The sequence below is a fragment of the Ursus americanus genome, chromosome 32 (assembly GCF_024610735.1).
Source record: "Ursus americanus isolate L20-20 chromosome 32, mUrsAme1.1.p, whole genome shotgun sequence".
Classification (NCBI taxonomy): Eukaryota; Metazoa; Chordata; class Mammalia; order Carnivora; family Ursidae; genus Ursus; species Ursus americanus.
In genome coordinates, this window is record NC_142158.1 from 32533294 (window position 1) to 32604855 (window position 71562).

The window sequence follows — 71562 nt, forward strand, 5'->3', positions numbered from 1 at the left end:
GGAGAGAAAGTGGAGTGCAAAGAAGGGAGGAAGTCTTTTTGAATTTGGAACTGTGTGCATATAAAAGCTATTGATAAGTATTAAAACCTGACTTAAAACATCAGGGACTGTAATGAGCCCAAGTGTGAAGTGCAGTCTTCTGCTGGGGGATGGCTGTGAAGCTCGGTTCCTCCCATTTCGGGCATACGGCCCATTGCTCTTGCCTCCAGCACACACTTCTGAGGCCACGAGGGAGGCTCAGCTGGGGGCCAGGAAACATGGCGCCTCCTCCCGGCAGGCAGCCGCTTGGTCCGTCCCCGGCACCCTGGGAGGCCACTTCCTTTCCCCTAAGGGTCTCCGCATGTTTGCGCTTAAACCGCGGCTGCCCTACCAAGCGCCTGATTGTTCTGCCCAGGACTGCGCCACCCACGGGCTCTGCGGGTGTCCCTGTGATTGGAAAAAGAGTCCTTGGGTGGCCCCTCCGTGGCTGCCGGGGAGGAAGTTTCACAGATGGCGCTGGCCCTGGGCCCCTTTTCCCTGCCGGGAGAAAGGAGCAGCCGCTGTTGCTCTGAAGGAATGAGGTGTCTGGCCCTGGAGCAGGATTCAGAGGGAGGCAGGTGAAAATGCAGAGGCGATGGAGTTAGACACACCTGGGTTCAGATCCCAGCTGGGCCACTTACTTATGTGATTTGGGGCAGGGCGTTTAACTTTCGTGGGCCTGGGTTCCCATATCTGTAACACACAGCGGTCACGCTCACTTCACAGAGTTGTTGCAGGTGTGAAGGTAATGGTGTGAAGTGCCTTAGCGCAGAGTAATAATGGCGGGAAGGATTTGTGCCCAAGGAGCTTATCTGGGGGTGATCTCGGGAAGCACGGGGAGGGAGGCAGAGGAAGGAGTAAAGCCAGGAAAGGGTGTGTGGGAAAGCAGTTCCCACCCTGGATCCTGGGTTCAGTCCTGCTGGGTCTCTGGGGAACCGTGTGGAACAAGCCTGAGAGTTGCCCCAGTGAGGGACAAGGCTGCTGGGCTATTTCTACGCTGGCTCCCCTACAGTCGGTGGGTGAGGGCTGCCCTGGGGCACTTAAACTCCTTGTATTTCCAGCCTGCCTGGAGCTCAGGGCAAGCAGTCTGGGGGTGGGTGGCAGGAATCAAAGAAAGCTGTCAGGCAGAGAAACACGGTCCTTGGAGCTGGAGCAAGTCCAAGGGCTTCGCATGGGACTAGTGAGTGCAGAGGGCATACGGTAGGGGCACTGATCTGCCACTTTTAGTATGTGGTTGGCACTGCCTTAAGGACTTTACAAATATTAACACACTTAACTCTTACTACAACGCAATGGAATAGATGAAGATACAGAGGCACAGAAAGGTTGGGTAACTTGCCCAAGTTCACCCACCCAGAAGGGGAAGCCAGGATTTAAGCAGAGGAAGTTTGGTTTATTAGGTCCATAGGGACTTTAGAGACCACCTAGGTCAACCCCTTTATTTTATGGATGAGGAAACCAAAGATCAGAGAGGGGAAGCAATTTGTCCAAAGTCACACAGCTTACTAGTGACAGAAGAAGCACTTGATCTCAGATCTCCCGTTTCTGCTCTGACACCCCTTGCTTAACCTTACTCTTTGCTCCTCTGGCTGGTCAGTCTCAAGTAAGGCCCAAGGCAGGTTCGGGGGGGGGGGGCGCCATGTGTGTGTGGAAGGTGGCGTTCAGCAGAACTCCGGGTGCTGCAACACAGAAGCCAGGGTGCCATTAATCGGCTGGGAAGGCAAGCATGGCAAAATCAGATTATGATCTTTAAGATTCGTGCCTGGAATCTGAAAATCAGCAAAGGAATCAGGACCCAGAGGAGCTGTGTGTTGCCTGTCCCTGCTTTTTAACCCCAGGCTGGCATCAGAAAGGAAAAGAAGAGCTGGGCTCACTAGGGTGTGAAATTTCCTTTTTGTCTCCTGAGGTGGGGAGGGAGAGATGAGAAATTGCAATGCACTCCGTGTGTAATTAAAGGCTCTGGAATTTCTTGAGGATTATGTTGCTCAGAGACACGGGGGGGGGGGGGGCTCTGGGTGGTATAGCTGGACCCTGGCTCACGTGCCTCCGGACAGACTATAGGAGGTAAGGAGAGGTTTTGCGTGCATGTGTGCGCACACGCATGTGTGCGTGAGCTTGAACGGAGGGGAGATCACAACTGACAAGACATACATTCACTCTTACAGCTTCATACTTCTCAGAAAAGCCAGATCAGGTGCTGGCTGTCCTTGACTGGAGATAACCTAGAATCTTCACCTTTGGATTGTCAAGGGGTGTCCTTCCAAACTCTCATGGACTGTTGCACCAGGTGTCCACGTCCCAGTTTGCCTAGGACGGGCTCAATTTTAGCACTGAAAGGCCTACATTCTGAGAACCCTCTCAGTTCTGGACAAGTCAAGATCGCTGGACACCTGAGGCATGACCCTTCAGTCCCCATCCTTGCTAAGGCTGGACCAAGAGAAGGCAGCTGGGTCAGAAGACTGGGTCTTTGGGGGCCGGATGAAAGCAAGGCCATGGGCAAGCATCCAAATCTGTCACTACCTGGCTAGATGTCCAAATTTGTCTCTAAATCTTGTCTTTGGTTCCCCCTGCCTGTATCTGGCTGCTCCCTCCCAGCAGGTCACACTCCTGTTGGAGGCCCTTCCTGCTCTGGGAAAGGAGTCCATGATTCCGTTGTGGGCCCACTGAGCCTGACTGATGGGGCCCTGTGCCTGGGAAGGAGCCTGGTGTGGGAACAGGATAGGAGAGGGACTGAGGCTGGGCTGTGAGCACAGGGCAACCTGGAATTGTCCCTTTCCCTCTGTGGGCCCAGTTTCAAATGAAGGGATTAGGATGGAAGATTTCTTTCTCTTTTTTCTTCTTCTTTTTTTTTTTTTTTTTTGAGAAAGATTTATGTTTAAATTATGAAAGCAATGCAATTGTTTGTTGAGAAAAAATTGAGCAGTACAAAAATGTAAAAGTAAGAGGTTAAAGTCCCTTTCTCCTCATCCCATGGGACAACCACTGTTAACAGTCTTTTTTATCTTCGCAGACATTTTCTATGCATATGCAAGCATGTGAGTATATATAGCCTTTATTTAAAATGTAACACAAATGAGATCGTTCTCTGCATGCTATTCTGCAACTTGCTTTTTCTGTTTAACAATATAGCCTGGACATCTTTTCACACATCACACACACACACACAGAGAAATCTCCTTCATTGTTTTTTTAAAAAAATATTTTAATTGAAGTATAATTAACATACCGTGTTAGATTAGTTTCAGGGGTACAATGTACTGATTCTTGCCGGCTGTAGAATGTTCTGCTGTAAGGGTACACCACGGCTTGTTTAACAAGAGCTGCTCATTTGTAAGGGCCCTACCAGCTCCCAAGCACACTGCCCAGGCAAAAGAGAGAAAAGGAGGGGGTGGAATGGAGGGGGGGACATCAGCACATTGTCAGCCAGGGAAAGCCTGGCGTATGTCACGTCTCTTCAGCCACAGATGAAAATGATTTGGAGAGGGGTGGGGAGGGAGGCGAGCTCCTGAGTCCAGACAATTAGGTGAGGGGTGGGGGGCTTTTGAAGAGACACGGGACAGCCCCTCTGGCACCTAAGCAGACAGGGCCACATACACAGGCTCTCTGCTGATGCAGTGTGACAGGGCTGCAAGGCCTGATAAGTTTTTCCGTTTCTTTGTCTTTCCTGAGAGAATCTCATGATTATCAGCTTCTAGGTCACCAGAAGCGGAGCGCAGAGGGGCAGCGCGGCTCGTGCGCTTCCAGCTGGCTCCCATCAAGAAGTTAGAAGGGAGCCTGCAAATACACTTCCTATTATCATCTTTCCACCCCACAAGGACTTTCCCTGGCGGGGCTGGGGGAGGGGAGGCGGGCAGCATACCCCTCCGGAGGACCTGGGCCGGAATATTAATGCCCAACGACTTCGTAGCTCAGGAAGGAGGAGCGGGCGAGGCCCAGTCGGGTCTAGGAGGGTCTGGAAGCCGGTTGCCGAGCCGCCCGTGGGAGGGACGGATCCGCCGGCTGGCTGCAGGGGCCGCCCGAGTCCTAATGAAAACATCTCCGGGTTCCTGGCAGGGTGCCCCGGACGCAGCGCCCCGGCCTCTCTCGGCCACCTGGGAGAGGATGAGCGCAGCGCGCGGGCTACCAACGTGTCTGGATGTGCGCGCACAGCGACAGCGCTTTCTTCCCGGCCCCGCACCCGTCTCGCTGGGTCTAGATAGACAATACCATCTCTCTGCCCACACCCCATTTGCTAGGAGACAGCCTGGGCTTCTGAATTTTTTATGGCCTCACTTAGCTTGGAGGAAATCCAGAGGTCAAAGCCGCTCCAGTCACCTTGCCCGTCCCGGCGCGCAGCCTTTCCGAAACGGGCTCACCCATGGGGCCCTAAATTACGGCGATTACACTGCAATTCGCGGCGCCGTATTGCTTTGATACACTACCTGCCGCAGCCGGGACCGGAGGCGTGCATTATTTACCGTGGAGGCTGCCCGCGTTGCGCACCAGAGCAGCCAGCGCTCCGCGGGGTCCCTCCTGCCCCTGCCGTCCCGCCCCGCCTGCAGGGCGTGGGGTCTCGGCGGGGAGGGGACAGGAGCAGCCACCCTCTGGAGGAGTGACCCTTTCCTGACTGCAGTATACGGACCGGGAGAGGAACGAGTGACAGGAGTGGCAGCTTGCGATGAGGTTGGGGTGGGTGGGGAGAGGTGTTGAGCCCCCCGGCTCCTCCCGCTCTTAAGGGCACGTCGGGTCCCCTTTAGCCAGCCTTTAGGAGCCTTTGTCGCTCGCGCCTTTGGAACCGCCGGAGGGCGCGCCCGGAGCGTACAGCTGGCTCCCGGACCCCGGCCAAGGTCTAGCAGCCCATTAACCCCTCGGCCAGGCTTGGCGGGTGGCAGAGATGGGGGGAGATCAGGCTACCCCCTTTCTCTAAGTCGGTGGAAGCTGAGTTGGCCACAGCGGAAGCCTGGTTCCGTCCGCGCTGCGGGCTGGGGACGGGAGTCGGGCCGCTGGCCTCTCTCCTGCTCCCCCATTATGACTTGGCATCAGCATCTAGATTGCAGGTTACTTCTGCTTTCATCCAAAGCGGTCCTTAAGGGAGATGGATTTCTGATTGAAATCCAGTCAATTGGCGCTGAGGCTCGAAGGGCACAGCGTGAGCACACTTCTGGGGAAATTGTCCTGGGTCTGAGAGGAGGGGTGGGGGAGGGATCAGGAGCTCCCGGCTCCGCTCCGCTCAGCCCTGCTCCGACGCTCTGAACCAGCTCCCTTTGGCCGGTATCCCTAGAAGTCCCCGACAGAGAATTTACTCCTTTCTTCCAGTGCCCCGGGATTGATGGAGCTAGAAGCCTCCAGCGGGGACCCCCCCCCCAGAGGTCACTGCATCCAGTCCCAGGCATGCAGATAGTGTGATTAATGAGCTCCAAGAGGGGGCCCAAGTCAGTGAGATGGGGGTGTCTGTTTTGGGCAGTGAAGGAGGATGGTCCACAGTTGGGTCATGGTGGTTGGTTGGTTCAGATGTGGGTTAGTGTTGGACATCCTAGTTCCTGATCTCCGGGATTTAGCAACAAACAGGGAGAGGTAATTGATCTCTGCAGGATACACCTGGCTGGGGACAGCCCTGCCCTTGGTGCGTGGTGGAGAGGGCTGCCCCCACCCCTCAGTGATGTGCCCAGGTCGTTGTTATTTGCTTCCCCTCCTGGGTAGTATCCCCACATCCATGTCAGCCTTCCCTCCCCATCAAGGAGTAACTGCGGAGCCCCGCGAAGGCATCTTTGACCCCCCATCTTTCCCTGTCATCCTGAAAGTCCTTGATGTCCAGGTTCTGGACCCTATATTAAGCCTTCCCCTCTAGCAGGGTCTGACTTAATATGTACATTCTCCTGGGAGGGGCAACCCTTTGAGTCTTCACTATCTTCTAGTGGAGGGGTTTATCGGCCCATCAGCAGCTTGGAGGAACTAGGTGCGGAGGGGCTCCTGGGAGGGAGTGAAAGGCACAGGGAATCCCCATGCTTCCCCATCACCATGGCTTGGGGAGGAAATAAGGAGACTGTAACACATTCCTTGGTATCCCAGAAATGTCAAGAGCTCCTTCTGTCTGCTCTTCCTGGGTCAGCAAAGAACATATATATCATCTCTCTGTCCACTTTGGGACTTGCCTGAGAGGAACATATTTTTCAAAAGGAATCCCAGCCGCTGCAGGAGCAGATGGCTCTGTGGGGGCAGCCAAGAGTGGGGGAAAGAGCACGGCTTGCAAGTAAGGAGCCCCAGGGCTGTGTCCCGCGATGCCCCTTGCGAGCCACTGGCCATGTGACTGTGGGCAAGTCACTCCCTGGCTCTGGCCCAGGTTCCCTTGCCCCGTGCTAGGCCTCGTTCCCCTGCGACAGTGGGGATAGAGCTCTACTGCGGTCAGCAAGGACGGTTTATCGTCCAGTGTGTTTGTCTGTTCGGCTGCAGATGGCGGGGCCGTCTTCCAGGCCTGCAGCAGCCACGGCTGTGTTCGCGCTTCTCTGCTGTGGCGGTTTGCCTAATTGATTTAGTGGCCTCCGTGGCTGGGGCTGGGTCCCCGTGTCCTCCCGCCCATTTGCCTCTGGCCCACCCCCGGGGTTATTGGGAGGAGCGGCCCTAGGTGTGGGGGTGGATGAGACTAGAACATCCACCATCACTGGCTGACCCTTGGGTTTGGAAAGGATCTTAAAGGCGCTCGGTCCAGCTGCTACCTGGTGCTTCAGATCCCTCCTCAGGAGCTCCGCCTTTCATAGCGGGAGGCTCGCTACCTCTTGCCCACCCACCCTCTGAGAAAGTTCATTCTTCTCTGCAACCAAAGCCCAGTCCCCTGTACCATCTCCCCTTAACTCTAGCCTTCCTCTTGGGGCAGCACTTAGCAGGATGCACAGGACAGCCCTTCCGGGGTGACAGGGCAGCCATCTTGTCCTACCCACCCTGTCTTCTCCAGGCTCAACCTGCCCAGCAGTGCCCCGCACACGGCTGCAGTCCTCACACCCCTTCTTCCAAGTCTCCTCATGATCTGAGCCCTGACAAGGGTTGATTGAGCTTCCAGTCTGATGGCAGAGCCCCTGGTCTTCAGGGAGCTCCCGGTCTGAGAGATAGTCTTCCTAGGACCAAAAAATGAATACGGAAATTACACAGGCATTTGGGACTGTTGAATTTCCAACTGGCGTGGCTGCTGGTCTGGAAACCTCCTCAGAGGTGAGTGGGTTTAGTTGTCTAACAGGGAGAGGAATTTTCCAGTTCTTTCTGAAAAAGCTGCCCTGCCCTTTTTCTGGGATCAGCAGGTGTTCTGAGGGGGGCTGGGGCTTGGTCCAGTGCCCGCACCCTCCACCAAGAGGGAGAAAGAGAGCCATGGGCATGCCATCCTGGGGTGGGGGGCGGGTAGGGGACCCCCTGGGTTTGGTACCACAAAGATCCGGGGTCCATGGCCATGTGACCTTGGGGAAGGAAGCCACCTGGGCATCTCAGACCCCAGAGCTTCCATTATTTCTCCCGACTCCTAGAAGATGTTCCCGGAGGGGCCGGTTTACGCTGGCAGGGAGTAGGTCTCCCACATCTACTCCCCTTCCACCCGCCCCCCGTTCTTAATTTATTATTAACTCTGGAACTGACTTTGAAATTATGGAAGACCATGTTGTTTCTTTCCTCAGCGTCTCTTATGGTCCCCTAGGGGAGGCGAGCTGAGAGTGCCAGATACACAAATATGCTGTGAAAACCCTGCGGATCTGTGGTTCTAGCAAGGGGAAGGAAATTAGCTGTAATAAGCCGCTGTCGCCTCACACGAAAAGCCTCCAACGCAGACCCGTGGAGGGGCTCCTGGCCCCCTTCCTTGGCCCTGCCTGCTTCCCAGCCACCTGGCTGGAGACCCCTGTCTTCATGTCCCCTGCAGACCAGTGGCTCCTCCCCACCTAGTCCGGTGACATCACTGATAGGGATTATCGATATCCCCCGGGGCCAGTGAGGAGGAGGAAAGGAGGAGACCAGGGCACACAGAGAACCGTCCCTGCCTCTCCCTGAGCGATTAGCTTGAATGGTGGTAGGAGAAGCAGGTGGGAGTCAATTTTCATTCTCCTAGAATTACTGGAAGGGAGAGGTTTATTTGGAAGTTTCTGGGAGGTGAGAGGGATTCACTGGCCCCCAAATAAAAGGCAGTAGGCGTCTGGCCTTTCGTTTTTCTTCTCCTGAGGAGAACCAAGGTCTAAAACCTTGAAGTGACTACCCCATAGTTGCCGCTGTGCACAAAGGCAGAAAATAGCCCCGGGCTATGGCTGGGGCAAGGGAAGGAGCTGTTCTGGCCCTTGGCTGGCTCGCAAGTTGGCCTACCATGATCTGGCCTCCCCCTTCCTCTTTGGCTTCTAGTTCAAAGAACATAATCACATAGCAGGTGTTCTATAAACGTTCATTGACTTGAGTAGGTTAGGTTCTCCAGTTCACTTGCTGTGTGACCTCCGGCAAATCACTTAACCTCTCTGGGCTTTGGGTTTCTTACCTGTAAAACAAGAATGGAGGTGAGATGAGTGTGCCATTCCTGGGATGCAGGAGTGGTAGTTAACAGTGTTTTGTAATTGTGACCCAAACTCACTTTCTGCCACGTCCACCAGCCAACGGGATATGTTATCTGCTGCAGCCTCACTCACTGAAAATGCTATTACAAGGGAAGTTTTACACCCCGTGTGATAATCAGGGTTTTTCACTACTAGCCATTATCTTTGTGATTTAAAACCTTGGCAATTAAATGATTTTTACCAATATTGCTGTATCCTTTTACTTCTTTAAAATTTACTAAGATTTTTTCCCCTTGGAGAGAGAGCAGGATTCAATGGTGAAGAGTGTGAGTTCAGGAGCCTATTTGGATATGAACCCTGGCTCTGTGACTTACCAGCTCTGTGACCTTGGGCATGTTCCTTAACATCTCTGTACCTCAGTTTTCTCATCTATAAAGTGGGGAGAATGATATGTCTTAAGGTTGTGACCTGAAGGGCTTAGGACAGTGCCTGGAGTATAGTAGGGGCATACTCAGGTATTTTTACTGTAATAAGAGAATGCCCTTAAGTGCTTCTCAGGAAACGTGGACTTTTTGTTTTTACCATACTGGGTCCTGAATCTTTGCTAGAGTGATCAATTAGGAGTATATAATTTCTGGGGCGCCTGGGTGGCTCAGTCTGTTAAGCAGACCTACCTTCAGCTCAGGTCATGATCTCGGGGTCCTGGGATCAAGACCCATGTTAGGCTCCCTGCTCAGTGAGGAGTCTGCTTCTCCCTCTCCCTCTGCCTCTCCCCCCTCCCCCCCATGCTCTCTCTCAAATAAATAAATAAAATCTTTTTTTAAAAAAAAGAAAAGAAAAATATAATTTCTGAAATCCTGAGAAGCACCCAACAGGATGATCTTTAAGGTATGTTTCCAGCTAGAATGTTGGGGGCTAGGGGCAGTGGGTATGTTCCTGGTTAATGGAATATTCTGGTTAACTGAGAGTAGCCCATTCCCTTCAGTTTCCTTTTCTTTGTAGTTGAAAGTTTATTTGAAATGCGCAAACTCCTTTAGGGGCTTTAGTCAGCAGGGTAATTAACATTACTCCCCAGGGAGGCCTCAGGGTATCATTGCTAGGAGCCCCCGCCAGGCCATCCTGCCTCCCCACCTGGCTTCTGCACCTATAAAATGGGGGTTGTGACCCCCAGAAGGAGCATAAGCTTTCCCTTCTCACAAGGAGATATCAGGTGGGATAGTGGCTCCAAGAGAACTTTCTAAACTGTAAAGCCCTGGGCACCCAAACAGGTGCACCCTCTTGCCCGGGGAGCCTCTGTGGGGACCCATTTCCAGGACAAGAAGTTACCTTCTCCCAGGCCGCTGGGAGTGGAGGCCCAGGTGATGGCGCAAGGCTGCTGCGTCTGGGACTTCTTCCCAAGGAATAGGGTGTGCTCTTGTGCGTTGTTTCCCGATCTTACTTTATCCTAAAAGCCAAAACACAAGTCCAGCTCATGGACAGTCCCAGGAACTGAGACTTCAGAGGCCGGCTGTGTGTGTAGAAAACACGCAGGCCACGGGAGTGCATCCAGGCGGGGCCAGATCTTGGACCAATGGTTTCCAGACCTCGTGCTCAGGTCCGGTGACCCCCTCAGGCTCGAGCAGGCACCGCACGTTCATTCCGGGACAAGAACTTGCGGAGAACCGGTCAGATGCCATTCTAGGCGCTGGGAAGACAGCCACGAAGAAGGCTGACAAGGTCCGTGTCCTCGTGCGGCCCATACCGAGGTGGAGAGAGACCGACATAACCAGAAAGCTGAATAAGAAGGGGGTTAAGTTGCGATGAGCATCTCGAGGAAAGCAAAGCCGTGGGGGCGAGGCCACTTCCTTGGGCATGGTCAGGACAGGGCAGGCTCTGCTGAATGGGCAACTTTATGGAGCCGGGATCGTCCTGCGTCCTTTCTCTTTAATACAAACACGACTAGCACGCATAAAATCATGACGGGAGTTAATAATGAGCCCTGCTCTGGGAAGGGCTTTACATGCGTGGCAAGAGTCAACGCATCTAACCCCCACAACGGCCCCATGAGAAGGATGTCATTATTACCCCCACTTCACGGAGGAGCAAACTGAGGCACAGAGAGGTTAAGTAACTGACCCGACATCACACAGCTACTAACGAGTGAAACTGGGATTGGAGGGTCCCTGTGGATTTACAAATATTTTTGCTTTTGGGGACTCCAGTGTAAGTATTTGTAACTGTTGCTTCAATAGTTATGCTCCATTAAGTATTCTTCATTCAATTTGACCCATTTTCAAAATGCATTTGGTAATTTGTAGTTTCATTTCATCTTCGTGAAGAGGGCTTCCCCTGGGAATCAGGAAGTGGGTGGTTCAGGGGGGTTTGTAGCTCCTAGGGTGGTAGCGAATTCACAGCGCCCTGGGATAGGAAAGCTGCCAAGGCCTTGGGGACCGTCCCGCCCAGGGCTGTCATTCGTGCAGATTGAGACGATGAGTCCGGAGAGGGGCACGAGTCACCCAAAGACACACACACACACACACACACACACACACACACACTTTGCGTCCCCCTCCCCGCAGCCTCCCGCCCATTTTGAGAGGCATGTCAGATTCTATCAAGAGTAACCAAGTGCAGGGCTCAAGCACAGTTTCAGCCTGTTTATCCAGGGACCCGCAGCTTCGGAGGCAGCAAACATGCCCATTTGTTACTATTTGCAAAGATGGTGTACACCAAACATGGGCTTTCTGTAAACAAATTAAAAAGTAATAAAGTGGCCCCATCTGCATACTAGAGCACCGTGCTTCCATTTTAATGAAGCTTGCTATTGCAAAGCCATTCTGATGGCTTGTCAAACGTGCGGAAGCCCATGGCTGAACACGGAAAGGTGCTGTCATTCCTTCCTGCGGTCCTTCCTCCCTCCAGTGTGTACGGGGCACCTGCCGCGTGCGGAGGGGGCAGCCGAGGAGCTGGGCCCGGCCCCGACCGTCTGTTATGCTAGGGAGACCTGACGTGTGCATATGATACCATTAAATGTGCAAGTCAGATGTCACAAAATGGTCCACGTGAGCCACCTGGACAGGAATAAGAGCAATGCTGTTTAATCAGTGTTTACCATATGGCAAGGTGCTGGGTATCTTCTGTCTGTTCCTCCGAACCCACTCTCTGCCCTCTTCCTCCCCGCACCGTGGCCCGGGGGGCTGCTCTCTGTGGATTGCTTCCCCTGGGCTCCAGGATCCCTGCTCCCCCGGTTGGTGTTGTCCAATAGGAGGCCGCAGTAGGAGATGGAGGAGGAAGGGGAGGGAGGTGGAGGCAGGTGTCTGGGGACTCGGTGGCTGCTTCCTCCAGGCCCCTCTTCCGCAGCAAAGCTTTGTCTCCAGCTCCCCATGATCCCTTTCTGCCCATCCTCCTCTAGGCCTCGGGCTGCTGGCAGCTCCCCAGTGGTGCCAGCCCTGGGGTTCTGTGGCCTCCCTTGCTGCTTTCCCCAACCCTGCCCACATTCTTTGCAGGCCACCCCTCTGACAGACTGTCCTCAGTGGTTTGAATGAACCATCCCTGGGCTCCCCCTGCCAAGGTTGAGCACCGGAGTCCAGGGCCACGCTTGAGCGTAGCAGGGGGTCGAAGAAGGTTGAGAGAATCCCCGCGCCTGGGCTGTTTGGAATGCGGGCTGGCCTGGGAAGAGTTGGAGAGGGGGAGGCTGGTAGAGGTGAACCAACTAGACTGGGGGAATAACTGGCCAGCATGTTTGCAATTATTCATTCAACAAACGCTAGAAGGGCAACCACTTAAGCTGCCTGTGTGGTTCATGTGTAGAGATGGACCTTCTGGCTCTCACAGCACAAGAGCTTCCCTCTGGGGTTCCAGGCAGGGCTGGGCCCTGGGGAGCTGTCCGCATTCCTCCCTGCCCCTGAAGCCAGACACAGGTCTGTGAAAGCTGCTGGCTGGGGCTGGGGCAGGGAAGGGGGGTGCGTCCTGGACACGACCTCCTTCAGCCCCCACCGCTGAAACATGGACTCTACCCCTTTCTGCCAGGACCTTTAATTCTCTACCTCACTGCCCACCTAACTAGGTAGGATGAGAGGATTTTTTTTTAAGACTTATTTATTTATTTGAGAGAGAGAGAGAGAGGTAGAGAGAGCAAGCACAAGCAGGGGAAGGGGCAGAGGGAGAGGGAGAATCTCAATCAGACTCGTCTCTGAGCGCGGAGCCTGTCGTGGGGCTTGATCCCATGACCCTGAGATCACGATCTGAGCCGAAACCAAGAATCAGATGCCCAACTGACAGAGCCCCCCAGGCTTCCCAGGATGAAAGGTATTTTGTAGTAAAGGGAACATCCATCATTCCTCCCTGGGGCATCCACGAGTCTTGTTCCAGGGGATAAATGAGGTGGTATCTATGAAGGAGACACAGCCCTGCCCTCAGGGAGCCCCAGTCTGAGGGGGGACAGAACCCTGCCCTCAGGGAGCCCCTAAACAAGGGGACAGGACAGTGGCTGTTTCTTCAGAGAGCTGAAGTGGGGGAGATAGCACACGTGAGGGAGCCTGTCCCCAGTGTACAGTTGGAACAAGCCGCCTTCTTGTCGGGGCCCTTGCTGGACTCCTGAGGACAGCAGAGCCTCCCAGCTCCTGGCCAACACTCTGCTTTCCCCTGTAGCGGGGACCGCGCTGCCCTGCTGGAGTCCTGGGCCAACCAGGGGGCAGAGATCCTAAAGGACTGCCTGGTGGTGCCTGAGGCCCGTCCGGTGATCGGAGGGTGACCAACAACGGATGTTCTCTCTGTTTCCCCCTCAGGACTGGCTCAGAAAGTGAAGAAAGTGAAGAATGAAGGAGGGAAAGGCATGAGCCAGGCGGGAGAGCTTCAACCCAGACTGCCAGTCCCTTCCCTAAAGACCCCCGGACTTCCGCCGCTGCTCCTCCTTGGGGACACCCTCCTCTTTCCCCCCTCCCCCCTCCACTGTGTGGCTCTTCTCCAATTACCTGACCCGGTACACATCAAATGCCCCACCCCCGCCGCCGGGGGGCGCTGTGGGGCACGCCTCCTCATTGTTCCCTCTAGGCCGCCAGGTCCCACGCTGTCGCCAGACCGACCAGCCCCTGATAATGGCAGCTGAGCGTTCACCACGTGCCTGGGATTGCTGGAAATCTTTATCTGTATTATTATTTAATCCTTACAACAGCGCTGGGAGGTGGCCTCTCGTGTGTCTCCAGCTTGGAGATGAGGACATGGAGGCCGGGAGAGCGGAAAGCCCGTGTCGAGCTTGCAGAGCTGCTCAGCCCTGGAGGCGGACGCAGGCGGTGAGGCCGCAGAGCCCCCGGTCCCGCGCGCCCGCCCGCCCTCCTGCCTCTCGGCGAAGTGTGCAGATGAACGCGGTGAGGATGCGAGACGGCGGCTCTGATAGATGGAGTTAAAGGAAGGAGGCCTCACCTCCGCGCCCCTTTGTCTACCCATCCCTGGGACGAAAGGAATCGAGGCTGAACTTCTTCCCGATTCTGCTCTCCTCTCCTCCTGCTGAGAGTCTGAGGGTTCGGGGCTTGCGGCCCTTTTGGCTCTGCATAGACGGGGAGCAGGGTGGGTTATAAATGAACCGGCCCCTGAGACTGGCAGGTCCATCCGTCCTGCACAGATGGCAGCCCCGGGCGCGGGCAGGAAACTCTGAGCAGCGCCGGCTGGGCTGCATCTGGAACCAGGGTGGGCCTCCTTTCCGCTCCCCTCCTGGAGAGGAAGGTGAGTCATGCTGGCCTCAAGGTGGCCCAGGGTGGGCCAGGAGGAGTGGCTTAGCCCTCAGGCAGCTTCTAGGTGGTGTGCCCAAGTCCTGCTTGGGGGCGGGGGGAGTGGGCGGTCACCCGGGCTGGGTCTGTAGGAGGCCAACCCCCACCCACCCAGGGACCTCTGGAGCTGGGATGTGTGCATGAGCTCACTTACTCCTGGAACAGCCCTGTGTGGTAGGGGTGACTGGTTTCCCAGTTCTTTTTATAGGTACACAGAGGCCAAATCCCTTGCCCAAGGTCACACGGTCCCTGCTAACTGCAGAGCCAGTGTCCTTGACCACTAGGCGCTTGTCCTGCTGCCTTGCTGAGCCGGTCCGCACAGCTGTGCCTGTGTGCCTGGGCCTCAGTTTCTTCTCTGAGCCTCCAGCCCCTAGTGGAAACAACCCTTCCTGGAAGGCCTGCCTCTGAGTATGGAGTCCTGACCCTTTTCGCCTAGCTCTGGCCCCTGCCTGTAGTCTTGCTTCCCCAAGAGGTAGGTTGTGGCTTCCTCAGATGCCTATACCCGGGCCTGAGACAGAGCCTGGCCTTGTGGTTCAGGGCTTGGGCCTTGGAGTTCCATTCCAACTCCTCTGTGCGGTCCCGAGCAAGTTACCTAGCCTCTCTGAGACTTGGTTTCCATACCTGCCATCTGGGATGATAATTGCTGTGGGGTGGCCCAGGGATCTGAATTTTTAAAGTAGCTTCCCAGGTGGATCCGTTGTCCACTAACATCTGAAGCCTCTTTGGGGGGAAAGGAAGGGTCAGGTCACAGACTTGTTTGGCTGAATGTCAGTCCCTCCCACCCCTCCACACAGAACTCCTGCTGAGGAAAACGCTAGGAAGTCCCCCTCCCCTCACTATATGCTGCCTCTGAGTTGTACCTTCCGCGTTCATCCAAATTCCTCTCATCTGACAGGGAGCCCCCAGGCATCCCCAGCACGACACGGAGCCTCCCAGCTGAGGAAGCAGGCACGGTGGTTCCCTCTGGCACGGCTTTGCGGGGATCTGTCTCCTGTCTGGTACCAGCTGTATGACTTTGGGGCAGGTGGCCGGTTAATCACTCTGAGTTTCAATGTCATTATATTTAAAATGGGGGCAACAGAAACTAGGTCATGAGGTTGTTGTGAGGACATGAGAAGTCCGGAGCCCACGGTCTAGTTGGAGAGACAGACTCATCATCAAATTATAATATAATATGGTAAGGGCACAACTGGTCTTAATAATAATTTAAAAATACATTTATTGAGTGCTTACACAGTGTCAGACTCTGGGCTAAGCACTTTACAAGCCTCATTTAATCACTACGCCGAACCCTGTTATTATGCCCATTTCACCAATGATGGCACTGAGGCCCAGAGAGGTGAAGTGACTTGCCCAAGGTCACACAGCCAGTAAATGGCAGAGCTGGGATCTGAACCCCAGCAGCCCTAGCACCAGGAGAGACTGAGGAAGGTGGGAATCGTTCTGCCTGGATGGGCAGGGATGGAGGACAGCAGAGGTCAGGAAGCCTATTCTGGCTTCTGCTGTTGGGGTAGAGTACGGACATGTCTGTAGAAAACCTGGGCTGGGAGCAGAGGCTCTGCTGAGTCTGATTCATCTCCCCACCTGCGAGCAGAGGTTGGTAGAGGGTCGCAGCCCCAGGGCCCGGTGAGGTGGGCTCTGTCTTCTGTCATCAGGATGGGAGTCCCAGCTCTGAGCAGCCGTCTGTGCTGAAGGTAATAAACCTGCCTCCTTACCCCCCTTGCTAGGAGGTCCTCCCGTCCGTCACTCCTCGGTTCTCCTATCACCATCGCGCCAATAAGCTGCGTCTTTATGACCAACAGCAGACGCATTGAGCGGATTAGGGATGCTCCCTCGCCTGGTGTTTGCCCAGCGTCTAAGAGGAGACCGGGGCCCCATTCCCACTCCTCTGTGGCAGAGCTGAGCGGCTTCTTTCTTTTTTAATAGTTCCACTCCAGGAGTCAAGTCCCCTAATCTCTTTTCCAATCTTTGGTTACAACACTTTATTAATTCTACAGCCATATGGTGTGTAATAGGTCCCTGGTTCCTGGGAGTCGTGGCTGTGATGACAGTTTCCTAGAAGGTATTGACTAGATTGGGCGTGGGGGTTGGGGGTGCTGATACTTACTGAGTGTTGCCGAGGGGTGCTTGCTGAGCTCACTGGCATACGCGGTGGACATTGAAGCTTTCCCAGTGATAAGGCCAAGAGAGGTGCATGACCTTGACCTCAGTTGTCTCATCTACAGATTGGGGATAATAATAGGCCTCACCTCCCAGCGTTGTTTTCAGGAACAATTGAGTGTGTCCAGGTAAAGACACTTAGAATAAACAAGGTCTCCACACAGCAAGCCTAGAGAGGACGGTGGTAGTAAGGATGGCGCCTGGGGGAGGCTCTGGACTGACACTTGCCCAGGTGACACAGCAAGGATTCCGATCCAGGCGTCCCCGGGTCCTAAACTCACACTCCTTTTCACTCTGTTCTGGCGTCAGTCCAAGCCCTCCCTCCCTTCCAGAGCGTGGAGGGTGAAGCAGCTTCCCCAAGAGCAGCCAGCCTGGAGGGGAGGGTGTGTGGGAACGTGCCCTGCATGGGTGACAGCCTGGCTCGGAGTCCCCCCCCCACCCACGTACAACTCACAGGGCACTTTCCCTCCCTGGGCCTCCATTTCCTCATCTGTAAAATGAATGAGGGAGTTGGGCTCCAAGGTACCTTCTAGTTCTATACCTGAGGGCCAGAGGTTGGATCAAATCATAGATTTTTAGTGCTGGAAGGGACCCTAAAGCTCAGCTAAGTTGTAACAGGTGGTCCCAGAGCTGCGGGCAGCCCACGGACCCATTTTGTTTGGCTCTTGGAGTATTTTTTCCATTTACGTTTGAACTTGATTACGTAGGCGCCCGGCCTGACTCCTCACACGCTTGGCTCCTTGGTCCCTGAGCTGGTCTAAACCCCTCCGGCACAGAAAATAATAATTGTTATTACGGCTAAATTAATGAGGTCAGGAAGTTCTAAGCCCACGTGTATGAACTCACAACGCCGTTGGACTATAGATGTCATTTTGAGCCCCATTTTCCAGATGAGGAATATGAAGGTCCCCCCCCCCCAAGACTGAGGCCTGGATGTGGAGCAGAATGGCCAAACAGAATTCTCCTGACTCATTCTTCTACGCTCTTGGCACAAAACTGCGCCTTAGCAGGGCAGAGGTGGTTTGGGGGGGCTCCCCCTGGCCCTGCCCTTTAAGAGGGTGGCAGAAGGAGGGAGAAGAAGGGGCGTGCCCGACCTCCACTCTCGCTTTCCACCAGACAAGCACCCCCCACCCCAGTCTCTCCGGGGGTCCTGCATTCTAGTGGCTGGAAAGGATCAAAACAGCAAGTTAAAAGCGAAAACCCACAGCATTTTCTTCACAATTCCCTCTGCTCCTGAGGAAGGAGGCACGCGTGTTCGCGGAGCTTTCACGTTGTCGGGAACAGAAACGGGACCCTTTCATGGCTCTTCCTGGGTGTTTGAGGCGCTTGGTGCAAAGTGCTATTATTAGCCTTGCCTTTGCTATCTGCCAAACAGGCTTCCCCTGGAAGAAGTAATTAAATGCGTTATTTGGTGTAAAATGAAAGCACATACCCACATTTGCAGCCTCAGACACCATCCCATATTCATTTTTGCAGTTTTTACAGTTAAGCCTCGTGGCTGCATCACATCTAAATAAAGCAATTAGCTCTGGGGGGGATGGGACGGAGGGCGGAGGGCAGGACCTGGCGAGGTTTTAGCAGTTAGGGGAGGGGGTTTGTTCATGGGTCTTAAGGCCGGAAATGGGGGTCCACTGGAGAGCAGGGAGGACCACGGTACCTGGGTTGGACCAGCCCCTGTGGCTAGCTGGAAAACAGGGATTAGAGGGTGTGGCCACTGGCCCCCAGGTGACCTAGAACCCCCAGGTGACTTGGCCTTGGCCTTGGGGGGATCGCCTCCTCTGAGCCGAGTGATCCCCGGCAAGAAGGCTTGTTTCTAAATCTTATCTGCTAGAGCCAGAAACTGTGCCTCTTTCAGCCTCCGTATAAAATCTGTCTCCTAGCCCTGCGGTTGGATTTACAAAATAGTCTCAAATCCATCTGCTTCTTTTGCCGGGCGCCAGGGCCTTAGCGCAGATCCCAGCGGAGCAGAGGCGAGCTGGGGTTTGAATCGGACTCCACCATTGCTTGCTGGGTGACCTTGGACTAGGGCTGGCAGATTGAGGAAATCAGAAATAGCAGGATGCCCATGTGAATTGGGTATGCAACATTTGGGATGTAGTTATACTTAAAAAAAGTCCTTGTTTATCTGAAATTCAAATTTAACTGCTCATTCTGTGTTTTATCTGGCAACTCTACTCTGGACAAGCTTCTTAACTTCTCAGCTCCCTCCTTATCAAGGGGGGATAATAATAGTACCTGCGGCAGGGGTGGTGCTCAGGGTTAAATGAGCTAAAAATGTAAAATGCTTGGAACAGGACGGTAGTCACCGTCCACACTCAGTGTGTTAGGAAGGGCTTCCTACATTACAAAGCAGCAGATGTGTTATTTTTGCTCTACCTCCCCTCTTCCCCATCTTCATCAGAGCGGGGGTGGGGGGGTTGGGGGGGGAAGGTGAGGGGTTGGAGGTTAGACTTAAGGGAACTTCCAGGCAGGAAGGGCTGGGGAGACCTGCCACAGGTGATCAGGAGCCGTCCCTCTGGTTCCTTCCTGGGCCCGGGAGCAGGCAGTTATTACATGTAGAGCAGTTAATCTCACCGAGAGGGAAGGCAGGAGGGAGGTTATGAGTCTGGGAGGATTCTACTGGCCCACAGAGTCTCAGAGAGAGACGCTAGTGCCAAGAGCTGGTGTGGTTGGCAGCTGGGAGGAAGGGCAGAAGGGCTGGCCACCTAGAAGCCTGATTTGAGGGATCCTGGGAGGGCGGTCATTCATTCACTCAGCAAACATCTGCCAAGCAACAATCAGGCACCAAATGCTATTTCAGGTTCTCTCTCCAGCTCCAGCCAATGCCTGGGACGCCACCTTTAGAACTTCTCTCCGTGGGTGCCAAAGTCTCCCTAGGCTCCCTGTTAGTACCCAGCACTCCCAGGAGGGTTGGAGAGCGTGGGTGCAGGGCCCAGAGGCTGGGGTTCACTTTGGCCCCAGCACTCCTCACTGTGCAGTCTGGACAAGCCCGCCTGCAGGGGCTGCAGAAGACTCTGGCTGGCGGCTGCGAGGATCAGCCCTGTCCCCAGCGTGCAGGTGGCCTGGAGATGGTGACACCAGGGCTGGGCAGTTGGGTGGTGGGGCTGGGACCTGGAGACAGCAACTGTTCTCTACGACAACGAGAACGAATGAACCGTGACGACACCAACCACGCGGCCGAGGCGCGCAAACAGCCCAGCTTGGTCGAATCAAGTCAGACACAAAAGAAGACATAGCACACAATTCTATTTATGTAAAGTTCGGAAATAGGCCAAACAACACTGGACGACTGAGGGAGCACACAAACTAGAAAGAGAAGCCGGAAGCGATTGCCTGGGACCATCCCCGGGAAGAGGGAGGTGGGCTGGGAAGGGGTCCATGGGGTTGCTAGAGCTCGCAATGTTCTGGTCCTTGGCTGGGGTGGGGTTACCCTGATGTTTGCTTTAAAATAATTTATTAAGTGGAACCTTCGTTTCGTGTCCTTTTCTGGATGTGAGATTATTTTGCAAAGAAAAAGAAAGGTTATGGGACAGAGAGGAGACGTGAAGGGTCACTGCTGGGAGGACCTGAGACTCGCGGTCTAACTTCTTCCAGAGAAGAGCCTCCAAGGAAAAGCTGGGAGCTGACCTCTCCTTGGCCCCAAAGTTAGAAAGGGAAGCTGGCGTGGCACCCCAAGCACGGCCCTCTGGCCTGGGTCAGACTCGTTAAGATTCCTCCCCAATTCTGTTGCTTAGAGTCCACCGAGGCAAAGAGAAACCCATGAACCATGCAGACCTCTGCAGGGGAGAGAGCTAGGAAAGAAGGGATAGGGGAGACGGAGGGACGGAGAAAGGGCGGGGGGAGAGAGGCAGAGGGAGAGGGAGAAAGAGACAGGGACCGAGAGAGGGGGAAGTGGGTGAACGTGGGGACCCCAGGTCCGCAATGCCTGGTTTCTATTCTTAGCCCATCCAGTCTAAGGACAGCTTTTCAAGCCTCCCCCTGCTCCCAAGCCCCCCTCCCACCCACCGCCTCCACCACAGAAGCAGGGCTAATTATTGGAGATAATGATCACCCAGGAGGACTGGGGGGGGCACGTCTCATTAACCCGAGACCTAGTGTCCTACTGCCCTTCGCGAGGAGGCTGACCCCCACCCCGTCAGCCCCCATGTCGGGCTGTGCCAATCCAGGTCCCTCTGTCCATCTCTACCTTAACTCCTGGGAAAGTGACGTTTAAGGGTGAGCTCTTCATTGGGCCATAACAGTTTACAAGCTGTGCAGTGGCAGGGTGCTCTGGGGCCTGGCGGGGGGTGGGGGGGAGCAGTGACCTGCAGCCTCCGTGAGGGTGAGGGGTCAAGTGACGCATGGCTCCTCACTGAAGGCCTCCCACGGACAGTGAGGGCGTGGCCAGGGAAGTAAAACATTTTAGCAACCCATTCACTTTTCATTTCCCAAGTCACCTTCCCTGCCAGGAAAGGCGCGCCTGACTTAGGGCAGCGGGGCCGCCAAATGCCTTATGTCCGTCCCCCCGCCATCCGGCACCAGCCAGGTAGGACGCCAGCAGCGCTTCGTGCTGCCCCAGTCCCCAGGCTGCTTCCCATCCTGCCTGGCTTGCAGGCACACACCCCTCCGAACAGCGCCCCCCCCCCCCACCGGTTCTTGGTGGCCTTTATAAAGACTTTTCATCCACTGCAGCCTCACAAAGCCCTCGACCCTTTAAGATGGGGGGGTGGGATTCGAATTCAGACCTGTGGGGGGCAGCTAAAGCCAGGTCCTTCCTCAAAGGGGTGAGGTCAGGCCGAGAAAGCTCACAGAGCTTGTCCTTTTCCTTTACTCCTTCTCACTGCCCCCACTGCTTCCCTCCTGTTTGTCTCCAGCTTTCAGGCTTTTCTAGAGAAACAGTTGGATGAGTTGGGAAACCCGAATGCCACAGGCCCTGATACCCCAGGGTTCAAATCCAGGCTCCCCCACCAAGGGCTAAGCCTCTTCACCTCTCTGAGCTTTGGTTTCTCCGTGTATAAAGGGATTAACAGTCTTCCGTTTTCAAGGCTTATTGTGAAGACAAGAATAAATCACAGTTTCTAAGAGGCCTGGCCCAGGATAAATGCCCAATAAACGCTAGGAACCAGGGCAGAGCTGGCCAGCAGTCCACCACAGTTTCAAGACCTCCTTTCCAGGGTGTGAAGTCTTCGGCTGAGAAGCAGCTGCCCAGCCAGGGACCCCATTCTTTCCATCCCTTTCCATTCAGGTGGGGCCATGTTCCTAGTTCCCACCAATGGAATATGGGCAAGGGGGTGCTGCCTGCCACTTCCAGACAGAAGGATCAAGAATTGGGGGCACCCTCCCGGGTGTCTGTCCCTCTCTGCTGGCTGAACAAGGAGGAATCAGAGATCTTTAGGAGGGGGCAGAGACACAAGAGAAAGGAGCCTGGGCCCTAACCAGCCACACGGCAGGCCACCCCAACACTTGCGTTGGGCTGTGACTGAACTTTTATAGGTCAGGCCATTGAGATGTGGGGTTACAGCAACAAGATTTGCCTCATCCTTTTCCTCCATTCCCTACGACCCCCAGTCCCTGTGTCTGTCCCTGTATGTCTTTCTGTCTGGGCCCACGGTCTGGAGTGAGTCTGTGTCCCTTGCCCTGCGGCTACCACACGTCTCCAGGCCAGGCCGCTCCGCTCAGGCCCGGTGACTCGGGGCCTACCCCCACCCCACTCCAGGCCCACTGCCCCGCTGTCCAACAGGGGCCGGATGCAGCTGTCTTTGTTGTCCGGCTCTGGGCAGAGTGGAGCCTTCTTTCTAGGTGTCAAGGGAAGCCCCAGCCTCAGTAGATGTTGACAGTGTGGTCTGGCCACCCGGGGATCTCACTTAGTTGTATGGTCCCCTGGAGACTGGTTTATGGGAATCCAAACCATGTTGGACTTTAGAAATCTCCCTTTCCCCCTAGTAATGCTCAAGGAGAGAGGAGCTAACAGCCATGGGAACAGTTAGACTTGGCCTCCCATCTTCAGTCCCTAGTTTTCCATCTTTCAGGGGCAGGCCCTCTATGGGGCCTCCTCCTACTGCCTCCCCGGTGGTAGGCTGAGGGCCTGGTGAACTTGTACCATTTTCTGTGACAGTTCCTTCTTCCCAGGCTTCTTCTGACCTCTCTCCACCTCTCCCTGACTTTTTAGCTCTGTCCTTCCCCGCCCACCCCCAGGTCCTCCCAAGAGGGTGCTGTGTCACAGCCACCTATGTCCTCCTTGAAATAGAAACATGGCAAGAGTCTTGGAGAGGTCATCTCTGGGGGACAGGCTTTCTCTCTGCCTCTGTCCTGGCAGCACACGAAGTCCCTGGAGGACACGATGGCAAATTGGATAAGCATCTCTGCGTGGCAGACGCACTTACCTGGGGTTAGGCAGAGTCTCACACCGGCGTTCCTGGACGCTGCCCTGAGTCATGCGTGCCTGACAGCAGAGATGGAGAGCATCTCCTCTCCCCGACCTTCTCCCCAGGTCTCTGCCTCAATTACCCAGAGTCCTCAGCACAGCCCTGCAGCTCGGCCCACCCCCTCTCCCAGCTCAGAGCCCGTCGTCGCCCCCACTGCCAAACCACGACCCTGCCTTTTCTCCTGAACTCTGACCCACATTCATTGTCTAAAAAAATTTCCTTTTTCAAAGTTTTTTAAAACTTTTACACACAAAGAGCTAGGACTATTTTGGTTGTTGGTAAGATGTCTTGAATGATCCCTTCGGGGAAGGTCACGGGCCCTCTTGTTGAGGGACATGCGAGCGGCACTTAGAGCGGCCATCTTTCCAGAAGAGACCACAGGTTTGAGCAGAGGGGGCAAGAGCGAGAACTCTGGCCGCATTTTCCCGGGTGGCTCCAGCCGAGCTGCCGGCCACCCCATCTTGCCTTCACGGATGCACTGAGGCAAAAGGCTCGAAACATTTTGTAGACTAATCTCCGAAACTCGTCCCCAGTCTCTTCTCCCTACAAACAAGCGTTCAGCTCTGATTTTCCTGAGGTGGTCCTGGGATATAGAAATCGGGAAACCCCTTTGGACAAAGAGCTCTGCCTCTAATGAGCAACAGTCCACACTCCAAGGAGGGCTGGCCCTGGACACTCCTGCCGGCTTGGCTGCTCCCACTCCCGACACCGCGCTGGCTCCCTGCTCCCACCGTTCGGGCCCTCCTTGGGTCTTGGTACAGTGCCCAAGCCTGGTGTTGCCTTAAGGCCTTTGCTGGGGCTGTTCCCTCCACCCGGACCCTGTTTCTCTGCCCCCCACCCCATACCGCACCCACTCTTCCTCTTGGTTGACCCCTTCCCATTAGGAAGGTCTCTGTCACAATATCGCCTCTTGGAGAGACTTTCCAGAGCTCCCAGTCTAGAGAAGCCCCCTCACCATCATTCCCTCGCATATGACACTCTTCTCTTGAAGCGTTTAACCCGATTTGTCATCACGCAATTGCGGTTGGTTTGGAGTCTGCTGTGCTAGACGGCACGGGGAGCGTGGGGCGTTTGTTTTCCACAGCGTCTCTGGGGCCTGGCACAGTCTGGCACAGGTTCCATGATCACTGGGTGAAGGAATGAATGAAGTCTCCACCTCTCCTCAGACCCAGGGCTCCCTGGAGGCAGGAATCTGCCTCTCTGCTCAGCCTGGGACCCCTCCACCCCTGGCACAGAACAGGGACGGCATTGCCCCCTCTGTCTTCCTTGCAGGCTGGTCTCGCCCGGCCACAGCTGGAGCAGGTGGCAGAGGTGGGGCAGAGGCAGCTGGAAACGCATTCACAGCTCAGACCCCACGGCTCCTCCAGCCCACAGAGCCAGCCTGATTGAGCCGAGCATTAGAGATCTCCAAGGAAACCCCCGCCCGTCCCTTGAGCTTACTGCCTGGCCCCAAACTCAGGCGCTGGCTTGAAAACGGCCACATCTTCTCCCATCTCTAAAGATATTCCAGAACCCACTTTCATAGTCCATTTCAACAAATGATAACATGGCTTAAAAACCAGGGCTATACGGTAACACACACACACACACACACACACACACACACACACGCACACACACCCTGGACACACCCCTACTTCCACCTGTAGCTCAACAATATTTTCTGTCCTGCTCCTTCCTGCAACCATCTCTCCTGCCCAGTCTCTGTGTCGCTGTTTTCACCTATTTCTGTCATCTCTCTGTCTCTGTTTTTCTCTCTGTCAGTCTGTGTCTCTTTCCATCTGTCTCTGTCGCTCCTCTGTGTCTTTGCGTCTCTCTGCCACATTTTATGTCTCTTTCCTGCCTCTGTCCATTTGTGTCTGTCTCCCTGCATCTCGGGCCTTCTCAGGGCCTTGGCTACAGTCTGCGGGACCTCCCTTCCCCCTGCCCCAGGCCCTATAGGCTCCCCTCTCCGTCTCTCCACCCCCTAGCAGCCTGCCTCTCAGGAAACTCTCAAGGCAATCCCAGAAAGAAGAAAGGGAGGGAGCAGGGAGCTCGAAGCAGGTGGTGGGGTGTTGGGGTGAAGTAACACTGTAGAAACGTGCAGCTGTCCATCTCTCCTCAGCAGGAGGGCAAGCGAGGGGCAGGGGGAGGCTGGGAAGCCGGGGCTCTGAGGGGAGATGGGCGGCAGTGCCCACGAGGGCGAGGGAGAGTTGGGAGCAGCAGACTGGGCCTGGAGTATGAGAGGGTGGGAGTTTCCATGACCTCGGGCTCCCACGAGGGGACTTTCGACCCTGATTGCTGGGAACAGGGAGTCATGAGTGTCTGAGAAACAAAAGGGTAGGAGACGTGAGAAAGCCACGGGAAGAGTGGTGAGTGTGTGTGTGTGAGAGAGAGAGAGAGAGAGAGAGAGATAGAGCGCACACCTGTGTCAGTGTGGTCAGCATTAGCGCTACTTGCTAAAAAGTTCTGGGTCTCCAGCTTCCTTGGGTGGGGCCCTAGAACCAGTTCTGGCCCATGAACAGGAGAGAAAGTGTCGCTTCTGGGTATAAGGATTTCATCGCCAGTGCGCAAACTTCTGGAGGTCTTTCTTTCCCTCTGGCATGGGGACCAGCAAGATTTGGAGTGACTTGGGTCCTGGAGCGACCAGGACGAGCAGAGGCTGTGACAGACCAGTCATGGGAGCAAGAATGAAGCCTTTGTGGTTTGAAGCCATTGAGACTTTTGGGGCATGTTTGTTAGTGTGGCATAACCTTGCCCGTCCTGACTAATACAGTATAAATGTCGGTGACGATGTCGATGTCTGTGCAGGAGTAGCAAGTGAGCAAGCATGTTTGTATAGGCACGGCCATGTGCCTACGTATATATTTATGGTGATATATATATGCAAGCATGTGTGTTTATGGGCATGTGGGAGTACAAATCTCTGGGTATTTTTGGTGCCCGCCCAGCAGGAGGCAAGGAAGGAAAGCTTCCCTCTGCTGCCTTCTCACCTCCTGTCTCATTTAGAAACACAAAGGGCTGTATCTTGGTCCCAGCCTGCCTCCTCATCATTCTCTCAGCTTCCATCTACAAGCGTCTGCTTCCAGCAGCTGCCACCTTCATCCCTGTCTGAGCGCTCCTGGGGTGGCTCCCAGGATGGCTCCGGCTCTGGGCTGCCCAGTGCAAGTTTCATCTTCCCCCCGCCCAGGCAGAGTGACTGCTTCTGGGATGGGCCTGTGACCCGGGCCAGACCACTCAGACACCTTCTCTGGGATTTTGCTGTTGGAACTAGGAGGGCAGAGCAACTTTTCTTTTGGGCCACCTCTGTCGTGGAGGAATGAGTGGTCAGGCAGAAAGGAGCAGAACTGAGAGAGAGGAACAAGACGGCCCGGAGCCAGTGCCAGCCCATCGGCTAGTTACACGGCTCAGTCCATTTATCTGCTTGCGCACCAAGGTTGTGCAGTCTGATGTTAGTGCGTGGGCTCCACGGCTGACCTCTTTGGGCTGCATGGCCTTCTGGCTTCGGGTTGGGCCCCGCCAATGGGGAGCCCCAAAGGAGATGGAGGGAAGGTGGAGAGTGAGGCTGAGGTAGTTAATCTCCTGACTTGCCGTGAGCTGCAGGGGGCTGGCTGTGTCCTGCCCCCCCAAACCTGTAGCTCCTGGTCTGTGGCCCCTCCACAGCTCCCCTTCCAGGACTCCTTGGGCCTGGCTCCCCTGTTACTCCCCTGGAGCTTCACCACATCCCCTCCTGGCCCCTCCGTTTCCTTACACCCTCTCTACACCTTTGCACCTTGCCTGCACCCTTATTAAACTCTCTTTGAATTACTGTTTGAACAGTTCCTGAGTTTCCTGCTAGACCTTGATTATGAATAAGATCCCTAGTGCTAGGTCCTTGGGGCACCCTTGATGTTTTTCTCTCCAGCACCTTCTGGCACTCCTCCCTCCCCTCCTCCCTCCCTCCCTCCCTGACCAGCCCCTCTCCCCTCTCCCTCCCCAATACAGTGTTCTACCAACTTCTTTCTCTCTCTTTCAGACGGTTTCGTCTTGACTCCTTCTTTTTTATTTTTATTTTTTAAAATTTATTATTGAAGCATAGTTGACATACAATGTTATATGAGTTTCAAGTCAAGTGTGCCACATAATGATTTGACAATTCTATACATTGCTCGATGCTCACCACCCCAAGTGTAGTTGCCATCTGTCACCATGCAACGTTCTCACAATATTATTGACTATGTTCCCTATGCTGCACTTTTCATCTCTGTGATTTATTTAATTTATAACTGGAACTTTGGACCTCTTAATCCCCTTCGCCTATTTTGCCCATCCCCTCCACCCGCCTCCCCTCTGGCAACCACCAGTTTGTTCCCTGTATTTGAGTCCATTTGTTTTTTGTTTGTTCATTTGTTTCATTTTTTTTTGATTTCACAATAAGTGAAATCATACGGCATTTCTCTTTCTCTGTCTGACTTACTTCACTTAGCATGATGCCCTCTAGGTCCATCCACGTTGTGGCAAATGGCAAGACAGCATTCTCTCTTTTTTGGCTGAGTGACATTGCATTGGGTATATATCACATCTTCTTTACCCATTTATCTATGGACGGACAGTCGGCTTGCTTCCGTATCTGGGCTATTGTAACTAATGCCGCAGTAAATATAGAGGTGCAGATACCTTTTTGGATTCGTGTTTTCATTTTCTTTGGCTGAATACCCCGTGGTGGAATTACCGCCTTCCCACCCGCAGTGCACGAGGGCTCCGTTTTCTCCACAGCCTCGCCAACACTTGTTGCTTCTTGTCTTCCTGATACTAACCATTCTGATGGGCGTGAGGGATAGCTCACTGTGGCTTTGATTTGCATGTCCTTGATGACTAGGGCTATTGAGGTCCTTTCCTGTGTCTGTTGCTGGATCCCAGCTTTTCCCCTTCCCCAGGGCAGTCACCTCGACTCCTCCTTGGGGACCTACCATGCTATTGCTAGTCCAGACTTCGCCCATGGGGCTCAGGCCAGAATATCCAACTACGCCCAAAGCATTGGTCTGCACACCCTCAAGCTTCCCATGTTCCCACTGGATGAGTTCCTGAAGTCTGCTCTTCTTCCCATATTCTGATCATTCAGAGAGGGTGGCCAGACATTCAGGGGTCAGCCTTGACTTCAGTTTTGTTCATTCTGTCTCTATCTTTTTAGGTCCTGATGCTTGGACCTCCAAAATATTCCTTGGCTCTCCGTTCCCACCTAACCCAATTCTTACTGCCCCCATGTGGTTTCCCATCATCTCCCCCTCCCAACGGACTGTGGCAGTAGCTTGCTGATGCGCCTCCCAGTCTCCAATACCCACTGCCTCCAACCCACCCACCACATTACAAATCTCAACTTAGTACTCCTTTGTGCAGAACCCTTCAGCGGCTCCCCAGTGGGAGCTTCTCAGATGGAGAACAAGATCTCCAGATCTGAGCTCTGCCTCTTTCTCCTGAAATCTCTTTGTACTCCTGGTGAACCTTCACCCCAGGAATACAGAGCTGTCCTTGTCCTCTCACACTCCATATATCTCTGCCTTTTCTGCTGCCCCTTCTGCCCCCGCCCCCTCTAACCTCTAGCTAATCCTGGATGACCCCCGATGCTTCTTAAAGACCTGGTATCACCTCCTCCAGGCAGAGGCATAGTAGCTAGATTTTTTTTTTTTTAACTTAAGGCCAAGAACTGGAAGGGGTACATTAAGCAGGGGTGGGGACTTGGCCATTGTTTGGAGGAGAAATCAGTTTATGAAAATTGAGCCACACTCTATTTTCTCGGTATGTCTCACACGACTTGCTTGCTGCTTTCTCTAATTCCTCATGACTGAGAATTTCTGGCTTTGAGGGTGGCGACAGCCTGGCTGCTTCCAGGCTGCGGTGCACTGAGCTAGTCCCTGAACCTCTCTGCACCTCCCTGGCTGGCCTCTCTGCAGAAGGTTCTCCAAGGTGATCTGTTTCTAGGGGCCCTGGGGTGGAGAAATAAGTGGTTATTGAGAAGAGCTGTGAAGGCATGCCTTGGAGGCAGCAGAGCCTGCCTGCTCTGCTGGGCCTTGGGTCTGTGCTTCTAACTTCCAGGGGACACAATGAAACTATGGGTTTAGGCAAGGGGTCTTTTGTTCCAGCAGTGACAGCTCCACCCCCCAGGACCCGAACCCTCCCTGAGGCCCCCACTACTGGGGCTCATGCTCCCCCTGTCTCTTCCTATGCAGTTTTGCACCACCCGAGCTGGGGCTCAGGGAGGCCATCCTGAATGCCTGTATCCCCCTGGAGTGTGTGTGTTTGGGAGGCTGCAGGGGAGGTGGTATGTGCTGGGAGGGGCTGCTGAGCTAGACTCAGGCTGTGACCAGCTCCTCGGCCCAGCTCGGCTTCATCATAGCTTCAGTGGATAGGGGGGTCTTATCTGCTCCAGTTCTCCACCCCAGTTCTCCCAGGAGTTTGCCTTGCCCTTTCCAGAACAATAGCTTCCCTCACTGTATCTGCACCTCATTCCTGCTGGCGCCAGAGAGAAGCTGGGGTTGGTAAGACCCTGAGGATTGGGGGAGCAGGGAGGCGGGGTGGTGAGAGAGAAACGACCTAAAACAGGGCAAGAGGGACAAGCGGAGGGAGTGACAGGGAAAAGGAGCAAACGCATTCGGGCAGCTCTGGAAGGCAGGCGGGCTTCAAAGACTTGCTCCGACTCTGGGGAAAGCAGCCCAGCAAGAAGCCTTTCTCCTGCCCTTCCTTGGGGAGCAGTTTTCAACGAGGGACATTATTTATGAAGGGAAGGAGATCGCTGGTCACGTGGGCCCAGCCGTCATGGAAACAAACTCGGCGCGGGGCCCCGCGGCCGCCCGCACGCTCCCCGCCCCTCGGCGCCGCTGCCCTCGCCGTGGGCGCCCCCGCGCGGCCAACAGCTGAGCGGCACCCCGACGCCGGAGCGGCCTCGTGGTGGTGGTGGTGGGGGAGGTTAGCGAGGGGGAGAAGCCTGGGGGACCCTGAGCAGAGGGTCCGCCCATTTATTCGTCATCTCTCGGCACATCCATCACCTGTCCGTGCGTCCCGGCTCCTTAGCTCACCCCCTGTATCTTGCGACCTACCTACCGTGCAGCCTGGGCGGCAGCAGTGGCTGCAGTGGAAGGTTCTGAGTGTCCATTGGTTGCCTGTTGTCTTTTCTCCAGTCCCCTGTGCCCAGGAAGTCCCTCGCTGTGGATCTCTCTCTGTCTCGTCTCCTAGCTACCGGCCCTGCCTCTGATCTCCCTGCCTACCTCGTATCAATGCATCTGTCCCTGATCCTGGATCAGTCCTTGCAGCTGCCCCGGTGTCTCTGAAACTGTCTCCCTCCATCAATCTCTATGTACGTACACATCTATTACTCTGGCAGCTGCCTATACATCACGCAGGCCCCATTATCCATCATTTATCTGCATATGTATCATTCATGCTTCCACCCATTTATTATCCATCACCTCTCTTGCCGTCTCTTTGATGTCCTGCACTCTGCCATCGGGGGTTAACACTGTCAGGCGTGCTTTCCCCAGCCCCAGAGAACAAAGACACCAAAGGGACAGGGAGAGAACAGAGAAGCCGCTGGGGGCTCAAAGTTAAGTGGGGAGTGGAGAGAACTGGGGATGCGTCAGGTGAGGCTGTTGTGCAGGGAATTCCATTTATTGTCCCCGGTCCCTCTCTCCCACCTCCCAAAGGATCAAGGGGACACAGCAGGAGAGCTCTAGGCTAGACACAGGTGGGACTTGTTGACTGAAAGCGTGGAGCTCTCTGGAAGAAAGGAGGCCCGTGAACACAGCGTCCGTATGGAGATGGTCCAGGTTTTGAGAGTCGTGGGGTCGGGTAGAGATGGAGAGGGAGCTGTGAGTGAGGCCTTAGAGGACGCCCCAACACACACACACACACACACACACACACACACACACACCCTCGGGGATCACAGGCATTCACAGTCAGAAACGCTTTCCTCTGACTGAAGAATTCTTACTTCACCGCGGCAGCGCGAACCCCGGTGGGGCCAGCGGCTCACATTGGTTTTATAAGCATCACTCCTCATGTTGTTGATAATATCGCATCCTTTTCCCCTGAGCATGGGTTCCTGGAGGAACCGGTAGACTGTGGCTCCTTCGTGCCTCTGGTTTTCACACATCCTGTTTCCTCGGTGTAAACCTCTCTCCACGGCCCCCTCCACTCCCCACGCCTCCTCTCGCACACACAGAAGCTGCGGGAAGGGAGCGGGAGGGCCTGTGGACAGCCTGGGCAGGGCTCTGTCACATCCGGGGCTGTGTTCCCAGTTCTTCACGTCTGGTGGGAAAGAGGCCTCACACAAGGTCAGTTATAAGAATGAAACTCCCTCCCCGCTCCAGCTCGGCCTTGTCCAGAAGAGAACAGACAGGGGTCAGGCGGTTCCTTCAGCGCCATCTTACCCTCAGGGCACCTCGCCAGGCTCTGGACTTCTGAGAGGCCCAGGAGCAGCCTGTGGATGCAGGCAGGTGACAGTGGCATTCTTGCAATCCTTTGGGGATTCTTGGCAAAGAGATGACCTCGGGCAGGCTTTCTAGGGAAGGCTGGTACGAGGACCGGGTATTGTGTAGACGGCTTCTCAGCCCACCAAACTGCAGACAGGGAGGAGAACACACCTGTTCTTTTTACTGAGCAGGCAAGTGAACAACTGAAGTTCACGAGTTGCTTTAGTTTCTGTGGTTATTGGCATCTGAGTTTGCCAGGAGTGGAGGGCCTGGGGGCGGGAGAGGCAGGGAACCAGAGGCCTCCCTCCTCACGGCTCCAAGGGTAAAAAAGCACTTAGCAGCAGCACATAATCAAAGCAAATGTAAGAGAAAGAATATCCTAAGGATTTAATAAACTGCAAACAAAATTATCACGATTCTCTTCCTAGCCAGTTGAGTTTTCAGTGATTAAGAAAATACAATTTCCTATAATTAAATCTTAACAAGAAATGTTATTAAAAACACTCTGTCCCAGCCCCTGTAATAATTGCACGCTCCCCTAGAACAGTAAACAGAATTAGACTTTGCAGCATACATGCTAATCCATGTGTCATTTTGATCAAATTTGTACTAATAATCTGTCTCCTTATTCTGAGACAGGGAAGGAAGGTAAGAGGGAGCCAGGCCCGGAGGGGAAGTGGGAAGCCGAGAGTTCTGGGTTTGGCCTCCATGATGATAACGTTCAACTCCTCGAGCACGTATATATGCCATGCTCTGTGCTAAGCATATTACACGTATCGTCTCACTTACTGCTTGCAGACCCTGGAACTGTGGCTGTCCTTATTTACGCACAAGGAGACCGAGGCTCAGAGAAGTCTAGTTGCCCCAGATTGCTCAGAGCTGGGTTAGAACCCTTGGAGGCCAGGGGCGCCTGGGTGGCACAGCGGTTAAGCATCTGCCTTCGGCTCAGGGCGTGATCCCAGCGTTATGGGATCGAGCCCCACATCAGGCTCTTCAGCTATGAGCCTGCTTCTTCCTCTCCCGCTCCCCCTGCTTGTGTTCCCTCTCTCGCTGGCTGTCTCTATCTCTGTCAAATAAATAAATAAAATATTAAAAAAAAAAAAAAAGAACCCTTGGAGGCCAGACCCAAAGCGCCCACCCTTACCCTGTCATATGGCTCTGGGCTGTGGCTCGGGCTCCCCCATGCAAACTGCATGCTGTCAAGCGAGAATATTCTCTGTCCATGGGACCTGGGCTGGCCTGATTCTCCAAAGGCTTGATGGTAGCCGGGAGGAGGAGCTCCCTCACACTGGGATGTGCAGGCCGTGGGAGCTGGGAACACACTGGCATCTGCTTTCAGAAGTTTCTTTTCCTCTTGAAGAAGCCAGGGGGGTGAGAGAGGACTCTGTCGAGGCCCTAGGTGTGGGCGCTGGTGCTTACACGGTGCAGGGTGCCAGCTCTGCTAATGGCCCGGGGCACCGCTGAGAACTCTCGAGAACAGTTAGGAGAGATCTGGGTTGGGTGTGGAGGCGTGAAGGTCAAAACTGCTCCCCTGTACAGGTGCGTGAATGTCTATATGAGTGCATGTGTATGAATGTGCGGGAAATGCAGGTGCGTGTGTGGGCAAGGTGTGAATGTGTATGTGAGTGTATTGCGACCGTGTGTGAATGTGTGTGTGGCTGTGAGCACGTGCACGAGTGTGTATATACATAATATGTTTGTCCAAGAAGGTGCATGCGGATGTGTACGTGTGTCAGTGTGTGGATAGTGTGAGTAAGCGGTGAAAGGGTGTGTGGGTGGGAGTGCACTTGTGGGTGGTATGTGTGTGATGTGTCTTGTGAGAGTGTGTGGGTGTGTGCACGTGCGTGCCCCCGGGGGAAAGGGACGGGCCCTGGCTCTTGTCTGACCACAGTTTCCACGGCTCCTGCGGCTCCGGTCCCTGCGGAAGGCAAGCCCGAAATTACCCTCAGCTCACACGCTCATGCACGCACACAGGCGCCAGGGCCTCAGCTCTCACTCCCGGTTCGCTAATTAGCTCTCCTAATTAAATTCCTACTGGGATGAAAGGAGGGGCCTTCTCTTTCCCCGATTCTTAGGGGACGAGATCACGCTGACCTGCTCCCCGCAGCCCCATCCCACAGCCCTGGCTCCGGCTCGGAGGAGCCTGGATCCAAGAAGAGGGTGAGGAGGAAGGCACCCCACTGCAGGACCCTGTCCTGTGGACGCTCACAGCCCACCTGCTCTGTGCCCAGCACCGTGCTAGTGTTATAGGGGGAGGAGGTGGGATGACAATGAACAAGACAAGTGGACTTCCCTATTTTTTTTTTAAGAGAGAGAGAGCGCGCGTGCGCGCGCCCACACACAAGTGGGGTTGGGGACAGAGGGAGAGGGAGAGAGAAAATCCTAAGCTCCTAAGCAGGCTCAACGCTTTGTGCAGAGCCACCGCTGGGCTTGTGACCCAAGTCAACAACAAGAATGCTTAACCTATGGAACCGCCCAGGTGCCCCTGGACTTCTCCATCTTGAGCCTCCTTCCCTTGATCACCCTCTCAATTTTGGTCTCATGCGCCACCTCCAGGTGGCAACCTGCCTCTCCCATCTTATCGCTCTTGCTCCCTTGCAGAGAGTTCCGCTTTGCCATATGGCCTGTGTGTTGGGCCACAGGAGCCCTAGTTCATTCCTCAGGCCTCCTTTCTGCTTATGGAAGTTTTAAATCGACTAGCATCTCCTCCAGGGAGCCCTTCCTGACTGCAGCACCAGCTCCCTTCTCTGCACACCTGTTGGTCTTTCAAGCATTGGGTGTTGGCATATGCTGCTTGTTATGACTGTTTCCCTTTTGACAGGTGTGTTCTCTCTCGCTAATTAGAATTTAAACCCTTTGAAATCAGAGATCGTGTCTTATGACTCTTCCCACAGAGCTCAGCAGTGTGTGTAGCACATAATGGGTGCTCTAAGAATTTCTGTGCAGGAAACAAAATTAATACAAATCTGTGGTGTTTCTATACACTCATAATGTAGTAGAAAGAGAAATTAAGAAAACAATTCCATTTACAATTGCACTGAAAAGAATAAAATACCTAGGAATAAACTTAACCAAGGAGGTGAAACGCCTATACTCTGAAAACTATAAAACACTGATGAAAGAAATTGAAGACGACACAAACGGAAAGACATTCCATACTCATGGATTGGAAGAACTAATATTGTTAAAATGTCCTTGCTTCCCAAAGCAATCTACAGGTTCAACGCAACCGTTTCAACGTACCAACAGCATTTTCACTGAACTGGAACAAATAATACTAACATTTGTATGGGCCCACAAAAGACCCCGAATAGCCAAAGCAACCTTGAGACAGAAAAACACAGCTGGAGGCATCACAATTTCAGGTTTCAAGATACCCTACAAAGCTGCCGTAATCAAAACAGTATGGTACTGGCACAAAAACAGGCACGGAGATAGAAAAGAATAGAGAGCCCAGAAATAAATCCACAAGCTTATGGTTAGTGAATCTATGAAAAAGGAGGCATGCATATCCCATGGGAAAAAGACAGTGTCTTGTGCTGGGAAAACTGGTCGGCTACATGCAAAAGAATGAAACTAGACCACTTTCTAACACCACACACAAAAACAAACTCAAGAGGGATTAAAGACCTAAACGTGAGCCCTGAACCATAAAAATCCTAGAAAAGGGCACAGACACTAACTTCTCTGGCACTGGCAGTAGCAACTTCTTTCTACATATGTCTCCTGAGGAAAGGGAAACAAAAGCAAGAATAAACTATTGGGACTACATCAAAACAAAAAGTTTCTGCACAGCAAAGGAAACCATCAACAAAACAAAAAGGCAATCTCCTGAATGCGAGAAGATATTTGGTAATGATATATTCAATAGGGGGGTTAATGTCCAAAATATATAAAGATCTTACACTACTTAACACCAAAAACAAAAAATCTGATTTAAAAAGGGGCAGAGGACATGAGTAGACATTTTCCCAAAAAAGACGTACAGATGGCTAATAGGCAAGATGACCAACAGACACATGAAAAGTTACTCCACATCACTAATCATCAGGGACATGCAAATCAAAACCACAACGAGATATCATCCTTTACCTGTCAGAATGGCTAAAATAAAAAAGACAAGAAATAAACGTTGGCGAGGATGTGGAGAAAAAGGAACCTTCATACACTGTTGGTGGGAATGGAAATTGGTGGGGCCACTGTGGAAAACAGTGTGAAGGTCCCTCAAATTATTAAAACTAGAAATACTGTGATCCAAAAATTCCACTACTGGATATTTACCCAAAGAAAATGAAAATATTAAAGAGATATAGGCACCCTATGTTTATCGCAGCATTATTTACAATAGCCAAGATATGGAAGCAACCTGAGTGTCCATTGAGAGATGAATGGATACAGAAGATTTTTTATAATAGAATGTTACATTGCCTTAAGAAAGGATGAGATTGTGCCATTTGCAACAACATGGATGGACGTAGCGGGTATTATCTAAGTGAAATAAATCAGACTGAGAAAGAAATGCCATATGATTTCACTCACGTGGAATCTAAAAAACCAAATGAATAAACAAAAAGCAGAATCAGACCTATAAATACAGTTAACAAACTGGTGGTTGCCAGAGGGGAGGGCGAGGGCGGATGGGCACAATGGGTGAAGGGGACTGGGAGATACAGGCTTCCAGTTATGGAATGAATAAATCATGGGAATAAAAGGCACAGCATAGGAAATATAGTCAGTGGTATGGTCATAAGGTTGTATGGTGCCAAATGGTGGCCACGCTTCTGGAGAACTCAGCATAACATAGAAGCGGAATCACTCTGTTGCACACCTAAAACTAATATAACACTGTATACCAACTATATTCAAATAAAAAAAATTTTTTTAAAGAATTTCTGTGTAGTGAGCGGAGGCGAGGATTCCTGCTCACTGTTCTTGCCCCTGGGGAGCCCCGTGAGATGAAGAAGCCCAGGCCCGGAGTCTCAGAGTGGACAAGGCTTAGATGTCAGCTTGTCTAACATCTCTCTGCAAGCGAAGCCTGAGATGCGAATTCTTTGCAGGTAACTTACTGCAGAGGGGGAGCGGAGGGGTAGGTGAGGCGGGGGTGGGATCCAGGCAAGGGTGAGGCCTGACCCCACAGGAGGCTCTGGAGCATGAATAGCCCCACATTGCTGCCCCCTGGGGGGAAGGAGGCCTTTATTAACCCACTCCCCGCATCGGGCAGGCACTGGCAGTGAGGAGCCCAGGGTGAGGAGGCAAGGAACCTTTCGGACATCTCAGACATCTGGGGAGGTGGCTCTGTTGGCTGAGAATAATTCTCTGAAAAAGGGGGCCACAGTGAACCTTTAGCAGCTGGGGCTGGATGCGGAGGCCTGATAAAGGGCATCTGGGCAGGCAGCAAGCATCTACTACATTCCTCCAGAAGGCCCTTCGTGCTAGGCATGATTCTGGGCCTGTCCCAGAGGTGTGGAGAATGGAGAACAGAGGGACATTTGTTCCCAGTTGTCAGCCAGTGGGGGCGCCACAAATATACAAGTCAAGAGAGTTTTTAGTTCACTTTTGCATTGAATTACCCTCTTTCAAGTGCACGAACACACCCTGGTTTCATTAGGCATTTATGCACATCTAGGTAAATTCTATCCCGTTACTTTGGCCCAGCTTCATCTGCCCTCACCTAAACTCTGCATGGACCCTCATAAGGGACACTGCCCCCCACCAGTCCCTGCTGCCCTTGGGCTGTCTACACCCACGATCCCAGCCCCTAACCTTAGCTACAGTAGGTCTTTGCCCTGCAACAGGCTGAGAGGGGCCAGAGAAGCTACAATTTTGGAGAGAGGAAGCCACAAGTAGGCAGAGGAATCTGCCAGACGGAGGAGAGCAGAGCAGAGAGAAGCAGTGCTTGGCTGCAGATAGGAGACCCTGCAGTGCGGAGATTGGCTGGGAAGAGCTGTGGCCTCTTCAGACCCTCAGCTGGTTCTACTTTCCTGAGTTCAGCTGTGGTGCATTCTCCGGGTTCCTGTGAGGTGCTTGGAGCTTTCTGAGGGAAAGTAAAAGAAGCCTGTGGTTCATATGGTTGATTACCTACTTGACACCATCCCTCCATCTTCCTTAGACTGCAGAACCCTGATTTGTGGTGGGGGGCAACATGCTCAAGGAATTGAACCTAATCTCGGCCCCAAGAGATGAACCATGGTTGTCTATGCCACCCAAGAGAATCCTGTCCACCTCTACTAGCGATTGGCTTGAGGATGGACATGTGACCCAGTTCTGGCCAATGAGATGCAGTGGGAAGACTGCTGGGGGCAGGGAGGCTTTGGTGAATGACTGTACTCCCTGATGGAAAGACATAGATAAGGAAGTGTACCCCTTCTTTCTATCTTGAATGCAGTCAAGTAAGGGTGTAAAGGCAGAGAGACATGAGACAACAGGTTCAGGATAGAAAGTCAACCATCCTGAGGATGGTGAGATGGAAAGGTGGAGAGAGCCTAGGTCCTCAATGGTATCATGGAACCATATCACTGAGGTGCTGAATGACATTGGAACTGCCTACAAAGAGACTTACGTGTGACCCAATTAAATGTCTTTATTCCTTAGGCTGTGTGTGTGTGTATGTGTGTGTGTCTGTGACAGATATTTTCCTGCCTGTCTAGATTCACTTTAGATCACTTCTCCATCTCCTCTTTGCCTCAGGAGATTTCTGATTGTGTTTGGCCAATAGGGAGGCCTGGCAAAAAGTCAGAAAGAGGGAGGATAGCGACATTGGGGTTATTTATTCCCCTGACTCTCACCTGTACGGTCTCCTTGGGCTGGCTGAAGGCACTGCTCCTTTCAAGGTGGCCTGTTTTCCATGACTCTCTATTCTGTGGGTTCCAGTCACCTCTCCCTCCTCCATTCCTTTCAACTTTGGAGTGGTGACAGCTCCATCACTGCCAACCCTAGGTTTCTTCACTTTCTTCCTTGTGGTCTCCCTATATCCCACCCACACCTTTGTAACCAATCCCTTTGTAAATTAGCCTTCCATGAATTATCTTAAGTGTGCTACTTACTTCCTGTTGAGATTTTGACTAACCCACAGTTCTTGTGGCCACAAGAATTTTTAACTGATATGACCATTTATTCTTGAGCTAACTTGAATGCGTAACACAACCACTATAGGCTTGCTAGAACTATCTATACAACATAGGGCCCGATCCACTTGAGCCCCTCCCATGATGGCTGTTCACAGGTGTTGTGGGGGGGAAACATCCACTCTGAAGTTACACAGACTTGGACATGAATCCCATCCTTGCTGGGTTTTAGTTGTGGCACTCTCTCCAGGCAAGATACACACCTTGTAGGAATGCTGTATGGATTGGAGATACTGTTTATAAAATGACTATCTAGAAAAAAAGAGGACCTTTTCAATACATTAATATATATTTCAATAGGTCACTGGAAAGATCTTTAAGATATACTATAAAGTTTTAAAATCACAATGTCTGGCATTCAGTAAAAAATTACTAGGCATGTCAAGAGACAGGGCCAGAGCACTTCAGTCAAAGGAAATAAAAAAATTGACAATAGAAACAGACTCACAAGAGATCCAGATATTAAGGACTTTAGAATAGCTATGATTACCTCAGAAACTAATAATACACTATATGTTAATTAATTGAATTTAAATTAGAAAATAGAATAGCTATGAGTAATATATTTAAGAAACCAGAAGAAAATATGAAAAAACACTTAAAAGAGTGGAATATTTCATTGGATCATAGAATCTATAAAAAAATCAAGTGGAAATTATAGAACTGAAAAATAAAATAACCGAAATTAAGAACTCAGTATATGGGTTTACCATCAGATTCGACACAACAGAAAAGAGGATTATAACAAGTAAATAGAAATTCTCCAAACTGAAGCAAAGACATAGCTGTGTGTATTGTACATTACCTATTGTGAAAAAGTGTGTGTGTGTGTGAAATATGTGTTTTATTTGCATATGGAAGCTTTGGAAGGATAAAAAGTGGTTCCTGTATGCATAGGAAGCCTAGAGGATAATTTGGGATAGGAATAAGACTTTTCATTGTAAACCTTTATGTATTGTGTTGCCATTTTTTAAAAAGATTTTATTTATTTATTTGACAGAGAGAGACAGCCAGAGAGAGAGAGAACACAAGCAGGGGGAGTGGGAGAGGAAGAAGCAGGCTTCCAGCAGAGGAGCCTGATGTGGGGCTCGATCCCAGAATGCAGGGGTCACGCCCTGAGCCGAAGGCAGACGCTTAACGACTGTGCCACCCAGGCGCCCCTGTTTTGCCATTTTTTCAAAAAGATTTTATTTATTTGAGAGAGCAAGAGAGCATGAGCGGGGTGGGGGAAAGGGGTAAAGGGAGAGGGAAGAGAAGACTCCCCGCTAAGCAGGGAGCCTGACGCAGGGCTCGATCCCAGGACCCCAGGCTCATGACCCGAGCTGAAGGCAGATGCCCAACCCACTGAGCCACCCCGGCACCATATTGTTTGCCTTTTGAGCATGTGAATGTATTACTTATTCAAAATCAGCAAATAAAAATATTTTCACTTATTTTTCACTAAACTATAGCTAGTATAATTTCTTTCTGAGGCAGTCTATTTTGATAACTAGCTTAGTTCCTTATGTTAAACCCAAACCTACCTTTCTATAACTTACATGTATGATCCTTGTTTCATCACTAAAGAAGGGCATAGTGCAAGTTTACTCAGTTTTCCATGTGGCGGATATATGGCTCCCACCTATATCTTATATGCTCCAGCTAAATACTGTCAGCTATTTTTGTTGTTCTCATCTCACATGATTGCCAGGATTTTACATTTCTGGCCAATTTTTTCTGGACTGGTTAATGTTTGCCAGCGTACTTCTTACATGATGCCCAGAACAGAACAGGTGAGTTGGGTTCTCACCACATTGGGACTATCACTTCCTTTGACCCTGTGGTTTTATTTCCTTTAATGTCATCTAAGATGGAGCAAGCTTTTATGGCTATCACATCAAATGGTTAGCAGATGTTGGACTTACGGTCAAGCTAAAACCTCGTCCTTTTTACACAAACTTCTGTTGAACCAAACACCCCCACCCTCTTCTGAATTTATGCAGATGTTAAATACCAGATTACTTTTTTCCCCCAATCTTTACCATCTTTTTGTATTTCCGCCTGTCAAAGCCTTTCCAAAATTGGTTGCTGGCAGCTCCCAGTCATGGACAGTTTGGACAAACACCTTAAGCAAGACAGCATGTATCTCAGTGGTTTGATGAACAAACACATCAGCTTTTTAAAAATGTGTTCCATGGTCTTTCTTTCTTTCTTTCTTTCTTTCTTTCTTTCTTTCTTTCCTTCTTTCTTTCTTTCTTTTTCTTTCTTTCTTTCTTTCTTTCTTTCTTTCTTTCTTTCTTTCTTTCTTTCTTTCTTTCTTCTTTCTTTCTGATTTTATTTATTTATTTGACAGAGAGAGAGACAGCCAGTGAGAGAGGGAACATAAGGAGGGGGAGTGGGAGAGGAAGAAGCAGGCTCCCAGCGGAGGAGCCCGATGTGGGGCTCGATCCCAGGACCCCGGGATCACGCCCTGAGCTGAAGGCAGACACTTAACGACTGAGCCACCCAGGTGCCCCCACAGTATCTTTCAAATTTATTCAGTGAGAGTTATCTTCCCCTGACACAAATGAAAACACTGGCAGGCCCATGATTTTTCTATTCTCTTAGGTGAGTGATGGTTCTGTAGCCACTTTTTAAAAAAAATAATAGCTTTATTGAGATATAATTCACACATCATAAAACTCACCGTTTTAAAGTATACAACTCAATAGTTTTTAGTATACTCAAAGAGTTATGGAACCATCACCACGATCAATTTGGAACATTTTCATCATCCCCAAAACAAACTCTGTACCCATTAGCAGTTACCCCCCACATCTCCCCCCACTCCATCCTCCCAGCCCTGGGCATTACTACTCTACTTCTTGTCTTTATGGATTTGCCTCCTCTGGACCTTTCATATAAATGGAATTATGCCATATGGTGACTTTTGTGGCTGGCTTCTTTCACTCAGGATAATGTTTTCAAGGTTCACCCGCATTGTAGCATGGGTCAGTACTTCATTCCTTTTGATGGTGGAATAATAGTCCACTGTAGGCACATTCTACATTTTATTTATTTATTTATTTTAAAGATTTTATTTATTTATTCGACAGAGAGAGAGACAGCCAGCGAGAGAGGGAACACAAACAGGGGGAGTGGGAGAGGAAGAAGCAGGCTCATAGCGGAGGAGCCTGATGTGGGGCTCGATCCCATAACGCCGGGGTCACGCCCTGAGCCGAAGGCAGATGCTTAACCGCTGTGCCACCCAGGCACCCCACATTCTACATTTTAAAATCTATTCATTAGTGATGGACATTCGGCTTGTTTCTATTTTTTGGCTCTTTTGAATAATGATGCTATGAACATTCATGTCCAGGTTTTTGTGTGAATGTATGTTTCCATTTGTATTGGGAGTAGAATCACTAGGAGTGGAATTGCTAGGTCAAATAGTAACTCTAACTTTTTGAGGAACTTCCAAACTGTTTTCCAAAAAAGTTGCACCATTTTGCATTCACGCCAGTAGCGTATGAGGGTTCCAGTCTCTTCACATCCTTGTCAACACTTGTTATTACATCTTTCTGATTATGGCCGTTCTAGGGATGTGAGATAGGGTCTACAGGATAGCAAGAACTCTCTCCAAGATTATCTCTTCATTGAATTCTCTCTTATACTATGTGTCCTCTTTATATGTCCTTGACTTGGCTGAGGGTGCTTCATGTTTTGAAACTGGTTCTGGAACATTTCCTTGGCAAATTCTGTATACAAGATCTGCCTTTGGAATTTCAGCTCTATTGTACATTGGTGACTCATTGAATACTCAGTTTTCATATCTTGGCATGTGTGCAGTGCCCAATGCATGGTAGGTACTTTATAAGAGTCTCTTCTCTTCCTTAAGGTCCCCTCCAGCTGCTGAGAGCAACTGTAAACAAGATGGAGGACAGCTCCGTGTGGCCATTCCCTTCCATCTCAGTAGAAGGGACCTCATGAAGGGCTGTGTCAGAGGACTTGCCACAGGCAAGATGGTGTGTCTCTTTCATTGCCCTCATCTGCCCAGCTTTTAACAGATATCCCTGTGGTGGCAAAATAAAATACAATGGCATTAGGGACTCCATTCTGGCTCCACCACTAACTCCCTGTGAGACCCTAAGAAAGCCACTTTTCCTCTCTCTGTGCTTCTGTTGTCATATTTACAAAATATAGGGGAGGGTTGGATTTGATGAGTGATAATATTTCAGCTCTAAAATACAATCCATTGGGCACATGGGTGGCTCAGTCGGTTAAGCGTCTGCCTTTGGCTCAGGTCATGATCCCAGGGTCCTGGGATCAAGCCCTGCACTGGGCTCCCTGCTCAGTGGGGAGTCTGCTTGTCCCTCTCCCTCTGTCTGTTGTTCCCTCTGCTTGCACTCTCTCTCTTTGTCAAATAAATAAATAAAAATACAATCCATTATACTTGGACTCTAAAAGCAATAAAGATGAACTTGACCCTTGCTTCTGGGGAGCACCCGGGCTTTTAAGAAAGCCTGGATGCAGATATGAGGCATGAGTGGGGTTGTGAGGACAAGGCTGCAGATACAATGCCACACAGGGAGTAGGATGAGCGAGGCATGGGGGTCAGCCTGGGAGCAGTCCAACACGTGAAAAGAGGTGGGCAGCAGTGGAGGGACCTCCTAGGGTCCCATGGTCACACAGCCGTCCTTGACCTTAGGTCCTCCAGGGCTTCTAGAGCTCCTGCGTCTCACCACTGTCCACTGTTGGTGGACATTGCCACGCCAAGGCAGGCTGCCTGCCCAGCTAAGGACTATTTTTTACAACATGGAGTTGATTTGTCAACGTTTCCTTGCCTGGTGGTACCACTTGACTCTTGGTAGAGTGGGAACCCATGGGGAGTGTGTGTGTGTGTGTGTGTGTTTTGCTTCCGCCCTTCATCCCAAATAGTCTTATTCACCCTGGACCTTGCCTTATTACTCTTTGGGAGATGTCCCTGTGGCCTTAGGATACCTGTTCTTTATGTCCCCGGAACCCCCTGATTAAGTATTAAGTTTCTAATTCAGCACACTCAAAGCTGTGCAGTATCTGCTCAGCTGTGGGGGAAGACACTTGGGACCCAACAGGCCAGTTGGGTCACAACAGACACCGATGGGAGACAGAGAAGGAACAAATGTTTGTTGCACAACCACTCTGTGCTAGCCACCACACCAAGTGCTTCTCCTATTGTATCTCATTTAATCCTCACGGCAGCTGCATAGGAAGATATAATTGATGCCATTTCTCCAGGGGGGATATTGGGCTCCAAGAGCTCAGGATTTTTCCCTGAGGTCTTGTGCGAGGTCAGGGGCTGAGCTCAAATTTGCAACTGGGACTCTAAAGCTGTGGTCTATCTCCTATACCTCACTGGTAGACAAGTCTATCCCAGATGAACACAGAAGCCCTTACCTTAAATTGGGTTCTTCCAGAAGCCGACCCGGCCAGGAGGATTCATGCACAGGTGAGATATTACAGGAGCACTCACTTGAGAATCTGGCGAGAGAGGGGTGAAGCAGGATAGGAAAGATAAAGAAGCCAAGCACGGGTAGATTTCAGGCAAGGTTCTAACCCCAGAGCGATCCCGCCGGGTACTCTGGGGTATAAATCACACATCAGGGATGGTCCTGCTTCAAGGCAAGGTTGCTGGCCTTTTTATTCTCCCACCAGTCACTGGCATCAGGCTGCCTGTGTGTATGTGGAGGGGAGACACGCAGACTCTCAGACACTTCCCGCTCTCCTTACAGGTGAGGTTCTCTGACGGCCCAAGGGAAACTGCTGGAAAAGGTCAAGGTGCCAGACATTAGCTGCAAAGCACACAGAACTTGGAGATGAACACACAGACCAGTTAAAGGGATCTGAGGAGATCACGGAGGGACCCCACTGGTGTCTGCCACACTTAGGTTTACCCAGCCTGGGGTGGGACATGCGGCAGAAGAAGCACTGGACTGTGAGTCTGGACGTGTTTGGTCTGGTCCTGGCTCCCGCCACTGATTTTCTTTGTGTGATTCAGGGCCACTGCCCCTCACTCTGGGCCTCTGTTTCCTCATCTGTGAATGAGGGGCAGTATTAGATGCATCTATTCGTTCAAGGACTACGTCCTGTGTGCCTCCTGTGTACTGCTTATCATTCCGGGTGCTGGGGAGACATCAGCGGACAGAATAGACAAACACCCCTGCTGTCGTGGAGCTCACATTTTCATAGAGAAAAACTGATAGGGACAAAAGAAATAATTATATTGTACATTAAAGGATATGAGTGCTATAAAAAATAAAGCAGGGTAAAAGGCATAAGAAATTTTGGATTGGGTTGGAGTTACAATTTTAAATAGGGTCATAGAGGGTGACATTGGAGCAAAGACCTGAAGGAACTGAGGGTGTGAGCTCTACAGATGTCTGGGGAAATTTTCTAGGCAGGGGGAACAGTTGGTGCAAAGGCCCTGTGGTAGGAGACTGCCCATGTGTTTGAGGAGGCATTATGGCAACCAGGGCAGCTGGAGTGGACTGAATGAAGGAAAGATGGTAGGCTATAAAGTCAGAGAGGGAATGAGAGGCCAGAAGGCATAGAGCTCCTAGACCATTGTGAGGGTTTGCACTGTTACTCAGAGTGAAATGAACAGCCGTCCCTTGCAACCGGATGTAGCCTTGTGATCAAGTTCTGGCCAATGGGACATAAACAGAACAGTCCAGGTGCCTGGGTGGCTCAGTCAGTTAGGTGGCCACCTCTAGGTTTCAGCTCAGGTCCTGGTCTCAGGGTCCTGGGATCGAGACCTGTGTCAGGCTCCATGCTCAGCATGGAGGTCTGCTTGAGATTGTCTCTCCCTCTCTCTCTGCCCCTCCCCCTGCTCACGTGCCCACGCTCTCTCTCTTTCTCAAATAAATAAGCAAATTTCAATTTTTTAAAAGATTTTATTATTTATTTGAGAGAGAGATAAAAAGAGAGCACAAGCAGGGGGAGCAGCAAAGGGAGAGGAAGAAGCAGGCTCCAGAGCCCAACGCAGGGCTCTATGGTAGCACCCTGGGATCAGGACCTGAGCCGAAGGCAGGCACCCAACCAACTGAGCCACCCAGGCGTCCCAATAAATAAATCTTTAAAAGAAAATAAACAGAACAGTTATAGGTGACACCTCATTACAGAATTACCCCTCTCCCCACCTCTTCCGTGTCCCACTGGCAGGAACACAAACGGTATAGTTTGAGTTTCAACAGCCATCTTAAGCAATCTGGGGGAAACTGTCTGTTGAGAATGGTAGAGTAACATGAAAGAAGAAGCCCGGGTTCCTCATTATCATGGGGTCGCCATATCAGCCCCAGACTGCCTACTTCTGGAATTTTCACTGGAGGGATTGAAATAACCTTTGTCATTGTTAATTTGGGTTTTCTGTCATTGTCAGCCAAACTCAATTCTCACTGACGCATACACATAGGAGGAAAATATTAAGTGGAAAAGTAGAACGTAAGAGTGGACTTTGGTCTTGGCAATGGTTTTATGGATTTGATGCCAACAGTAAAAAATTTAAAAATGGGATGATACTAAAAAAATTAAAAATTAAAAAATGGTAGGGTATCAAACTAAGAAGCTACTGCACAGCAAAGGAAACTATCCACAAAACAAAAAGGCAACCTACCGAATGGGAGAAAATATTTACAAATCATATACCGGGCAAGGGGATAATATCCAAAATATATAAATAACTCATATGACTTAATGGCAAAACAAGCAAAACAATCCAATTAAAAAATGGACAGAGGATCTACATTTTCCCGAAGAAGACATACAGATGCCTGGGGCGCCTGGGTGGCTCAGTCGGTGAAGCGTCTGCCTTTGGCTCAGGTTGTGGTCCTGGAGTCCTGGGATCGAGTCCCACATGGGGCTCCCTGCTCTGTAGGAGCCTGCTTCTGCCTCTGCGTCTTTCTCTGTCTTTCATGAATAGAGACATAAAATCTTTTTTTTTAAAAAAGAAGACATACAGATGCCAACAGGTGCATGAAAAGGTGCTCAATATCACTAATTATCAGGGAAAAGCAAATCAAAACCACAGTGAGATATCACCTTATTCCTGTTAGAACGGCTGTTACCAAAAAGACAAGAAATAAGTGTTGGCAAAGATGGGGAGAAAAAAGAACCTTGTGCACTGTTGGTGGGGATGTAAACTGGTGCAGCCACTATGGAAACCAATATGGAGGTTCCTCAAAAAATTAAAAATGGAGCTACCTATATATGATCTAGCAACTCCATGTCTGGTGTTTATCCAAAGAAAGCAAAAACACATGGGGCGCCTGGGTGGCACAGCGGTTAAGCGTCTGCCTTCGGCTCAGGGCATGATCCCGGCGTTATGGGATCGAGCCCCACATCAGGTTCCTCCGCTGGGAGCCTGCTTCTTCCTCTCCCACTCCCCCTGCTTGTGTTCCCTCTCTCGCTGGCTGTCTCTATCTCTGTCGAATAAATAAATAAAATCTTAAAAAAAAAAAAGAAAGATCTCTGCACTCCCATGTTCATTGCAGTATTACTTACAATAGCCAAGACATGGGAACGACCTAAGTGTCCACTGATGGATGGAGCGATAGACGGATGTATGGATGAATGGATAAAGGAAATGCTCTATATGTATACAATGAAATATTCTTCAGCCATAATAAAGAAGGAAAGCTTACCATTTGCAACAATATAGATGGACCTCAAAGGCATTATGTTAAGTGAAATGTCAGACAGAGAAAGACAAATACCATATGATCTTATTTATATGTGAAATCTAAAAAAACCAAACCACAAGCCAAAAAAACCCCACAAAAAATCCTGAATTTATACATGTGGAGAACAGATTGGTGGCTGCTGGAGGCCAGGGGTAGGGGAATAGGAGAAATGGGTGAAGGGGGTCAAAAGGTCCAACCTTTCGGTCCTAAAATAAGTAAGTCCTGGGGGGTGAAATGTGCAGTAGGGTGATTATAGTTAAAAACACTGTGTTGCATATTTAAAAGTTGCTAACAGAGTACATCTTAGAAGTTTTCATCACAAGAAAAAATATTTTTCTAATTATATATGATGATGGATATTAACTAGACTTACTACGGTGACCATTTTGTAATATATACATGCATATTGAGTCATTATGGTGCACACCTGAAACTAATATAACGTTATATGCCAATTAGACCTCGATAAAATTAAAAAAAAAAATAGATGTTCTTCATGGTTTATAACTACATAAACTATGCATGGGTGCAGAGAACACGACTGAGTGGGGAACCACCACCAATCACAGTGTGATGGGACTGATGGGGCTTTTTTGTAAACCGGTTTAGTTGTTGAATCAGTCAGGAGAAGGTAGGTAATGCAGAGGTGACCAGTAACTCTAAATCACGAGGCTGGAACAATCAGGTTAACTCGGACTCGCCCTTCAGGCACTGCGTGTCAGCAGAAAGCTCTGCATCGCAGTCACTGGGGGGTCAGGCTGGAGCCGAGCCATGCCAGAGGGAAGCAGAGAGCTCTGGAGGGTCTTACACCAGTAATTAAAGGCTCAGGTCCACTTCTGCTCAACACTCATTGGCCAGGACCAGACCCAGGAGCCCACCCACCTACTCGCCCACTTACCCACAATGAAGTCTGCAAGCGCCAATTCAGCCATAAGCCCAAAAGCTGGAGAGCTGGAAAAACTTGGCAAATTGCATTAATGACTATCACAGATGCTAATGAAGAAACTTTAACAGCATAAACATTTGTGAAATAATTTTTAGAAGCTGTCCTAGAAACAAAAGTTCTGTGTTTCTTTTTTTTTTTTTTTTGAAGATTTTGTTTATTTATTTGACAGAGAGACAGCCAGCGAGAGAGGGAACACAGGCAGGGGGAGTGGGAGAGGAAGAAGCAGGCTCCCAGTGGAGAAGCCTGATGTGGGGCTTGATCCCAGAATGCCGGGATCACGCCCTGAGCCGAAGGCAGCCGCCCAACAACTGCGCTACCCAGGTGCCCCAAAAGTTCTGTGTTTCTACCAGCCTTTGTATTCCCAACCAGATTATAAATTCCTTGAGGAGCAGTGTCCCTTCCCTCCTGGGGAGCTCCCCTGTGCCTGTCCCAGGGCGGGGCCCATCAGAAGCACGACAGCAAGAACTACAATCATCGCACCGGCAGCCGCCATGCGCACTGAGTGCGAGGCACTGTGCTTCCAGTGCGCCAGCCCTGTTCTCTGTACCTTATATGGATATGCATTGAATCCTCACCAAAAAACCTTGGAGGCCGTACTGTTATTACCCCCGTTTTACAGATAAAGACACTAAAGCACAGAGAGGTTAAGTGACTTGCCCAGGATCACCACAAGGCAGAGGCAGAGCCCAGGGGACTCTGGAGAGCAGGAACAGCAGAGGGAAAAGACAGGCTCTCTGCTCAGGGGGCCTCACAGTCTAGTGTCTGCAGCAGGATACCCTCAGTGGGGCGCCTGGGTCAGGCAGAATGACGACGCCCAAAGATGTCCACGTCCCAAACCCTGGAACGTGGCAGTATCACCTTATATGGTGAAAGGGACTTGGCAGGCATGATTAAATTAAGGATCCTGAGGTGGGGAGATTATCCTGGATTCGGGCCCAGAGTAATCACAGGGGTGATTATGAATGGAAGAGGCGAGAGCGAGAGAGGTGATGACGGCAGCAGAGGTGGGAGTGATGTGGCCACCAGCCAAGGAATGCTGGCAGCCCCCAGAAGCTGCAGGAGGCAAGAGCAGATTCTCCCCTGGAGCTTCCAGAAGGAAGGGGCTCTGCTGGCACCTTGATGTTAGTCTCTTAAGACTCATCTTGGACTCTTGACCTCCAGAACTACAAGAGAATAAATACGGGGTCTTAAGCCACTAGGTGGTGGTAATTCGTTAAGCAGCAGCAAGAAAACTAATCACCCCATCTAGAAACTCCTACACTCCCTCCATCCCCAGCCCCACCCCCAAGCCCAACCTCATATGTTTTCTTGGGGTGGAGGCTAAGAAAGAGCTGGGAAAGCGATGGGAAGTGCTGTCCTATCCCAGTTACCTTGGGACATACCCTGCTTTGCCTACCCTGTTCTAGGGGTCCTGGGCAAATCCTGGCTCTGTCTCTAGAACAGGACTCCCCACCCACAGCCTTCCCCACCACCTTTCCCCATGTGCTGGAATGGCCTTTCCCTGCACTCAGTCTGAACCCCGCATCACACCCCAGGCTGGTGCACCGCCAGCCCCCACTGGGCCAGGCCCTCATTGTCCCTGCTGAGTCAGCCCCGAAAGCAGGGGTGTGCCAGGCAGAGGGACAAAGCCATAGAGAGCCCCATCAGACATCCGCTGAGAGGCAGGCAGAAGCAGGGAGCAAGGGAGATGAAACAGGGGAGGGCAGGGGCGCCTGGGGGGCTCAGTCAATTAAGCAGTTAAGCAGCTGTCTTCGGCCAGGGTCATGATCTGGGAGTCCTGGGATGGAGCCCGGAGCCTGCATTAGGCTCCATCCTCAGCGGGGAATCTGCTTCTCCCTCAGCCCCTCCCCATTTGTGCTCTTGCTCTCTCTCTCAAATAAACAAATAACATCTTTTAAAAAAAGTGTTAGAAATGGGGTAGGGCATGGGTGCCTGGGTGGCGCAGTTGTTAGGTTTCTGCCTTTGGCTCAGGGCGTGATCCCGGCGTCGTGGGATCGAGTCCCACATCAGGCTCCTCTGCTGGGAGCCTGCTTCTTCCTCTCCCACTCCCCCTGCTTGTGTTCCCTCTCTCGCTGGCTGTCTCTATCTCTGTCAAATAAATAAATAAAAAATCTTAAAAAAAAAAAAAAAAAGAAATGGGGTAGGGCAGAGTCTTGGAGTCAGAGTGGGAGGGGGAACCAGGGAGCTGAGACACACACCCAGCACGTCTGTTTCCTTTATCCACAACAAAAACAGTGGCATGCGCTGGCAGAGAATCAGTGGACAGCTGGTTTACCAGAGTGGGTCCAGGCACCGGACCCAATTCCTGGTCCAGTCGGCTGTGGCAATGGCAAGCACTCCGCGTCAGCATCAAACCCACGCTCCTCTCTGTGCCCAGGGTCAGCTCAGACCTCCTTCCGCAGCTCCCACCCCCACCCCCACCCCTACACCAGGCTGCAGCCCCTCTAGCCCAAGCCCGCTACGATTTCCGGGCTCACCCTTCCCCCAGACGACCACAGCTCTCTCCCTTCTCACTGACGTCTCTGCCCAGGTCGGGGGTTGGGGGAGCCTTCCCTGACCCCCCCTTTCCAGAGCAACAGCCCACTCTACCACTCTGTAACTCTGTTTTCCTCCATAGCTTTTACCGCAGTCTGACCCAAGACCACAGAGGTGCGTGTTAACGTCTGTCTCCCCAGCAGGAACACCGTGGTCCGTGGCTCCCCGCGTGTCCCTACTGCACTGTCCAACCCAGCAGCTGCAAGGCCCAGGGGCCTAGTTAATTTTCCATTTACCTTAATTAAAATTCAATGGAACTGAAAGCCCAGCTCCTCAGTCTCACCGGCCACGTTTCCAGTGCTCAGGGGCCACGTGTGGCTAGTGGCCACCAGACAGAAGGGTGCAGACATAGAGCATTTCCGTCATCCTAACTTCGCGTCAAGAATCCACGAACACAGAGCAGGTGGATGCGCTGGGTAAGGTGCTGTGTCAACACGGGCGGGCGGCTGCATCCAGAACAGGTCTAATTACAAGACTCTCTCCCCCTCCCCGCCCCCCAGGTGTCCCTCACTCTCCCTTCCTCCCTGCTCCCCACCCCTGCATCTTCCCCAGGCTCCCAGCTTTGCCCCCTGTGCTCTCTCAGTGGGGGGACACGACCCTCCTGGTTCCCCACCCCCACCCCTTGCCTTCCCTGACTGCATTTACTGGATTCTAATTACTTCTCTGTGAGCCTTCCCACAAGCCAGGAGCATCTGAGGAACTGGGAAGTGCCTTTTATCTCAATTGCTAGAGACGGCACAAAAGCTTCAGTAAATGTTGGCTCCCAGTGGGGTTTTCATCTTTGTCCATTCTCCATTCCCCTGGTGTCCACAGTTTCAGATTCTCCATCTCCACACCGGGTCCGAGGACCCTCACCCCTGCCCTGAGCTGGCGGAGCCAGGTGGCCATGCCCTGTGGTTGGGGAGGAGGGTGAGGGCAGGCCAGAAAAAGGCGGCCCCCTTTGACAGTCCGTTTTGTGCCTCTTGGTCTTATTGTCACGTGGTTCTCTCCTGCAGTCTTAATAACACAACAAGTCAACACGTGACCTTTAGAATTGTGGAAAAGTCTCTGCTTTTTTGGTGTGTGTGCTCAGGGGAAGCCCTATGCTGCCCCAAGGCACACCCCTCCACCTCCTGCCATTTAGGACAGGCCCCCTTGGACAGACCCTACTGCCCCTGTCTTCCCACCTCCCTCCCTGGGATCCTGGCTCAGGTTGGGGGGAGGGTCCACGTGGGGGAGGGGAGCAAGGAGAGAGCAAAGCCCAGGGCCATGTGAAGGTAGGAGAGAGTGCACCAGGCGAGCTAGGTGTCTCCCACATCCCCCACCTCTCCCACTCTACCCCCCACCCCAGCCTGCTCTATCGGGATTCTGGGCCATCTGGTCTAGCCTCAGACTGTGCAGGGAGCCACTCTGTAGCTGTTCCCCTTGCCTTCGACCTACCTAGACACGTCCACCCTGAGCTGGGGCGGGAAAGGGGTCTCCTACTCCCATGTGATGCCAGCAGGGGAACCAGTCCCTCAAACTGCTCAAGGGCTGGGAGAGGTGTTCAAGAAGGGGCAAGGAACTTGGACGCACACTCTTGTTGTCCAGGCCTGAGAATCCCCCCCCCCGCACCCCCCCCCCCCCCGCCACGGCTCTATGCTTGAGCTCAGGCAATCCAGAACTGCCTTTTCCAGGGAGGGAATAGTCCATAAGCCTTCGGCAAGCTCCTGATGGAAACCAGGTAGAACTGGTGGGGGTTAGTGTGGGCCAGGGGAGCTCTGCTGGGGGGGCTGCCCTCCCTGATTCCCTGAGATATTGAGAGTTGGAGTGTGTGAGGCTCAGTGCTAGGCTGTCCCAAGCTCCTTAATAAAGACTCCCATTACCCTCCACTACCCCTGAAGGCGGCATCTCAGGGGACACAGACTTCCTTGAGCTGGAGCCTGGGGAAGGCACTGCAAACCCCCTCCCAGTCCCCCTCCCACCCCCACCGTAGGTCTCCTGGAGAAGGACATGAGCCCTGGCTCATAGGACAGGCCCTGCCTGCACGTTGCATTCCTATTGGCTGGAGGAGGTGGGGGGTGGCTTCCGTTTCGCTAGGCCTCCTCCTTTGGCAGAAGCATGTTCTGTCTCAGGTGGGACCTCAGGGGGTTTCCCTGTGACATGCGTCATTCTCTCCACCCTGCTGTCATCGAGGGCAGTGGCAGAGGGGGGCCACACCAGAAACACAGGCCTCCTACCTGCAATTTCATTCATTCTGGGGCCTCCTTGCTCAGCAGGAGAAGCCGCATTCTGCAGAGGAGGCAACAGCCTAGAGGGGAGACGGATGTCGCCAAGATCTCCGGCTGACGGAACTAGCGATCTTACAAACAGGAATCGAAGCCGAGAGTGCGTCCTGGCTCTGGCGGCACGTCGGCATGCGGGCGTGCCTGCTTGTTCAAATGGGTGACTGGGTTCTCTCCTGTCCATTGGGTCAGAAACCTGCTGTCGCCCCTCTCTCACACCTGCCGCTCCCGCAGAAATGGGGGCCTTCGTGGCCGCATTCCCTCGGAAGCTCGCAAATACCAAAATGCTCCTCTGGGAAAGCGGCCATGTGTCCATCCGCTGGCTGCCCAGCACCCACACTCCCCAGCTCTTCCTAGTGTGTGGCTCTGGCTGGGAGGCGGAGCCCCAGCTCCTTCTGGAAGCCACAGGGCTGCAGACAAGCCCCCCCCCCCCCCACCGCCCCAGCAGCTGCCCACAGGCCACATTTGCCAAAGGATTTTTTTTAATTTAAATTCAATTAATTAACATATAGTGTATTGATTTTTTTTAAACCTAGGAACTCATTTTTTTCCATTAACGAACAGTAACATTGACTTTTTTTTCTTTTTTTGGCGTAAGGGTTTCTGAATTTTAACACATGTATAGAGATTCATGAAACCACCGCCATCAGGATACTGAACAGTTCAATTTTCCAAAATACTCCCTCATACTATCCGCTTGCCCAGGATGCTGACCTGCAGAAGCCGGGACTGTTAGAATTGTCCACAGCTGGACAGTGTCCAGAGGCAGCAGTGCCCCCTGCCCTAGCTGGCCTGTCTCTGGGCAGGGCTCTGGCTGCCCCCCTTCACCCACCTTTCTTGTTTTCAGCCGTTTCCTGAGCCTGCCTCTCCAGCCTTCTCATCAATTCAAGGAGCTATGATGTGTCTTCCCACTACATTCCTTCCTTACTTGTGTCGGACAGAGTTTTGGTTTTTTGTTGTTGTTGCGTGTTTTTAAAAAAATTTTGTTTTAGTTTGCTTACAGTTTGCAGTGTGATCCCTGATGAGTTCAGGTGGGACTGGGATCTGGGGAAGGAAACTCCCTGGAGATGTACAGAACCTGAGAAAAATGGCATCTTTTGGGATTTCCAGAGAAGGAGAGGTCCTGCCCTTGGGCCCTTCCCTGGGGACCGGTCCCTTGGCTAGTCATTTCAGGGGGATGATGACAGAAGATAGAGCTTGCCCTAACCACCATGCATCCCCCCCCCAGCAACCCCATCTCTCTCTTGCCTGGGTCTTAGGGTCCCCATATTTCAGCCTGAGCCCGGAGACAAAACCAGCTGCCTTCCCTCATTGAAGAAGTGGAGCCCCTGCTGAGAAAATCTGGGGGAGGGGGATTATTTTCAACTTGGGGACCCCCTGCAGGCTGGAGCAGGGCGGTATGGGGGCGGTGGGGGTGGGGGCGGGGGCGGCTGCCCAGCTCCTCCTTCCCGAGGTTGGCGGGGAAGGTTTCCATGGAAACAGCAGCTCTGGTATCTCCAGAGATTTGGGGGAAAACTGGCTCTAAAAAATCACCATATTCTTTTATAGGGAGAAGGCAGCATAGTTTGGCGGAGAAGAGAGGAGCTTCAGGGCCAGTGGGTCCTGGAAAAAGAGTTGGTGTCCCCATGGGGTCCTGGGGGGGGGGCCCCCCGTCAGTGCCCTTCCCCCGCCCCCCCCCCCCAGTCCAATCCTTCTAGTACTCTGTTTCTGAATCTTCTTCTGGCCCAGAGAGAGGCCTGCCTCCTTCCCCACCTTCTGCGTTGCCTCCTCAAACTACCTCCCCGTTACCTCTCCACTACCCCCGTCCCACCCTGCTCCCTGGCGCCTCTCCCCTTGCAGCCCCAGCCCCACCTCCCCCTCCTCACCGGAGCCGCCCCTGCCCAGCCCCCAGCCCCTGCCCCCCATTACAGCCTTGGGGAAAGAATGAGACATGGGCCTGGAGACTCCTGCTGGGGAGTTAATCAAAGTGTCCACAGCTTCTCCTGTTCCTGTCCCCTCCCTGGGGAGAGTTGGGGGGGTGGGGACCCGTCTGAGTGTGACCCATAGAGGGGCAGCATCAAGCAGGCCAGCCTCGAGGCATGTACAGACACGAAATCAACTGGAACACTCACTTTTAAAATGACTTTTCCAGCAGTTTTCCTCCCTGGGCAGGGTCCCCCATCGCTGCCAAGAATCTTCCTGAATTCCTGGTGCTGCAACAGCCCTTGCCGACCTATTCCTGGAAAAAACAAAAACAAAAACAAAAACTCGCCCCTGTCCTGTCCACATTCAGTCCCCATCCCACACGAAGTCATTCATTCATTCAACAGTGATTAAGTCTGCACTTACTCTGTGCCAGGCACTGTTACAAGTGCAGAAGACACAGATAGGCTATGGGAAGAGGGGAGCAAGGAGGAAACAGACAAAAAACCCTAGTCCTTGTGGAACCTATGCTTTGGGGAGGGAGAGAGGGAGGGTTAGAGAGAGAGAGAGTGAGAGAATAAACAAATAAATAAGTAAGCACATTATATGTCAAGCATGATGAAATGCTCTGGAAAAAAATAGAGTAGGAAGAGAGAGAATGTTTTTGTCACGACAGTTTTGGGGGGCAGGCTGCAATTTAAAATAAGGTGCTCAGGGAGGGTCTTATTGAAAGGTGATAGTTGATAATGACCCGCAGAAGGTGAGAGGGATGCAGATTTCTGGGGAAAGAGCACCCCAAGCAGAAGGAGCAGCACATGCAAATGCCCTGGGGCAGGCTGTGCCAGGCATTTGCAGGGAGACCAGTGTGGCTGGAGTGGAGTCAGCAAAAGGGAGAGCAGTCAGAGATGAGGTGAAATGTAATGGGGCAGGGTGGGTGGAACAGAAGTTCTGGGCTTTTCAGACTACTGTAAGGGCTTTATTCTAGAGAACCAAAGACCCTCTACTAGGCAACCATATTTTGTGCATGCTGTGGGGCCCCTAGATTCAGATGGGAAGGACTAGAAAGACAGTCTCGACTTTCCCTCATTCTGATCACCCCAGAGGAAGCCATAGGGGCCTGCCCCCATGGTTAATTCCCTGTAACCCCCTCCCCATTCGGAGCTGGACTCTGAAAGCTGAACTTGGGTATGTCTGTTGATCACATGCAGAGAGGCTCAGGGGCTGCCATAGGCCTCACAGCCAAGTCTCCTGCCCACGAGGGGCCTCTGCCCTTTGTTGCCCCCCCGCCCCCACTGGCACCTGCGGCGTTGTGATGTTGGGTGCTGCGGCAGCGCCTGTGTAATTACGGTGATGATTTCACAACACGCGGCTTTCCCTTCTCTTGTCACCTCCCAGTGCGAAATAAACCGTTCAATAATTAATTGACAAAGATGAACTTGTTGTCCTCAGCCGGGCTGCGAGGGTGGGGGTGGCCACAGCCTCCGCAGACAAATGATGTGAGAAGTAATTGCCCTAGGAGAGGAGGCGAGAGGTATTAAGATCAGATTTGCAAGGTCCCTTCCAAGAGCCTGTGGGCACCAGGCGCCGGCAACTGCTGGGATTTACGTTGCTAATTCATCACTAATTAATGTTCCAAATTGCGCCTGACAAGAGGGGAAATAAACGCCAAGGCATCCGCAGAGATAGAGAGACAGAAGCTGGGAACAGGGAGACAAAATGGGGGTGAGGGGAACACTCAATGAAGCACGAGAGAGATTGAGAGAGAGAGAGAGAGGAGAGAGATGGGGAGAGATGCTGGGGAAGAGAATAGGAGCAGGGCAGTGAGACCAGATTCCTGGTCTGAGTCCCCCATTGTGTGTGTGTGTGTGACCGAGAAGGGCCACCTGTCCGCTCTGGGCTGGTTTTATAGTCAGTAAAATGGGCTGAGCAATGACCTCTGGAATGCCTTCTAGAGGTGGTAATGCTGTCAGTCCCGACTTCAGGATAGATCCAAAATGATTCAGAGGGAGAGAGAGAGAGAGAATGTGTGTGTCTGTGTGTATTCGTGCTCGGCTGCCACCACTCTGGTCCAGGCTCCCATGGTCTCTCACCTGCATTATCGCATCTGCTTCTACCCCTGTCCCCCCACAGCAGCCAGACAGATCTCTTAAGACAAGCCAGTTCAAGCCCCTCGTCTGTGCCTTTTCATCTCACCAACCTCCTTGTTTCCAGAACGTGCCAGCATCTCCTGCTTTGGGACCTTGGCACTCGCTGTTCTCTTGGCCTGGAAAGTTCTTCCTCCACACATCCACATGGTTCGCTCCTTCTCTTTGTTCAGGTGTCTGCTCGTCTCCTCAGAGAGGCCCTCCTGGGCCACGCCATGGGAACCACCAGCCCCTCTCCCCCAGTTCTCATAGCGCTTAGCACTCAGCATATCCCTTCTCTGCTTCCCATCCATCTCTCCGCTCTGGAATGTCAGCTCTGTGAGCCGCGATGTCGCCTCTCGTTGATGGCTCAATGAATCCCTGGCGCCCGGATCAGCTCTGGGCACCAGGTAGGTGCTCAGTGACCGTGACTGAAAGAATGCCAGGATTCTGTTTCAGAGAAGAGTAGGAAGATGTCAGACACAGAAAGGACAAGAGAGTGGGGGTTCAGAGCAGGATGCGATGGGGGTGGTGGGGGGAAGCCGCCGGGGAGCTGTCCTTTGTTGCCTTGAAGGGGTCAGCAGAGGTGAGCAGGGATTGAAGACAGGGATTGAAGACAGGGTAACGGGGGACAGGGTGATGCCCACTGAGCCTCAGGAAGTGCCAGGCCCGTCCCCAAGCTTCTCCCCAGCTGGCAGCTGCTGCTAGCGGCCCGGGAATGCTCCTCCTAGGCTGGCTCCTTCGGAAGGCACCACTGCTGAATCCTGTGCAGCCCTGGTGCCGCCCCCTAGTTTAGGAGGGAATGAGAGACCATCCAATTGCCACACAATAGGGGCTAGTTAAGTAAAATGGAGTCTGTCAATCGAGTGGAAAATTAGGCAGGCATTTAGCAGGCTGAGATGAGAATTCTGTCGATACTTGAGCTGTGTATGAAATGTTGTTATGAGGCCCAAGGAGGCCGCCTCATCAGAGCCATACGTGAGTTCCCTCTTCCCACCACAGCTTTGGAGCACCTGCTGTGCGCTCAGCACGGGGCCCGGGAGGCCCCGGGGCCCAGGCAGGGCACACGCAGCCGGGCCCGGGGCAGACGTGCTCCCTGGCGTGGAGCCGGGATGTGATGTCTCTCTGTGGGAAGTAGCAGGTCGTGCGTCAGATCCTGGGCCTGCCTCGTAGTGGCCAGGAGGCTGGACAAGCGCCTGAGGCTGCTGGAAGGTTCCTCCTCCCTCGGGGTGCTTGGGAGACATCAGCACTGAGTCCGCAGCCTGGAGTGATCCTGCGGGTCTTCCGTCAATGCTCCCACCCATACGTACTACTTAATATAAGACATATAAATTAGCGGTTCCAAACACGGGCTCTGGAGTCAGACAGCGTGGGTCCATCTCCTCCCTCTGCCATTTAAATGAAGGCGATAGCACCCCACCCCTAGGATCCCAGGAATGCCTAAACATCCTCGAAAGCGCCCAGGGAATGCATTAGTGTCTTAGGGCTGCCACGTGCTGTACCACGCTCCACCAGCTGTGCGGCTTCCACAACAGAATCGCACTGTCCCTAGCGCTGGGGGCGGGGAGTTGAGATCAAGGTGTCCGCAGGGTTAGTTTCTCCGGAGGGCCGTGAGGGAGATCTGTTCTAGGCCTCGCTCTAGCTGCCGAGGTTTTGTTGGCAATCTTTGGCTTTCCTTGTAGCTGGAATTTTCTTTTCTTTCTGTTGTTGTTGTTGTTTTTTTTTAAGATTTTATTTTTAGGTACTCTCTACCCCCAGCGTGGGGCTTGAACTCACAACCGGAGATCAAAAATTGCACACTCTACTGACTGAGCCAGCCAGGTGCCCCCGTAGATGGTATTTTCACATTGTCCTCCCTCCGTACACGTCTCTCTTCTCATGGCGTATTTATTTATTTATTTATTAAAGATTTTATTTATTTATTTGTCAGAAAGAGAGAGAGAGCATGAGCAGGGGGAGGGGCAGAGGGAGAAGCAGGCTCCCTGCTGAGCAAGGAGCCTGATGCAGCCCTGGGATCATGGCCTGAGCCAAAGGCAGAGGCTTAACTGAGTGAGCCACCCAGGCGTCCCTCATGGCATCTTTAATAAGGACACTAGATACGCAGTGTAACCTCACTTTCCTAACTAACTCTATCTGTCATGACCCTATTGCCAAATAAGGTCATATTCTGAGGTCCTGGGAGTAGGACTTCAGCACAGGAATGGGGGGGGCATGATGCAACCCATAGCACTGAGTGTCAGTGGTGGTTATCGGGGTCCGTGGGAGAGGGAGGACCCCCACCCCTGGGAAGGTGGGGACGGCTTCCTCCAGGAGGCAGTGCCTGGGGGTTGGAGGACGAGGAGGATGCACGAAGGTGGAAGAGTAGAGGAGATGGGAAGGCCGTTGGGGCTGAAGGCACATATCCAAATCCAGCTGTGAGGGTCCAGATGTAAGCCGGGGCTGTTGTAAATGGTCATAAAGGAGATTTGAGTGCATGAAGTTATTTTTGTACAGTCTAAAACTCAGGCAGACATCTGAGTAGTTTGGGGAGAGGTTGCACGTGGCTCTCATGTTAGTCTGAATTACTTTCTGTCGGGCATCTGACAGCTTACAGTAGCCAGGAGAGCTTGAAGGGTGTGGGGTGGGGGAAGGTCAGGCCAGAAGAGGGAAGCAGGGTCACACTGGGCCATCTGGGCCATCAGAGAAGGGCAGGGCCCTAACTGGGAGGTCTCGCAAACTCCGCCTGCCCTACGCCCCCAGCTGCACCCCTGTTATCCATATTTGTCCTCCAGTCCCTGGGTGGAGCCAGCATCTCAGCGTCCCCATGTCTGGCATAAACCAGGATGACCCTGCCTCTGCCGCGCCAGCCGTGCCATCGTGGGCAAGCTGAACCCTTTCCGCCCAGCCTCCTTAGCTGCGAAGTGTCAGATTGTCCTGTCCGCTGCAGAGGCACGCTGGAAAATCCTGTGTGACCTTCTGCACAAAAGCGCCTTGTAGTCTGGGTCAGGTGGAGGGAGAATTAGTGCATGCCAGCTGCGTACATAATCTTTTGTTCCGTCCTCTGAAAACACATGGAAATCTACCCAAATTACAAGCGCATGGGTCCTTCTATTCCCTAACTAGGAATTTATCCTGCAAACAGACTTTCTGTCTTTGATTGGGTTTCCTGGAAACAGGCTCTGAGGTAGGGATTCGCACAGCTAGGGAAGGAACGTTCTTGGGCTCAACACCTGCAGGGCAGTGAGGGAGGCACGACGGCAGAGGAAGGAGCTGAACTGCCATGCAGATCCCATGGGAGCTCTGGGAGCAGAGATGTCCCAAACGGAGGCAAAGAGCCTTGGAGGAGCAGACAGCAGATGTTTCTGCGTCCGGGAGAGGGGCGTTAGCCCTGGGTGAGGGTCAGCCGACGACTGTACCTGAAGACGTTTGGGAGCTGTTAGCAGCCAACGCTCCAGCCACTGGGGGAATGAGCGTCTGATTCTAAAGGAGTCTGAGCAATGCTTCGTAAGAGCCGCTCTGCTCACCTACAGGAGAATGACAGGTGCACAGGGATGCTCACGGCAGCCTTTTACTTAGCAGGAGTTCAGACCATGTTCACGAAGAGGCCCTAGTTGGATGAATAACAGCGCAACCACACGACGGGATACTATGCAGCCATAAAGAAAGCAGAAGCTGATATAGGAGAGGACTGACGTGGAACAGTCCCCAAGACACAGTCTGAAGTGACAAGAGTCAAGTGTCAGACAGTATAAAGTGTATGCTAGCATTTGTGTAAAAATGGCAAGAGAACACCATGGAAGCCTATTTGTGTGTAAGGATAAAATATCTCTGGTGAGAGTCATAAATACTGGTAACGGGGAGGAATTCCAGGTTGGAGAACTAGGTGGTGGGGTCAGCAGAGAGGGAGACCCCCCTGTGTCCTCTTTTCTGTCTTCTGAATATTGAAATATGGCAATTGTATTACCTATTCAAATAAATGAAATTATAGTACCTAATTAGATATGCTCAATTAAATACCGTAAAAGAAATCCACTGGAGAGGTTTAGAAAAAAGAGGGATGGGGTCTTTCAGAACCCAGGAGCCATTCTGGAGGCCAGTGGAGGTGTTCTGGAGTATTTTGGAGGCCAGAGGAGGCTCAGTGGGGGAGCCTTCCCTTGCAGGGAGCAGGTAGGTCAGGGGCCCAGTGAGAAGAGAATGAGCACGGCTCTCTAAATCTGTGAAGGGACAGAGGGCTGCTGTGAAGGTTCTGACCAAGGCCCGCTCCTTACTGGCTGTGTGACCTTGGGCAAGGTCATCTAGGCTCTCTGAGCCTCCAGGACCTCCCCTTTGACGTGGGGACACTATGGAATACCAAACTGCAATGAAAAACAACATGCTAGATGTACAGACAGACACGGGGATAGATATTAAAGTGTAGTGTTGTGGGGGCCTGGGTGGCTCAGTCGGTTCAGCGTCTGCCTTCAGCTCAGGTCATGATCCCAGGGTCCTGGGATCAAACCCCTCATCAGGCTCCCTGCTCAACGGGGAGCCCGCTTCTCCCTCTGCCTGCTGCTCCCCCCACTTGTGCGTTCTCTCTCTCTGAAAGAAAAAAAAAGTGTAGGGTTGAATGGGGAAAAAAAACCCTCAGAATTAAGGTCCATAGCACAATATCATTTATGGAAATTAGAAACACGTTCTCAGGCAAACCAACACTACATATTTAACAAGAGTAGACATCCATATTCAAGGACACATATTGAGTGTGCCAGAATGGGTGCTGGTGTCAGAGAGAGAATGAGGGTGGGGTTGGGGGTGAGACCAGAGTACCCCATGAGCTGAGGGGGGGTGGTTTTCTCATGTCGCGGCCCCCGAGGTCCGTTTACAGGAATGTCCCAGGGGCTCCCTGAGGGAAAGCATGAGGAATGTCTGAGCCCAGGGTCAGAACTTAAGTAAATCTTTTTAAAAATCAGAATCATCACCTGGTGTTTTGTTCTGTGGCTCATCATTCTTTTGAAGTTCAAGAGCAGAGCACACACCAGTGACTTAGGTGTGAGCATCGGCCCCAGGAAGAGCAGAGGGACCACAGGCAGGGAGTAGCAGAGCCAGAGTTTGTCCTGGTCCCCCGGACTCCAAAGCCGGGACTCTTCCGCTCCCTGTGCAGACACCCCTCAGCCTTTCCCCGGTGAAAACCCGGAGCCTCGGAGGTTAATAATGTGCCTGTGGGCGCACAGATGACAGAGGCTGGGGCCTTAGGGGGCTCCCATCTGCCTGGAGAGATTGGCATGCTCTTCTGCAGGGAACTGACATTAGAAGGTGGCCTGAGCGCAGATCTGCCTTTTTTCTCTGGCTGCTTTTAGAATTTTTTCTGTTTGATGTTCTGCACAGTGAGTTTCTCTTAATAGCCAAGGCCCATCTTCAGGAAGCGGGTTTAGGACCTGCTGGGCCCCGGACCCACAAAATTCAGGTGGCCTGGACAGGTGGTGTGGATGAAGCCTTTTTTTTTTTTTAAATCCTGCTTCTCCTTGTGCTTCCTGTCTTTGTGAACCCACATTTTTAATCAAAAATGGAAAATTTCCAGCCCTTATAGTTTCAAACATTTCCTTTTCTCCATTTGCTCTCTTTTTCTGAGACCCCAATTAGTCTTCTACACCTTGCAAGCCCTCTCCCATCTGCCATTTCTTTGACTCGCTGTGCTGCCATCAAAGCAAGGTCTCCAGCTGTAGTCCCCACTTCACTAAATCTTCCTTCAGCCACGTCTCATCTCCTATTTGACCCACCCACTGAGTTTGCTTTAAGTATGAGGCCTATTCAGTCCTTTAAAAACACCTGCCTTGTCATCACTTGGACTTTTGTCACACAATTGTCTTCACCTTTCTGTTTTTTTTAATAAACTTTTGAAACAAGCTTACTTATTTTTTTTTTTTTTAGTAATCTCTACATCCAACGCAAGGTTCAAACTCACGACCCTGAGATCAAGAGTTGCCTGCTTTTCTGACTGAGCCAACCAGGTGCCCCTTTGCCATTTCTATTTTTAATTGAAAATATTTTATGCATAATTATTTTGTAACCAGTGTCTAATTATCGTAGTATCTAAATTCCTTGGGAATTCACGGCTATTGCTTATGGTTTCTGCTGGCTCTCACTCATGGTGGCTGATTTTCCTAAGTGTTTGGTGAACTGTGACCATGAGGTTTATTTTGTTTTTTGTGGGTTTTTTCCTCTTTTGCTTACCCTTAATCTTTGGGAACCTTGGGACTAAGTTGGAATGTTTTCCTCCAGAGAGGATTTGAAATAGCTTTTGCTGGAAGCCAGAGGACACAGGCCATCTGAGTCCCTGCTTAAAGCAAGAGGGTCAGGTGAGTCTCCCTGCCTTCCCTGCAGTAATCCTATCTCAGGGCTGCTATCAGCATGTGCCCTCAGAGCAACCTTGAAGATTGCCCTTACCTCTCCCGAACTCCATGTCATTGCACGTGGTTTATTATGATTTGGCTGTTTTATAGACAGAGGGCCCTTTGGAGTGTCTGTCTAATCTATCATGTTCTTGCATGTGATGTTTCCAGACAAGAGATCCATGTCCAAGGGCTACAGGGTTTCAGAACAGGACAGCTAGCTACCAAAGGCTAGGGCAGTGGCGCATGATAGGACAGGGGTGGGGGTTGTTAAATGAGCGAAGTTTCAGACATCATCTCGCACCAGGGAGCCTGGTCCAATAGGTCTGGGGTGGGGCCTGTGAATCAACATTTTAGCCACACACACACACACACACACACCCCGCCCCCGTCTTCCATTCATTCTATGTGATTCTGATGCCAATGGTACAAGTCCACTACAAGAAACTCTGAACTACAGCAATCAAAGAAGTCTTTGTAGAGGAAGCTGGGTTTGACCAGTCTTAAAGAGGCTCAGTTGAAGGAGGCAGTGACAAGGACAGGGAATAGATAGCCTAGTTAGTCCAAAGTGTAGAGTCCTGTCAGTGAGGCATGGATGCAGGGAAGGCCCAATGGTGGAGGTCCCAAAACTTCAGACCTAGGATTTGGGACTTTATCTTATGTAATCTCGGGAGGAGGGGAAAGCCCTTGGGGGAGGGGATGCGGTGACAAGAGCAAAGTGGGTTTTTAGGAAACTCAATCAGGCAGCGGGGAGCTGGATGAATTGTATTCCTACAGTTACCCACTCACTATGGAGAATAATTAACTAAATCACGCTGTTATTTTAATAGAGTTGTGTTTTTTTAGAAAGAGAAACAGTGACTAGCTAATGCTCAGTGTTCTGGGCTCTTAGCTCCTGGGGCATGGGAGAGGGGGTGGAACAGGCAGATTGACATGGCTTCCACAGGCCCTACAATCTACCTGGAGGGCTGCAGGAATTTTGTGGGTATGGCGCCCAGCAGGTCCTAACTGGCTTCCTGAAGATGGGCCTCGGGTATTGAAAGGAATCCATACATTAAGGTCCGTGTTCCTGCCTTCGACTCTGCAACCCCGGAGGGTAGTAGGCTGTCATGTCACCCTGTTACCAGGCTGCTACCACCACAGTAAGGTATATGGGAACAGCTAAAATGTGGTGATAGTCCATTGTGCTTGTGGGATGACTTCCTGTCTACCAGCTGCTTTCACCAATGGCATTGCCTTTAACCCCACAACAATCCCAGGTCCTGCGACAAAGCCCGCCTTGTCCTTGTGCCTTCATTTCCCATGGGTGGGAAGTCCCTCCTGCTGGCTGCTTGCCTCCAGTTCTCCTGTCCTTTCAGTCTGTTGTCAACAAAAGCAGAAATCAATGGCTTCTCACTTGCTACAATAATCTCCACAGACTCTACGTCTAGAATCAGAGATCTTTCGTATCCTGGCATCTTTGGCCCTTACCTTGTGCAGAACTGACAGGCAATAAGACTGGGAACTCCCCTCAGACTAGTAGAAGGAGCTGTGCCTCCTCCCTTGGACTGGGAACTCCCCAGGAGTAGGGACTCTGCCTCCCTGCCTTAAACCAGTGACTCCTTGAGAGCAGGGGTAGTGCTTCCTCCCTCAGCCTGAGGGCTCCCTGAGGGCAGGCACAATGCCTTCTCCCTCAGCCTGAGGGCTCCCTGAGGGCAGGCACTATGCCTCCTCCCTCAGACTGAGGGCCCCTCAGCATTCTCTCTTCAGTCCAGACCACAGGAGCTGGGCAGAACCCGAATGTACTTGGAGCAGAAAATTCTCTTGGCACTGTCGCTCAGCCCTGGGGGCCTGGGCTTTGTGAGGTTTTCTTATCTAAGCATTTAGGCTGTGACAGGGCAGCTGGGCCAAGAGTGAGTAGTGGGAGGTGGCCCTTGTCAACAGGGGGCTGCGGGAGGATTTACCTATGGAGGTGTGTGTGCCTGCAGCAGGCGGGCTGGGACGGGGATGGGACAGGCCTGTGGGGGCCAAGAGGCCACCCCTAGGTCATTTCATCCCCTCCTTGCCTCAGACAGGGTGCCCCAGACATGGTGTCCTCTATGCAGACAGACCTCCTTCTTCTGGGGGCCGGGATGTGTTCCCCAGCCCCAGCGGATCGCTCACCATTGGCCTGCACCACCCCTACCAGCAAGTGCTTGCCTGCATGCTCAGCTCCACCGACCACGACACTCCCAGTCTGCCTTCCCTGGTGTGGGCAGGTGGAGGGGAGTGTGGCGCCTGTCCTGGGCTGTGTAGAGTGGGGGTCACAGCAGGGCCCACATTGTGATTCCCTGTGATGGGTTTCGAGCCATCCATTTGCCTTCCTGGCAAAGACTGGGGAGGAAGCCTTCCCTCCCTTCTCCCCTCCTGCTCTGTAATGCCTTCTACTGAGCTCCTGACAAAGTGGCAGGATCTGGTCTGGGAAAGTGAGTGGGAAAGGAGCTATGGGGCAAGGCAGGAGTTTTGAGAGAGACGGAGATTCCCAGGAAGTGTGACGAATGCATCTAAAGTCCCTTCCAACGGAGACATGCTATGACAAGTTCATGTGCTTACGGGTACACAGACAGGGCTCAGTGACTCATGGTCATTTTCGTTCGTTGTTATGTTATGATTCTTCCTCCCCCACCCTCATAAACACAGACACAGACACAGACACAGACACAGACACACACACACACACACACACACCACGCTCAGCTTGGATTGCAAGCAACCACTTCATCATGGACTCTGGGAAAAAAGAAGCCAGAACCAGGATTAGATCAAGCTTTCCTCTCCCTAGAGAAATTCCCATACATTTACACACAGAAACATGTACAGGAAGGTTCCCAGTGACACTAGAAAAGCAAAAAAAGGAAAAAAAAATAGATGCCACGAATACAGGAATGGATAAATAAATTGCGGCAGAACCCTGCATAGAATACCGTGTGACTGAAGGATGAATGAACCAGACCGACACAGGTAACATGGATGAGTCGCACTACAATATTCAGAGAAGAATAAATAGCCGAGAACAATGTGGTATCACTTACATAAAATTTTAAGACATTCATGTAAATCTTATATTTTACATGGTAAAATATACCATCTATGGTTTGAGGGTGTACGAATATAAGTAAAAGTATAAAGAAAAAAGAGTAACAGTATAAAGAAACACACAAGAAAGATAAACCATACATTCAGGTTAGTGGTTACTTAGTGGTTACCAAAGTATCTTCCCTGGGGGTGTGAGATGAGTGGGGGAAGAAATACAGGAGAAACAGAGAACATGTTAAGATTAATTATCTATTGCTGAGTTTCAAATTATCACAGAACTCGGCAGCTTAAAACAGCGTACATTGATTATCTCAGTTTGATATAATCATGTGGATTTTCTTCTTTGGTCTGTTAATATGATGGATTACATTGATTGATTTTTGAATATTGAACCAGTCTGGCATTCTTGGGATAAACTCCACTTGGTCATGGTGTATTATTCTTTTCATATCCATTGTTGTATTCAATTTTCTAGTATCTTCTTTAAGATTTTTGTTTCTATGTTCATGAGAGATACTGGTCAGTAGTTTTCTTTTACTGTGTCTTCATCCGGTTTGGACATTAGGGTAATGTGAGGCTTGTAAAATGAGTTGTCAAGTCTTCTCTTCCATCTTCTGGAAGATACTATGTAGAACTGGGTTATTTCTTCTCTCAAGGTTTGTTAGCATTCACTAGAGAAATCATTCAGGCCAGGAGATTTCTTTTTTTCTTTTTCATTCATTCATTCATTCATTCATTCATTCATTCATTCATTCATTTAGATTTGTTTATTTATTGGGGGAAGAGCATGCAAGTGTGCGAGCAGGGAGAGGGGCAGAGGGAGAGGAAGAGAGAGAATCCTCAGGCAGACTCCCCACTGAGCCCAGAGCCAGAAGTGGAAGTGGGGCTTGATGGGGGGGGGGGGGGCTCAATGCGGCCCTATCCCAGGACCCTGAGATCAGGACCCCAGCCGAAATCAAGAGTCTGTCACTCAACAAACTGAGCGACCCAGGGGCCCCTCTTTTTTCTTTTTAACAGGAGAAAAACAAACAAAAGTTTAATAACATGTATGGCATATATATAGTTCCGTGGGGGGGGAGGGCGTGTGTATGGGAGATACCTAGGAAAACTGAGCAACTTCCAGATTTTTTTTTGCAAGTTTTTCAATTACAAATTCAAATTGTTTAATAGATGTAGGACGATTCTGGTTATTTTTATTGGGTGCATTTTGGTAGTTTGTGACTTTTAAGGGCTTGGTCTATTTCATCTATGTCAAGGGTCATCAAACTTTTTTTTGTTAAAGGGACAGATAGAAAACATGGTAGTCTTTTTAGGCCACACAGTCTTTCTTATTCACCTTTGCCATTGTAGTGTAAAAGCAGCTATAGACAATAAATAAATCAGTGGGCGTGTCTGTTGTGTTCGTTTGCCATAACGAAATAGCACAAATTGGGTGATTTAAAACAAAAAAAATGTATTCTTTCACAGTTCGGGAGGCTAGAAGCGCAAAAGTAAAATGTTAGCTGGGCCCTGCTCCCTCTGAAGTCTTGAGGGCAGAATCCTTTCATGCTTCTTCTGCTCCCAAGCATTCCTTGGCTTGTGGCAATATAATTCCCCTCATTACCTCAGTCTTCACATGGCCTCCTCTCTCTATATCTCCGTATCCTAATCTTCCGCTCCTTTCCTTGTAAAGACATTGGTCATTTTTGATTTAGGACCCATCCTAATCCAATATGACCTCATCTTAACTAATTACACCTGCAAAAACCCTATTTCCAAATAAAGTCACATTCTGAGGTTATAGGTAGACATTAATTTGGCAAGGGGACTATTCAAACCAGTACAGCCATGTTCCAAAAAAACTTCAGTGACAAAAACAGGTGGTGGGCCGGATTTGGTCCATGGGACATAATTTGCTAACCTTTGAACCTAAGTTGTTAAACTTATGGACATAGGATAATTGCAGTATTCCTATTATTTTAATGCTGGGTGACATTATCTCTTTCATTCCTGATACTGGTAATTTGTGCCTTTTCTCTTTTGTTCTTTGTCAGTCTAGCTATAGGTTTATCAATTTTATGGATCTTTGCAAAGGACCAGATTTTAATTCAATTGATCCTTCTTTATTGTTTTCCTGGTTTCAATTTCATTGAGTTCTGCTCTGATCTTTATTGTTTACCTCTTCTGCCTACTTTGAGTGTATTTTGCACTGGTTTTCTAGTTTCTTAAGCAAGAAGCTTAGATTGTTAATTTGAGAATTTTCTTCTTTTTTAATATAAGCAATTAATATTATAAATTTTCCTCTAAGCACAGCTTTAACTGCTCACCATACATTTTGCTGTATTTCATTTTCATTTTCATTCAGTTCCAAACATTTTCTCTTTGAGATTTCCTCTTTGTCCATGAATTATTTAGAAGTGTGTTGTTGAATTTCCAAGTCTTTGGAAGCTTTCCAATTATATTTCTTTTATGGACTTTTAGTTTAATTCACTATGGTCAGAAAACATCCTTTGAATTCCATTGTAAAAAGTTCGTTAGCACAAATGTTCAACTTTTGGCATTGTCCCACAGATCCATGAATTTCTGTTCAACTTTTATCAGAAATCTTTTTTTCTGTATGTTGTTCAAACTGAATAACTATTCACTACCCAAGTTCACTCACTCTTCCTCCCTTATCTTCACTCTGCTATTGAGCCCATCCAGTCAATTTCTTTCCTTTTCTTTTTTAAGGTTTTATTTATTTATCAGAGAGAGAGAGGGAGAGAGAGAGAGAGAGAGAGCAAGAACAAGCGGGGGCGGAGCTGCAGAGGGAGAGGGAGAAGCAGACTCCCCACTGAGCAGGGAGCCCAAAGTAGGGCTCGATCCCAGGACCCTGAGATCAGGACCTGAGCCAAAAGCAGATGCTTAACCGACTGAGCCACCCAGGCACCCCATCCAGTGAATTTCTAACTCAGTCATTGTCATTGTATTTCTCAGCTCTAAAATTTCTATTTGCTTCTTCTTTATATCTTCTATTTCTTTGCTAGACTCTCTAACTTTCCATTCATTTCAGGAGGGTTCACCCTAACTTCTTGAGGCATGGTTATAATAGCTGCTTTAAAGTCTCTGTGTGATAATCCAACATCTGTGTTATCTTGAGGTTGGTTTCTGTTGCTTTTCTTTTTCTCTTATGAGATAAGAGTTTCCTCATTCTTCACATGCCAAGATATTTTGCATTTTATCCCAGATATTTTGGATCTTGTTTAAATCTTAAGAAGTTTATTTGGGACTTTTTGTTAGCAAGTAACCAATCAAGTTACATTTACGTTGCAAGTTCTGATCTGCCTTCTGTGGGCTGTGGGCCCAATGTCATTTTAGTTTTCAAAGTATTTGTAATGCATTGATGGACAGTCCCATGTGTGTGCCACCCAGTGCTCAGCCTGGGACCTGGTGGTGATCTGTGCTGTAGCTCAGTTCTTAAAGCCTGCATAAGCTGTTTAGGATCAGATCCAGACATACATAGCTCTGAGGTAAGGCCTGGAATTCACATATAACTTTATGGGATTACTGTCTTGACCTTCCTCTTCTCCATGATTCACCTGACAATTTCCAAATCCTGGAGCCTCCCTTCTCAGACCTCCAGACAGAAATTTGGGGTTTTAGTTTCCCTACTCAGCTGCATTCTTTCCACTGCTGCTTCTTTGTCCTGGACCAAGTAGTGGGAGGATAAAGAGAAAGAAAATAATAATGGGCATTAGCCTTGTGCTCTTGGGATCACAGCTACTCTGGTGAGAGATAAAAGTTTCGCTCTCTCAGAGATTTAGGCACCTGCTCTGCTGACTAAATCTGCCATCTCTGTGCAGATATCATCCCTGCTACCAGAGTATTGCCTGGGAGCTGGGGCCAGAAAAAAGATGAAAGTTAAAAAAAAAAAAGCCAAGGGATTTCTCCTACTCTCGATAACCCATAGGGCTCCCCTTTTCCTCTCCTTGGTCCAGAAATAGAAAGCTTCTCATGGAGCTCTTTCTGTCCACACCCAATGTACCCTTCTGAGTTTTAGGTTGTCTTTAAGTCCAGGGTGGACAACACCAGAAAGATAAAACTTCTAATTCTTCCTTAATCCACTTGCCACCACTTATTTTTCAGAATCCTCTAGTACCTGCTCCTGAATTTCAGAATTGATCATTTCATGCCATGGGAGAGACAAGGTAGGGTATGCTTACACCATCTCCTCAGAACCAGAACCCAGATTTTTAAAAAGAAAGAAAAATACAACTCCTTTTGCTGGTGTCTGAAATTGCACCATTAGGGAACCCATCACAATGGTAGCTATCTTGTCAGTCTACGTCTAAGGACCATGTTGCCTATAAACTCACCCAACAACCACCCAAGGCATAAGCTGCCACAAACACATGCTGATACAAACACCCTTGCCTCTTCCCTTCCCCACTCAGCCCCTTACTCACCCTCTTGTGTATTCAGAGGGAAAGTTTCCTTCCCCTTGAGACAGAAAGGGAGAACTTTCCCCTGCTACTGATTCTCCGTCTCCCTGGATGATGGCTGGCAGGGCCCTCATGGCAGGAGTGGTGGATCCAAGTCAGCACCATGGAGAGCTCCCAACCCTCTCCTGGGGAGGAGGAAGCCAAGAGCTGCAATCCTGGCTGAGCCAATGGGGCCGGGCTTTCACCCGGTCATCATTTAATTGCCTGTTTACTTGACTGTCTCTATGGCTGCGGAACTTCTTCAGAGGTTCTTGTTCCCTGCTTATCTCCAGAGTCCAGCACTGTGTCTGGCATGTCAATAAACGGATGATGAGTGAATGCAAGAGTGAATTAATGAACGAATGAAATTAATATCTAATTCTTTCCCCTTGGCCCCTCTTCCCTCACTCCCTTGTCTCTCAGGGGCTAAATCAATTTACCATTCATTGGGCATCCTCTATTGTGCCAGACATTTAGCATTCAATATCTCATTTAGTCTCCCTATGGGGGAGGTAGTATCATTCCTCTTTAATTAAAAAACTGAGGTTAACAAACTTGACTAAATCACATAGCAAGTAAAATGGGAACTCAGGATTTGAACCCAGGACTATTTGTTCCATTTGTTCATCATTCTTGTTCATTTCCATGTTTCTTCAATCTCCGCAAAACCCCTGAGGCCTAGGCGCCACCACCATCATGGCAAAGACTGTTAATTATCCCTCTCTCAAGTTTATTCTCCTCACATTCCTAATTTCAGCTGGGCAACTGGGACCATTAGAATAAAGACCAAATTTTCCAGTCTCCTTTGCAGTTACATGTGATTAATATGTAAGTAGAATTGGTACATGCAACTTCTATGGAGTGTCCTTAGAGGAAGGGGGCACTCCCTTCCTTGCCCCTTCCTGCTTCCTATTGAGTAATAAGTGGATGTGA